The sequence below is a fragment of the Scyliorhinus torazame genome, chromosome 9, assembly GCF_047496885.1.
Source record: "Scyliorhinus torazame isolate Kashiwa2021f chromosome 9, sScyTor2.1, whole genome shotgun sequence".
Classification (NCBI taxonomy): Eukaryota; Metazoa; Chordata; class Chondrichthyes; order Carcharhiniformes; family Scyliorhinidae; genus Scyliorhinus; species Scyliorhinus torazame.
The window spans coordinates 245,899,089-245,971,177 of NC_092715.1; the positions used below are offsets into that span (position 1 = coordinate 245,899,089).

Here is a 72,089-nt window from a genome sequence, read left to right on the forward strand (position 1 = left end):
TCACTACTGCAATGACTCTGAAATGCGCTGCATTGTTCAAAGCGAGGGCAGGGTGGGAGGTGTGGGTGTGTGGTGTTGCAACCCACTTCCTGCCAAGCTCCCTGAAGAGCTTATTAACGGGCTGGAAAGGGATAGTTGGGAATTTTCAAAATGGAGAATGGGAAGAGTGAGTGCTCTGGGGCACAGCCGTCGGGAGCATGGTGTTTGTTCTGCGCTGTTAATTTTCTATAGTTCTATGAAAATTGCATGAGTGCAGGGTGTCTCTGCTGCTGCTCCCCAGAGTCAATTCTCATCTCTAGGCAACATCCAATCCTACTAACTGGATACTGAGCTTCCCTTCACACGCAGTTAGAAGCTTTGGATATGTAAACACCTTCACGCCACTTTTATTTGTGATGACCCTAAACCAGGGCATAAATCAAATGTGACTGTAACTATGATTAAGATGCATTTTTTTTTGTATCCTCTCTGCAGCTTTTAGACAGGGTTGACTACACCATCCACCTCCAATGCCTGAACATCATTCTGCAGAATTACTTCCATTTGGTTCCACACATCTCTCTCCTATTGTAGCTAGGAGGTTGTAGCAAAGACTCATCTTTTCATTGTTACCCCTGGAGTCCATCAAGGATGAATGCTTTCCTCTTTCCTTATTTACTGCTTGGTTGCCCTCTTGCAATATCATCAGCAGACATGGGATCAGATTCAACAGGTTTTCTGATGGCCCTTGGCTCCTCACCACCTCTCTCGACTCCTCCACCGTCTCACGGTGTCCTGACCTAGCACTTTGTTTAAAATGAGCCAAACGTTTCTCCAGCCAAACATTGATCAGATCTTCTTCAGCTGCCAGCGTAGGCTCTGTACCTTTGCTGTCAACTGAACCACATCTTATTCAGGCTGAGTCAGACTACCCGCAACCTTAGTGCCGCATTCAGCTCTGAGCTGAGCAGCCAACCCCCTATCCTATTCAGCACAAAGTCCATCTCCATTCGGCTGCACTGCCCTTCACTTTAGCACATCTGCTTATCTACTTAAGCTTGATGTGACTCCTGATCTAATATTGTCTGGTGGCCTCCCATCTTTGATCATCCATGAGCATAAATTCAGGCAATTCTCCGCTGTCTATATTCTATTCCATGCCCAGTTATGTTTTCTCTACAGGCCTCTCCTGACTGAACCTGTAAATACCCAGGTACGTCAATGTTACCTGGTCAGAATTGTGTGCGCAAATCCCTGTCTCGGAAATCTCCCGGACCCTGTCTCCTCTTAAAGGCTGTGATTGCAGCTGCCAAAACCGCACATCAGGAATTCTTTCCCAAAATCTTCTGCCACCAGTTTACTCTCCTCCATTTGGAACCAACTTGAAGCATACTTTTTGGCTGGGTTTTTAATCATCCCTCATCGACAACTGCTCTTTGGCTTAAAACCCACTTCCCTGTAAAACATATTGTGATTCCCCCCCCCCCTACTTTAAACGCACTGCAAATTGTGATTTATTGTATACATCTCAATTTTTAATCCCCGAGTCTTTACAGATGATGTTAGACATTGTGGGTTTCCAGACATTCTCAAGAAAACAGGCTACATGAAGTCATTTCACTTTTGATAAGAAAATGAAAAGATACTAAAACAACTTGTGTTGCAATTTCTCCAGTAATTTTACAACTACAAGACAAGTCCTTGACAGAGATCATTACTATCGAGTACATTTGCTGAACATGCACCCCCAGCACAGAGCATTCCCTGCCACTGCCCATTGTCGGAATTTGGGGAGGCAGAGATCATCAAACTGCAGGATTTTCCAGCCGATGATTTCCAAAACGATGAACGAGTGTTCAGGAATTCCTAGTACATACCCTTATAGATTAAAGTCTGACTGATTCTGACTGACTGGGTATAGAATAGTTTCTAAGCACAGAGATGCACTCAAGATCATTCCATGTTCAGCACAGTTGGCGCATAGCGTTTGTAGTGCAGCCCGTTTTGCAGCATTTCTTTGAAAGTGGGCCTTCGATTAATTTCGTTTGGACGTCAATTTTTGGGACAGTAGTCATCATCTTGCTGTCTCCCTTAGCCTCGGGGACATACTCGGAGGAATAATCTGGCATTGGCTCATAGGGGTTGGCATCATCGTACTCTCTCCGTTGCTTGTGGTGTGCCACTGCGCGTTGCTGCCTTCCATTCGCATTAACCACCTGAACCTTCTTTTTCTTTGTCTCCTTGGGGATGTCATTATCGCCCGAGGCCTGGAAAGGATCTGGAAGAGAGAAAAAACTCCACTGGTCAACAGCAAAGGATTACTGTGATTGATTTATGTTCTTTACCATTGTCCCAACCGCATACTGCAACTCTCTACCTCAGTAAAGGCTGATGTCCCTGTCCTTTCTGTGACTGTTTAGACACACTACTTTGAACCTGACATGGAAACAGAAAATGCTGGGGACACTTTGCAGCTCAATCACTACCTGTAGGGGGGTGGTGGTGGAATTTTAACTTGGAAAATTGAACGGGTTAACAAACAGGTTAAAAGTGATGAAAGGGATGGTACATCATGGAGCTGGCACCAACTTGCTGATTCCCACCGTAAACCTCAGTGTAGTGGTCCATTATTCTTTGTTTGAGCATGTGTGTCTGTTTACTATTGATGCTCACTGTGCTTGATTGTTTAATCCTGGGTGTGGCCTCAGAGATATGTAAGTGGACAGCATTGGAAGGGTTGAAAGTGACTAGAAGCTCAGTGCAGACATTTTAAACCTTTGTGTAAAACTCTATAAATAAAGTCCCAGCACACTTCAAAACTAATGTCACCTCTGCACTGTTCAGGGGAAACTCAAAGGTATAACATACACAACACTCGGCATGAGTGAATGAGAACAGTGGGATTTGCAGAAACTTAACGAACGACAGGCAAGGATTCACTTAAGTGCTGAGAGCAACCGGCGTCCTGTGAGTTTTGCTCACAGGATTTGTTCCGATTGTTTACTTTCACTGCTTTTGAAATAATTTCCCCTCCTTTGGAGTTTGTTGGGTTTCTTGTAAATCGACACTTCCCAGCTCTCAATGTTCAGCTCAGTATGGGAGCCACCTATGGAAATTTATCTTTGGCCTCCAATGAGCGACAGGATGACCAGTAACAGCATAGAACCATTAAAAGGTAATGGTGCAGTAAAAGGCCATTCAGTCCATCATTTCCCCGCTGGCCAAAAAAGAGAAAAAATAAACTAGTCGTTCATTTTAATCCAATTTTCCGGCACCTGGTCTGTAGTCTTGTGACAGTACATTTGATGCAGATCCCGGTAAGATCCCTGGATATAGAGCTTTTAGGCAGGATAGGGAGGGGGATAGAAATGACTGGAGGTGTAGCATCCTTGGCCAAGGAATCAATTACAGCTGTGAGGAGGGACGATATACTGAATGAAGCATCAAATTAGGCCGTATGGGTTGAGATCAGAAATAATATAGGGGCAGCCACATTACTTAGGCTGTTCTATAGACCCACAAATTGTGGAAGGGAGTTAGAAGAGCAAATATTTGGACAGAATTCTGAGTGAAAAAAACAATAGGGCAGTGATCAATGGGGACTTCAACTACCCAGATACAAACAGCATGAAGGGTGCAGAGGGCGCAAAGTTCTTAAACTGCATTCTAGAGTACTTTAGCCAGCACATAACAAGCAAGATCTTCCAGACTCACCGACAGCATGGTCGCGAGCAACACAAATGGCCATTGCCTTTGGCGGGCCAAGTAGATCCCGCCAGCAGTCAACGGCAAGCAGCCCCTGCTGCTGAAAAACCCTCCGTGATTGGTTTGGAGAGATCTGGAAAATCCGAACCTCAGGAAATGAGGCAAGTGGATGAAGAATGAAGAGTAGCAGCTGGGAACCATTTTGGAAATCGTGATCATAATATGGTTAGATTTAGCATCATTAAGGGAAAGGGACTAAGATAGAACAGGAGTAAAGGTTCTAAATTGGGGCAAGACAAATTTTACTAAGCTGGGAGATGAGCTGGCGAGAGTGGACTGGATACAAGAGTTAGAAGGAAAAACAGTGTCGATGCAGGGAGAGACATTCAAATGTGCAATTCTATGGGAGTGATGTGGACATGTTCAAACAAAGAAAAAGGGTGGTTCTGCCAAATCCAGAGGCACCTTGGTTATCCAGAAGCATGCAGGGCAAGAGAAAGCAGAAAAACAAAGCTCATGCCAGTCACAAAAGACTGGATACTGTAGAAAGCCGAGAGGATTACAGAAAGGACAGGGATGAGGTAAAAATAGAAATTAGGAAAGTAAAACAAGGATACAAAAAAATGTTGGCAGGTAAAATCAATGAAAATCCGAAGATGTGTTATAAACATATTCAGAGCAAGAGAATAATTTGGTAACTTGTGGGTTGGCTCAGAAGATGTGGGCAGGATTCCTAATGAATACTTTATTGATGTCTTCACTAAGGAAAGGGATGATTCGGATATTCTAGTTACAGAGGACAAGTGTGAAATATTAGATACAATAAGCAGAATGAGAGAGGAGGGAGTGGCATCCTTGAAGATGGTGGCGGCTAATTATTGCAAACAATTCACGGAATCACCAAAAGATACAGTGCAGAAAAGGCTCTTCAGCCGATCGACTTTGCACCGCCGCATGAAAGGCAGCTGATCTGCCAATCCTAATCCAATTTGTCAGCATTTGGCCCATAGCTCGAATGCCAAGACATGGCAAGTGCTCATCCAGGTACTTTTTAAAGGATGTGAGGCTACCCGCCTCTACCGCCCTCCCAGGCAGTGCAGTGCGTTCCAGACCGTCACCAGCCTCTGAGTAAAAAGGTTTTCCTCAAATCCCACTAAACCTCTTGCCCCTCAACTTGAACTTGTGTCTCCCTCGTAACCGCCCCTTCAACTAAGGGGAACGGCTTTTCCCTGTCCACCTGTCCATGCCCCTCATGATCTTGTACACCTCGATCAGGTCGCCCCCCCAGTCTTCTCGGCTCCAGCGAAAACAACCCAAGCCTATCCAACCTCTCTTCATAACTAAAATGTTCCATCCCAGGCAACATCCTGGTGAATCTTCTCTGCACCCTCTCCAGTGCAACCATATCCTTCTTATAATGTGGTGACCAGAACTGTACACAGTACTCCAGCTGTGGCCTCACCAATGTTCGATACAACTCCGTCATGACTTCCTTGCTTTTGTAATCTATGCCACGATTAATAAAGGTAAGTGCCTTTTTCACCACCCTATTTTTCCACCACCAGCACGGTAGCATTGTGGGAGGGCAGCACGGTAGCATTGTGGATAGCACAATTGCTTCACAGCTCCAGGGTCCCAGGTTCGACTCCGGCTTGGGTCACTGTCTGTGCGGAGTCTGCACATCCTCCCCGTGTGTGCGTGGGTTTCCTCCGGGTGCTCCGGTTTCCTCCCACAGTCCAAAGATGTGCAGGTTAGGTGGATTGGCCATGATAAATTGCCCTTAGTGTCCAAAATTGCCCTTGGTGTTGGGTGGGGTTGCTGGGTTATGGGGATAGGGTGGAGGTGTTGACCTTGGGTAGGGGGCTCTTTCCAAGAGCTGGTGCAGACTCGATGGGCCAAATGGCCTCCTTCTGCACTGTAAATTCTATGATAATCTATGATACCATGCCCTTCTGCCTTCAGAGATCAATTTACAAATATGCCAAGGTCTCTTTGTACCTCAGGATATTCCAGTGTGGTGCCATTCATTGATGTTTCCTTGTCAAATTGCTCCTTCCAAAGTGTAACCCCTCACACTTTTCAGGGTTAAATTCCATCTGCCACTTTTCAGCCCATTTGACCATGCCGTCTGTATCTTCCTGTAACCTAAGACTGTCATTCTCACTGTTAACCACCCAACCATCTTTGTGTCATCCACAAAATTACTGATCCTACCCCCACATAGTTATTCATATAAATGACGAATAATAGGGGACCCAGCACAGATCCCTGTGGTCAGCCACTGGGCATTGGGTTCCAGTCACTAAAGCAGCCGTTGTCATCACCGTCTGTTTCCTACAGCTCAGCCAGCTCTGAATCCACTTTATCAAGTTCCCCTGTACCCCATGTGCATTTGCCTTCTTATAAGTCTCCCATGAAGGACCTTGTCGAATGCTTTGCTGAAATCCATGTATTAAACTGCACGACCCTCATCTACACATTTTAGTCACGTGCTCAAGAACTTCAATCAAATATGTTAGGCATGACAGCACCCTTGACAAAGCTATGCTGACTATTCCTGATCGAAAGCCGACTCTCCAAGTCTCACCAAGAACCTTGGGCGGGATTCTATAACCCCGCGCCAGGTTGGAGAATCGGCGGGGGGGGGGGGGGGGGGGGCGGGCGCGTGAATCACGCGGCGCCGCTCCGACGCCGGTCTACCGATAATCCGGCGACCGGAGAATCGGCACCAACGGCGCCGGCACAGTCGACGCGGCGTCGGTCGGTGGCCGCTCGACGCGGCCCCCCGCCGATTCTCTGCACTTGACATGCCGAACGACCGCCGAGTTCGGCCGAGCCCCGCCGACATTGTTCGCGTGTGGTCCTAACCAGCGGGACCTCGCCGTTTATGCTGCAGGAGCCGTCCTGGTGTGGGGGAGGGGGGATCCGACTCCGGGAGGGGGGCCTCCATGGTGGCCAGGTCCACGGTCGGGGCCTACCGATCGGCGGACAGGCTTATCCTGGGGGGACCCTATGTACCTCCGCGCCGTGCCTATGTAGGGCTCCACCATGTTGCCCAGGGGCTGGCGTGGAGAAGGCAACCCACGCGCATACGCAAACTTGCACCGGCCATGGCACACATGCGTGGACCCGCGCCGGCCGTTCAGGGGCCCGTATTGGCAGCTGGAGCTGCGTGAAGCACTCCAGTGCCGTGCTGGCCCCCTGTGCAGTGCAGCATCGCTGCTCCTAGGGGCCAGATGACGACGTCGTAAAACGCTCCGGCGTTTACGACGACGTCAACACTTAGACCCATTTTTGGAGAATCCCCCTAGTCTCTCCAAATAATTTTCTCCATTAGTTTCCCCAACACTGTCATGAGACTCCCTGGCCTGTAGTTCCCTGGCTTAACCAGACAGCCTTTCTTAAATAGTGGGACCACATTTGCGGTTCTCCAGTTCTCTGGCCAGAGAAGAATTTACAATTTGGATCAAGGCCCCTGCAATCTCCTCCCTCAGGAATAGTCAATGTGTTTCTCTTTGGAGAAGATCGTGTCTTACTACCTTAATAGAATTTTTTGAGGAAGTATCAAGGGTGATTGACAAGGGTAATGCTGTGGATATTGTCCACCTGGATTTCAGTAACACATTTGACATGGCATACACTAGAACTGTCAAGTCAAGAAGGTGCTAAAATCATTAACATCTATGTCTTCATACATTTGTGTTCATTGACATCGGTCAATGTGAGTCAATTTTATATACCATGTCATTGTGTGATATTTCGTTCTGTCACAGGTAGCAGAGGGGGTCCCATCTCGCCATCTCCAATGTTCAGATAGTCCTCAACTCATTTTAACTCCAGTAACTCCACCTCTGTAGCAGTCAGCATGGGGATGGCCAGAGGGCCACCTCTAGTCACCTGCCCTCTGTTGATCTTGTCATGATATTCAGGTAAACATCATAGCACATACATACTGATGGACAGATCAACGGACCAATCAACACACACAACACGACAGCCAATCACAGGCAAGAGCATACACAGTACAAAATAGGGAACACAACACTTCCTGGGCACTCGAGCAGGAGACAGCTCAGGGCACAGAGCTCATAGCAAGCCACTCAGACATCCACCATGTGCTGAGTGCCACTACACGATAGAATTAGGAATAGGTGCACAGAATCAAGGGTCATGATCGAACCTCAGTAAACAGTTTACCAGTGTAAATAGATGTTTGAAATAAAACTGCGTTGTACCATTCGCAACCGTGTTGGCTCGTCTGTGTAGCAGAGTGCCGAACACTTCAGTTCTCTTCTCTCTTGGAAGTCTAGGATTTTGGATAGGCCTGCCTAGCGTATGGGCGTGTGTGTTGGGGGGGGGGGGGGGGGGGGTGGCGGTTGGCTGGGGAGGCTGGCATTTAGATGGAAACGTTAAATGGGTGTGGAGTGCCTTCAATGTGTACAAGGTGCCCTCCCAAATGACGTTCTCCCCCTTGGTGCTCGACAGTATTCTCTGCAGTGGAAGGTGTCGGGTTGTCCACCTTGCCTTTGCCTTCTTCTGCCACACATTAAATAGTGACGGAAGCAACATGAAGTCATTAAATAGCCGCATAGCCGCTTAGCCATTTCAAATGCTCAAATAGGCCCAAGGAGCCAAGAGCTCCTGCACCTTCCCCATCCAGCACAGTACGGGTGACAGTTTGGGGCTGGGCAGGAAGGTGGTGAGAAGGCCATCCATTTTATTTTCTGAGCCTCCCCCCACCTTCAAATATGCTGGAGGAGGCCAGAAAATCCAACCCTTTGTTACATCTCACAAAGTGAGCAAACACATCTGTCAGTGTTCGCCCATTCTTGTGATTGTTGAAGTGAATGTTTTTAGTCAGGATTTGTAGATTGACCAAAACAATTAAAAATAATCTCAGTATTTCTGTTTCTCTACCCCAGAGGATGAATTCGGAGATCTTGGCCAGGATTCTCCCCTCCCCGGCGGGGCGGGGGGGTCCCGGCGGGATGGAGTGGCGGGAACCACTCCGGCGTCGGGCCACCCCAAAGGTGCGGAGATCCGCACTTTTGGGGCCAAGCCCTCACCTTGAGGGGCTAGGCCTGCGCCGGAGTGGTTGGCGCGCCGGTGGGAAAGGCCTTTGGCTCCACGCCAGCCGGGGCCGAAGGGACTGCGCCGGCCGGCGGAAGTCCGCGCATGCGCGGGAGCGTCAGCGGCTAGTGACGTCATCCCAGTACATGCGCAGGGAGGGGTGTCACTTCCGCATCGGCCATCGCGGAGGCTATGGCCGAGGCGGAAGGAAAAGAGTGCCCCCACGGCACAGGCCCACCCGCGGATCGGTGGGCCCCGATCGCGGGCCTGGCAACCGTGGGGGCACCCTCTGGGGCCAGATCGCCCCCCAGGACCCCGGAGCCCGCCCGCGCCGCCAGTCCCGCCTTTAAGGTAGCTGGTTTGATTCACGCTGGCGGGACTGGCATGACAGCAGCGGGACTTCGGCCCATCGCGGGCCGGAGAATCGCCGGGGGGGGGGGGCCCGCCGACCGACGCGCCGCGATTCCCGTCCCCGCCAAATATTTGGTGCATGAGAATTTGGCGGCCGGCTGGGTCTGGATTTACGCCGCCCCCTGGCGATTCTCCGGCCCACGATGGGACTTTGGCGAGAATCCCGCTGCTGTCATGCCAGTCCTGCCGGCGGGAATTAAACCTTACTGGCAGGACTGCCAGCGCGGGTGGGCTCCGGGGTCCTGGGGGGGGTGCGGGGCAATCTGGCCCTGGGGGTTGGCCCCACGGTGGCCTGGCCCGCGATCGGGGCCCACCGATCCGTAGACGGGCCTGTGCCGTGGGGGCACTCTTTTACTACGCATCGGCCGTGTAGGTCTCCGCGATGGCCAACGTGTAGGTGGATGCGTGGGGATGACGTCAGCAGTCGCCAAAGGCCTTCCACGCCAGCCGGCGGGACGACAACCACTCCGGCGTGGGCCTAGCCCCTAAAGGTGAGGGCTTGGCCCCTAAAAGTGTGGAGAAATCAGCACCTTTGGGGCAGGTCGACGCCGGAGTGGTTCACGCCACTCCATCCCGCCAGGACCCCCCGCCCCGCCGAGTAGGGGAGAATCCCGCCCCTTGTGTCTCCATGGGAACTTCACTTGAGCGGGCCATGGTTACAGAATACACTACAAAATTATGAAGCAGATCCACAAACCCATGCTTCTGTTGTGACTATTTGTTATTATCTATTAAGAATATCATGGCATGTAACTTCTTGGTTCTTCCGTATTGGATTTGTGGGGGAGGGGGGTACCCCAAAGATATGCTGGGAAATCCCTCTTGGAATTTACCTAGGTAAGGCTTTACCTGACAATTGTCCAGAAGCGCTAAATTCAACTCCCCGGCATCCTCCATGGGATTCCCCTGCCCCACGACCCAATCGACTCCACCACCGATGTCCAACTCCACCACATCCAACCTGAACTCCCTGGACACCACCTCGACCCGAACCTATTCCCCCATCAACCCAACCCACCTGAATGGATCCCCCTTGAACCAATCCAACTTCTCCCACCTAACCCAACCCCCATCATGCCAACCCTCCTGACCTGACTGGACTCAACCCACCCAACCTGACCGCAGCTCAACCCCCCTGACTTGACCCGACACAACCCGCCCAACCTAACCCGGCTCAAACCGCCCCCCCCCCCCCCCCCCCCGACCTGACTGGACTCAATCGCCTCCAACCTGACCCGGCTGAACCCCACGTGACCTGACTGAACTCAATCCCCCCCCCCCCAACCAGACCAAGCTCAACCCCTCGACCTGACGTGATGCGACCCCGATGACCAAACCCCCCTCAAGCCCAATCCAAACCCTCACAACCTGACCGGACCACCCCGCCCAACCGAACAGACAGTCTTGACTTCCAATTTTGTGTCTCCGCAGTGTGTTGTCCAATGTGAAGTCCCAACAGACGTAAATCCAAGCCGGTGTAACGGAGGTCACATATCAAGGACAATTGTGAACTGGACAATATTCTCCCTTTCCCATAGGTTCCATTTCTTCACAGTCTGCGTGACTGCACAGGTGTTATTTTGCAGCACCTTTGTCAGTTGGTTTCAGCAGTGTGCCTCTATCTGTTCCTGAGGGCGCTCCAATGCAAGACACCTGCACAGGGCTTTCCAAAGGGTTTGTATCAGGAACAACGAGAAATAGCGACCTGAATTCTGAGCATTTTTCAATGAGTCAAGTGCTGAGCAGGATAGATTCAGACCTCAGCTGGTGACCCCAACTTTGTAACAACCAAAGTTTCACGCTGCAATTTGGGTCTACATTTTTAAATTTTGCGACTATTTAGTACTTAAAACACTAATGTCGGGTTAGAAATAGATGGAAAAATCATGACGGCGTCACGAATATTCTGATGATCTGCGAATGCTCATTTTCCTGGAGAGTATCAGGAGGCACAGACACGAGGGTGTCGAGCTTCCACGAACAGCATCAGCTCCATCAGGCTGGTATCGGCTGAGTCAGGGCAGAAGATCGAGGAATTATAAGCGAGCTGCGCCTAAAACCACTTACATTTGTGTTTCCCATGGTTTAATATTCAAATCAGCTGATTCAAGCCACCACCCCCACAAAGCGGGTGCTGTTCGCTGGATCAGCGTGATCCTGTCTATTGCTTTGCTTTGGGGAGGCAGCCAGAAAGAAAAAACAGTTCAGACCAATATTCTTGTTTCCCAGTTTTCTTTTTAATTTAGACGACCCAGTTCATTTTTTCCCAATTAAGGGGCAATTTAGCGTGGCCAATCCACCTGCACATCTTTGGGTTGTGGGGGCGAAACCCACGCAGACATGGGGAGAATGTGCAAACTCCACACAGACAGTGACCCACAGCCGGGATCGAACCTGGGATCTCGGCACCGTGAGGCAGCAGTGCTGCCCGTTGTTTCAGTTTTTACTGATGTTCTATTTTAACATGTTGTTCCATGTTCAACCCTGCCACCAATGGAGGTGCTCAAGTGCCAATTAATGACCAGTTAATAGCCTCATTCCATTGCCGCTGGTATTGACCCAGCTGCAGGTGGGCCTGTCGTCATGCGATGTGCACAACAGATAACCCGACATTCGCGTTTTAAGTACTAAATAAAATTGTGTGGGCTGCTTCTGGCCTTGGGTGTTTTTTTTGAGGGGGGGGGGGGCAGCGGCCTCCTCAATCAAAGGCACTCAGAGCCTGAATGAGAGACTGGGTATCGGGAAGGATGGGGGCATGCCACCGAGTGCCAACCCCTGTCCTTTTTTGCTCACCTGCTTTCACCCCTCTCCCTGCGACCCCCACCTTGTGAACTCCACCCTCCCTACCTCCCACATTACTTACGTATGGCCTGGGTTGCTGCATGATCCTGGAAGTTCAGTGTCTGTCCTTCTGCCAGCAGTCACAGCTAAGCCAGTGGCGCTGCTAAGGCTCTGATTAGCCGACAACACTCTGTCGGTGCGACTTACACTCTCCCGGGTCTTGATTTCAGGTGAATACCCGCGACTGGTCTCAACATTGCCCGATTGACTTGTAGTTCAGTGGTTCAGTGGACCATCCAGAAAATAGACAGTGTGGGTCTCTCTCTCTCTCTCTCTGTGGCCCTCCAGCTGGCAGGTAAGACCCCCAATAACTCAACAAGATTCTGTCCAATGCGTCAGCAACTTATAACAGGGAGAGGATCTTACTGCTGTATTTTCTAAGCTCATAAGATATAGGAGCAGTATTAGACCATTCAGCCATCGAATCTGCTCCGCCATTCGATCACGGCTGATCTCATCCTGGCCTCAACTCCACCGTCCTTCCCATTCCCCATAACCTTTCAACCCATTACCAATTAAAAATCTGTCTAACAGCTCCTTAAATTTACTCACTGTCCCAGCATCCAACACACTCTGGGTTGCGAATTCCACAGATTCACAACCCTTTGGGAGAAGTATTTTCTCCTTACTTCCATTTTACATTTGCTCCCTTTTATGCTAAAACTATCACCTCTCGTTCTAGAATGCCCCACCAGAGGAAGCATCCATTCCACGTCGACTTTATCCACCGTTTACCATCTTATATACCCTAATTTGATCTTCCCTCATTCTTCTAAACTCTACTAATAATAATCTTTATTGTCACAAGTAGGCTTACATTAACACTGCAATAAAGTTGTCGCCACATTCCAGCGCCTGTTTGGGTACACAGAGGGAGAATACAGAATGTCCAAATTATCTGACAGCATCTCTTTCGGGACCTGTGGGCGGAAACCGGAGCACCCGGAGGAAACCCACGCAGACAAGGGGAGAACGTGCAGACTCCACACAGACAGTGACCCAAGCCGGGAATCAAACCCGGGACCCAGGAGCTGTGAAGCAACAGTGCTACCCATCAGAGAGTATCAGCTTAAACTGTTCAATCTCTCTTCATGCAACAAACCCCTCATCTCTGGAATCAATCTAGAGCACCTCCTCTAAACTGCCTCCAATGCCACTGCATCGTTCCTCAAATCGGGGGACCTAAGCTGTGCGCAATATACCAGGTGTGGTCTCACCAGTGCCTTGTATAGCTGTAACATCATTTCCTTACCTGGATACTCTATTCCTTTCGCTATAAATGCCAACATTCCATTTGCTTTTTAAATTATCTATTGTATATCCATGCTAGTTTTCTGTGACTCATGAACAAGGACCCCCAGATCCCTCTGTAACGGAGCACCCCAAAGTCTCTCTCTATTTAGCTGCCAGCCAGTAACTAGCTGGGTTATGTCATAGTATACACCAGTATATCATGGTGTAGACACACACTGATGGGCACACAGTGGGACCAAACAACATACACAAAACCGCAGCCAATCACCAGTGAGAGCACACGCACTATAAAGACAGGGGGCATCAGAGTTCCCGCTCATTCGAGCTGCAGCTAGCTAGGAGCACAGAGCTCACAGCCTGCAACACAGACATTCACCATGTGCTGAGTGCATCGACTGGTTAGGACAAGGCAAAGGTCTTTAGTTAAAGCTAGTATCGTATTTACCCACAGTTCAAGTATGTTTAAATAGTTAACCTTTGAATAAAATAGTGTTGCACTACTTCAAGTGTTGGTGACCTGTATGTGATCCAGAACACCCAACACATCATGATAGCAGGAGTGGTGGGATAATAGCACTTCTTAGACCTACCTGCAAGTGATCTGCCTTCCGCCAGCATTCCGTCACCCTGCGACATGGACAACATCAGCCCGCTGCCGCCGCTCCGCATCGCCGGCAACCTCGGGGCCAACTGGAAGATTTTCAAACAGCGCTTCCAGCTCAACCTCGAAGCCACGGACAGGGAGGGCGCCTCGGACACCAGAAAGATTGCTCTTCTCCTCTCCACGGCCGGGGACCATGCCATCCACATTTTCAACTCTCACCTTTGCAGATGACGAAGACAAGACGAAGTTCAAGACGGTTCTCCTCAAATTTGACACTCACTGCAGCGTAGAGGTGAATGAAAGTTTCAAACGCTACGTGTTCCAGCAGCGTTTACAGGGTAAGGACGAACCTTTCCAATCCTTTCTAATGCACCTCTGCATCTTTGCGCAATCTTGCAGCTACGGGCCCACCTCCGACTCCATGATATGCGACCAGATCGTTTTCGGTGTTCTGTCGGACCCCCTATGTCAGCAGCTCCTCAAAGTAAAGCAACTCACCCTAGCGACTGCCATCGTGACCTGTGTCCTACATGAAAATGCCACCAGTCGGTACTCCCATATACATTCGCTGAAACGGCGCAGCAAGGTCCCCACGAGGCGGAATGGGTCCAAGTGATTGAGCACCTCCAGGGCCTCAGCCTGGATTAGGGCGGCCATTTTGCGTGCTTTTCGCGGACTCCTGCGCTTGTACGCACCAAACAAGGGGACGGCGACATGGAGGAATGTAATGCGCAGGCGCGCACCACGCATGACCGCACCGCTCATGCGCGGTGGCGCAGCGAACGTGCTGACATCACGACGTGCGGCAACTGTGGCTCCGCCCATTAAAAGCAGCAATGCCCCGCAAAATCACGGCAATGCCTACGATGTGGAAGACTTGGCCACTATGCTGCCTGCTGTCGAGCAGCTCAGCCTTCCAATTCATATCGCTTCAGCCAGCCTCGCAGGAATGTTCGGGCAATTCAACCCACGGTCACCGAGTCCGATGCGGACCTCCCACACAGCAGTGACACCGAGGACCCGAAGGCGCCTTTTCGAGTCGGAGTTGTAACGAAAAACAGGCTGCCCCCGAAGCAAAGACACCAGCCGCTGTCGGTGTACAGCATTGATCCAGACGATGAGTGGTGTGCCACCCTGACGGTCAACCGGTCCCAAGTACGGTTCCGCCTGGACACTGGTGCCTCCGCCAATCTCATGGCGTGGTCTGTTTTCCAAAGCCTTCGTGTCAAACCAACCATTCTTCCATTGGCTTGCCAGCTATTGGACTACAATGGCAACATCATTCCTGCTAGCGGCTCATGCCAACTCGAAGCGACGCACAAGTCACGAAAAGCCATCCTTCCTTTCGAGATCATGGGCTCCTCGAAGGACTCTCTGCTTGGCGCACAGGCGTGCAAACTGCTAAACCTCGTTCAAAGAGTTTACTCTCTCTCTCCTGATGATACGTCTGCCTTCCAGGATGCTGACTTCAGGGCGCAACTCAACGCCATCATCGACCAGCACCGTGACGTCTTCGAAGGCATGGGCACGCTCCCATGTACTTACAAGATCCTACTCAAACAGAACGTCACGTCTGTGGTACATGCACCTCGCAGAATCCCAGCACCCCTCAAGGACCGCCTCAAGCAGCAGCTGCAGGACCTCCAAGACCAAGGAGTGATCTCCAGAGTTACGGAACCAACCGACTGGGTCAGTTCCATGGTGTGCGTAAAAAAGTCTTCCGGCGAGCTCAGAATCTGCATTGATCCAAAGGATCTGAATCACAACATAATGAGGGAGCATTAACCAATCTCCAAGCGCGAAGAGATCACATGCGAGATGGCTCGCGCCAAGCTCTTCACCAAACTTTATGCCTCGAAAGGATTCTGGCAAATTCAACTAGACAGATCCAGCAGGAAACTGTGTACCTTTAACAACCCTTTTGGCAGATATTGTTACAACAGGATGCCGTTTGGGATCATATCGGCATCAGAAGTGTTCCACAGGGTCATGGAACAAATGATGGAAGGCATTGAAGGCGTTCGCGTCTATGTCGACGACATAATCATTTGGTCCACCACCCCGCAGGAGCATATCAGTCGACTTCAGCGCGTGTTCAAACGCATACGGGAGCAGGGCCTACGCCTCAACAGAGCCAAATGCTCCTTCAGCCAGGCGGAACTCAAGTTCCTCGGGGACCACATCTCCCAGATGGGTGTGCGGCCGGATGCGGACAAGGTGGCTGCTATTACAGCCATGAAAACGCCAGAGGACAAGAAGGCGGTCCTCCGATTTATGGGCATGGTCAACGTCCTAGGGAAGTTCATCCCTAACCTCGCCTCTCATACCACAGCTCTCAGGAACCTTGTCAGGAAGATGACAGACTTCCAATGGCTTCCTGCCCACGAGCGCGAATGGAGAGAACTTAAAACCAAACTTACCACGGCCCCGGTATTGGCCTTTTTTGATCCAGCGAAAGAGACAAAAATTTCGACTGATGCCAGCCAATCTGGCATTGGGGCAACGCTCCTGCAACACGATGAGGCCTCATCATGGGCCCCCGTTGCATATGCCTCATGCGCCATGACCCCCACAGAACAGCGCTAGGCGCAGATAGAAAAGGAGTGCCTGGGCCTTTTGACCGGTGTCGTCAAGTTTCATGATTATGTGTACGGCCTTCCCCAATTCACCGTCGAGACCGACCATCGCCGGCTGGTCAATAAAATACAAAAAGACTTGAACGACATGACGCCTCGCCTCCAGCGCATTCTGCTCAAACTCCGGCGATACAACGTCCAGCTCGTATACACCCCGGGCAAAGACCTGATCAGAGCCGACGCTCTGTCCAGGTCAGTCAACACCCCGTGTGACCCAACGGGATTCGTCTGCCAGGTTGACGCCCATGTGGCCTTCGTGGTCTCCAATCTACCGGTCACGGATGAATGCCTCGTCCAAATTCACCGCGAGACTGCGGCTGACTCCCTGCTATAGCGTGTCATGCACCACCTAAGAGACGGGTGGCTCAAGGGCAAATGCCCGCAGTTCTACAACGTCAGAGACGATCTGGCGGTAGTCGATTGTGTCCTCCTGAAGCTGGACCGCATTGTTATCCCGCACAGCATGCGCCAGCTTGTCTTGGAACAGCTACACGAGGGCCATCTTGGCGTAGAGAAGTGCCGCCGACGGGCCCGAGAGGCAGTGTACTGGCCCGGCATCAACGACTACATCGCCAACACTGTCCTCAACTGCCCCACCTGTCAGCAGTTCCAGCCTGCCAACCACGGGATACACTACAGCCCCATGAGTTAGTCACGTCCCCTTGGTCCAAGGTCGGCATCGACCTGATCCACGCGCTGGGCAGAAACTATGTTCTGATTGTAGACTATTTTTCAAACTACCAGGAGGTGGTACGTTTGCACGACATCACATCGTCTGCAGTCATCCGTGGCTGTAAGGACACCTTTGCTCGTCACGGCATCCCACTCACTGTGATGTCGGACAATAGCCCCTACTTCGCAAGCCAGGAATGGTCCAACTTTGCCAGGAGGTACAACTTTGTGCATGTGACATCCAGTCCCCTGTACCCCCAATCCAATGGAAAAAGTGGAGAAGGGCGTCCACATAGTCAAACGGCTCCTCTGCAAGGCTCCCGATGCGGGATCCGACTTCTACCTCGCCCTGCTGACCTATCGCTCGGCCCCACTGTCCACTGGCCTGTCGCCAGCCCAGCTGCTCATGGGTCACACCCTGAGGACGATGGTGCCGTCCATTCACGTCCCAGACGTCGGCCACGTTCCGGTCCTTCAACAAATGCAACTGTCTCGTGCACAGCACAAGGCAGCTCATGACGCCCGTGCAGCTGATCTCCCTGCTCTGGCTCCAGATGACAACGTCCGCATCCGTCTTCCGGATGGTGGCTGGTCTGCAACCGCTGTGGTTCTTCGGCAGGTGGCTCCCCGCTCGTTCCAGGTTCGTCTACCAGCTGGCTCCATTCTGCGCCGTAATCGACGTGCCCTTTGTCTCGTTCCACGCTCGCTACGTGATCCTCCGCCAGTGCCACGCCCTCCTGTTGTCCCTGACCTGGACAATGCGGAGGTTCCGGTTAAGCTGCATCCTCCTCACTCTGACGCAGTCCAGCCTGCTCCTCAGCCGGCGGCTCCTGACCCACCCTTGAGGCGATCAACCAGAATTCGTCGCCTACCTCAGAGACTTAATTTGTGAACTTTGTGCACTAATGGACTCTCTGGTCTGTTCTGTTCTTCCGTTTAATCGTTCAAGTGGTTTGTATATAGTGTTCATCTCGTTATTTGTGTGACACACTGTTTTTCTGCAGCAGGCACCTTCCCATGTAAATAGCTTAGTTTTATGTACATAGTCCTGTAAATATTTCGCACGCACATAGTCAGGAACATTCACCACACACTTTATTGTCACGCAGGCACATTTTTTATATAAAAGGGGGGATGTCATCATATACACCAGTATATCCTGGTCCAGACACACACCGATGGGCACACAGTGGGACCAATCAACATACACAACACCGCAGCCAATCACCAGTGAGAGCACACGCACTATACAGACAGGGGGCATCAGAGTTCCCGCTCATTCGAGTAGCAGCCAGCTCGGAGCACAGAGCTCACAGCCTGCAACACAGACATTCACCATGTGCTGAGTGCATCAACTGGTTAGGACAAGGCAAAGGTCTTTAGTTAAAGCTGGTATCGTATTTACCCACAGTTCAAGTATGTTTAAATAGTTAACCTTTTAATAAAATAGTGTTGCACTACTTCAAGTGACCTGTATGTGATCCAGAACACCCAACACATCAGGTTAGACAACTCAGCACAAACTGAATGACCCAGAAATCTTCCCGTCTACGTGATTTAATCCTACGTTTACCTACTTTGATATCAGGGAGTTTCATACTCTGTTACTTTTACAACCTAACCCATTATATTCTTTGGACTCCAGTTTGTTTGGAGCAGTCACCACATACAGAAGTGCAGAATATTCATGAGAGATAATGGAGGTAATATGGTCAATGTGTGCCAGGCTCAGTGATCAACTGAACCACATCATAATGACATCCAAAAAATCAACGTGATGGAGAACAATGACTCCGGAGCGATTTATAACCCCCTCCACACACCTTCCCCCCTCCCACCCCACTCCCCACACACACCTTCCCTAACCCTTTCCCACGATGGGCAGGACAGGGTCGGGGTTAATTTGTTAAAAATGTGAAGGGTAAACCCAACCCGTGCCTGCCAGTGTTACTTGCCCTGGAAAAGTGAGTCGGTGTTTTTCATATTTAAATCAGGTAGCATTCTTGCTACTTCAACATCCACTTGAATCTTAACGCTAAGCGGCCAGGTTTTCCATGTCTCGGGAATTCCTAGAATTGAATGTAGGCAGCAACTGGCCTGATCCAAGAGTTTATTCAGAATCACATGCTGATTCTGGTCAACCTCCTGGCCTGAAAGGGAGGAAGATTTCAAATAATGTCCAGGCATTAAACTGAGCAGGATCTCCGCCTTCCCGGAATGTCCATGTTTCCCAGGTGCTGGCACATTCCTTTAGTTACTTCCCATACATAGTAGTCACTGGGGACGTGGTGGCTTAGTGGTATTGTCGCTGGACGCGTAATCTGGAGACCCGCCGTAATGATCTGGGGACCCAGGTTCGAATCCCAGCATTCCACGTGCCGGAATTTAAACTCAGTAAAATATCTGGAATTAAAAGTCGAATGAAACCATTGTCGATTGTTATGAAAACCCATCTGGTTCACTAAAAGGAAGGAAATCTGCCATCCTACCTGGTCTGGCCTACATGTGACTCCAGATCCACAGAAATGTGGTTGACACTCATATGCCCTCTGAGATTCACAGAATCGTACCTTTCAGACAATGTCCGAGACACCACTATCACCATTCCTGGGTATGTCCTGTCTCATTGGCGTCTCAGAGACGGTGGCGCAGTGATATACAGTCAGGAGGGAGTTGCCCTGGGAGTCCTCAACATCGACTCTGGACCCCAGGTCAAACAAGGAGAAGGAAACCTCCTGCAGATTACCACGTACCGTCCACCATCAGCTGATGAATCAATATTCTTCCATGTTGAACACCACTTGGAGGAAGCACTGAGGTTGACAAGGGGACAGAATATGCTCTGACTGGGGGACTTCAATGTCCATCACGAAGAATGGCTTGGTAGTATCATCACAGACCTAGCAGCTGGGCCCTAAAGGACATAGCTGCTAGACTGGGACTGCAGCAGGTGGCGAGTGAACCAACAAGAGGGAAAAAAATACTTGATCTCGTCCTCATCAATCTGCCTGCTGCAGATGCTTCTGTCCATGACGGTATTGGTAGAAGTGACCACCGTTCAGCCCTTGTGGAGACAAAGTCCCGTCTTCGCATTGAAGATGCCCTCCATCGTGCTGTGTGGCACTACCAAAATGGGATAGACTTCGAACAGATCTAGCAACTCAAGACTGGGCATCCATGAGGCTCTGTGGGCCATCAGCAGCAGCAAAATTGTGTTCAACCACAATCTGCAACCCCAAGACCCTGCAGATCCCCCACTCTACCATTACCACCATGCCAGGGGATCAACCCTGGTTCAATGAAGACTGCAGGAGAGCATGCCAGGCGCAACACCAGGAATACCGAAAAATGAGGTGTCAACCTGGTGAAACTTCAACACAGGACTACTTGTGTGCCAAACAGCATAAACAGCAAGTAATAGACAGAGATAAGCGATTCCACAACCAACGTATCAGATCTGAGCTCTGCAGTCCTGGCACATCCAGCTGTGAATCATAGAATCAACAGTGCAGAGGAGGCTATTCGGCCCATCGAGTCTGCACCGACCCTTGGAAAGAGCACCCTACTTAAGCCCACACCTTCACCCTATCCCAGTAGCCCAGTAACCACACCTAACCTTTTTGGACACTAAGGCAATTTAGCATGGCCAATCCACCTAACCTGCACATCTTTGGACTGTGGGAGGAAACCGGAGAACCCGGAGGAAACCCACGCACACACGGGGAGAACGTGCAAACTCTGCACAGACAGTGACCCAAGCCGGGAATTGAACCTGGGACCCTGGAGCTATGAAGCAACAGTGCTAACCACTGTGCCACCGTGCTGCTTGGTAGTGGACTATTAAACAACTCACTGGAGGAGGAGGCTCCACAAATATCCCCATCCTCGACGATGGAGGAGCCCAGCACATATGTGCAAAAGACAAGACTGAGGCATTCGCAACAATCTTCAGGCAGACGTGCCAAGTGGATGATCTATCTCGGTCTCCTCCGGAGGTCTCAGCATCACAGATGTCAGTCTTCAGTCAATACGATTCACTTCTCCTGATACGAAGCAATGGCTGAAGGCACTGGATACTGCAAAGGCCAAGGGCCCTGACAATATCCCGGCAGTAGTACTGAAGACTTGTGCTCCAGAACTTGCTGCACCCCGAGCCAAGCTGTTCCAGTACAGCTACAACACTGGCATCTACCCGGCAATGTGGAAAATTGCCCAGGTGTGTCCTGTACACAAGAAACAGGAAAAATCCAACCCAAATTACCGTCCTCTCATTCTACTCTCCATCATCAGCAAAGTGTTGGAAGGAGTCATCAACAGTGCTATCAAGCGGCTCTTACTCAGCAATAACCTGCTCATGGACGCTCAGTTTGGGTTTCTCCAGGTCACTCAGCTCCTCATTGCTGCGTTGGTTCGATCATGGACAAAAGAGCTGAGGTGAGAGTGACAGCCCTAGACATCAAGGCACATTTGACCGAGTATGGCATCAAGGACCCCTAGCTAAACTGGAGTCAATGGTAATCAGAGGGAAAACTCTCTGCTGGTTGGAGACATGCTTGTCGCAAAGGAAGATGGTTGTGGTGGTTGAAGGTCAATCATCTCAGCTCCAAGACATCACTGCAGGTATTCCTTCGGGTACTGCCCTAGGCCCAAGTATCTTCAGCTGCTTCATCAATGACCTCCCTGCCATAATTTGGTCACGAGTGGGGATGTGTGCAGATGACTGAACAATGTTCAATTCCATTTGTGACTCCTCAGATAATGAAGCAGTCCGTGTCCAAATGCAGGACAACATCCAGGTTTGGGTGACAGGTGGTAAGTTACATTTGCGCCACACAAGTGCCAGGCAAAGACCACCTCCTATAAGAGAGGATCTTATCATCACCCCTTGACATTTAATGGCATGACCATAATTGAATCACCCACAATCAACATCCTGGTGGTTACCATTGATCAGAAACTGAACTGGGCTCACCATATTAATACTGTGGCTACTAAGGCAGGTCAAAGACTAGGAATCCTATGGCGGGTAACTCACCTCCTGACCCCCCAAGGCCTGTCAACCATCTACACAAGGCACAAGTCAGGAGTATAATGGAATTCTCTCCACTTGACTGGATGAGTGCAGCTCCAACAACACTCAAGAAGCTCAACACCATCCAGGACAAAGCAGCCCACTTGATTGCTCCTCCTTCCACAAATGAACAATGGCAGCTGTGTGTACCATCTACAAGATGCACTGCAGTAACTCATCGAGGTTCCTTCAACAGCACCTTCCAAACCATGACCCCCACCATCTCGAAGGACAAGAGCAGCAAATACCTAGAAACCCCACCACCTGGACGTTCCCCTCCAAGTCACTTACCATCCTGACTTGGAAATATACCGGCGTTCCTTCAGTGACGTTGGGGCAAAATCCTGGAACTCCCTCTCTAACATCACGGTGGGTGTCCCTACACCTCAGGGACTCAAGCGGTTCAAGAAGGCAGCTCACCACCACCTTCTGAAGGGCAACTAGATATGGGCAATAAATGTTGGCCTAACCAGTGATGCCCACATCCCGTTAATGAATTAAAAAGTGATGTCAATACTCACCAAATCGATGAGGAAGGATGGCTTTCCATGGCCAACCTCCGCAGATCTCATAAATTTTTCTTACGTAATTATAACCGCATAGGTGCATGAATCTCTCATCACTATTTACCCCTGTAACCTCTTCAGAACCTGGTAAGGAAGACAGCATCAGCCCAATTGCCAGGATGAACACCAAACACTTCATTTCAGCTTCCGTCACTCTGTCACGATGCAGGAACCGATTGTGTACTGCTCCACTCAATGCTTCCACTGTGCAAATTGGACCTGCCTTTATCAACTGATCTCACCTTCCTTTCTTGTCTCAAACTCTTACTTGACTGGATTTCTTTATTGATTCTGTGCATTTTGTTATTTCCTCTCTGCCCCTGACTTTTATGTTAATAAGTTCCTTTGTTTATAACTGTTTTGCTCCCTTACTATGACTCCTGTGTTTCATTAACTTTTGTCCTTTTTCCTAATCTCTTTTGAAATGTGTCCAACACCTCAAACCCATAATGTTCTGATCACATATCATCACACATCTTTCTTTGATTAGTATTTAGTTTAACCAGTTGGTGTTACAATTGGCATCAAACAGCTCCTATGTAGACCAGCCCTGGTTGAACGTGCTGTCATTCTGCATTATTGGGAGCTCCTGAAAAATCAGTGCATTGTTAGTTTCTAACACTTTAGAGTTTCATTAAGGCATGTAACCGGACTCAAGAGATTTCTTTCTTAGAAAACGGAGTTCAAAATCAGGCCGACAAATTACACGGGTTACATGGAGAGAGCATTTTGCCTCCTGGAGGTTTAAGGTTACATGGCAACTCCAAGAGGAAGCTGATTCAATTCATCTTTTACAAAGGAAAATCCATTTAGCCAACACTGCGTTTCATAGAATCATAGGGTAGGGTTTTAATGATGGCAAGTGATTGGCGTCGCCATCCTGAGAGTTGGTGCGTCATTTAACACTCACTTTCGCATCGATTGGCAGTGGGCCAGGTTTCCCTCTGCCCTCGGAAGGAAGTCCCGCTTGTCAGAGATTGGCCGACAGCTCTCCAACCCGATCAGGCACAGCGGTGCACTGGTCGTAAGAGGTACTGCAGTGCTGTGCCTGGAACGAAGTCCCAGGACCGTTGGAAATGACCCAGGGGCAGGAGGGTAGAGGATTCCCTGAGGGGGTTGGGAGTGGCATTATGGCAGCATCGGGGGATAGGCCCAGGGTCATGGTGGTGGTGGTGGTGGGGGGGGGTCCTAGAGGGAAGGGTGCCCAAACTCTGATGGGACCTTCAGGTTGAGGTTCTTCCTTCCCCTTTCCCACTCAAGATGGAGATACAATTTTTTGAGTCAGTTTCCAATCCTACTCGCGCCTACTCTCGCCGGCTTAAAAATTGAGTCTGGGCAGGAAAGGGCGCTCCAGTGCCCGTTAAGTGATCACTTTAGGGCCTTAATAGGTGAAAGGGCAAGATTCCCGCCCAAGGCTCTGCCCGGTCAAGCGTGAAATTGTGTCTGGGTTGGCGCAGCAGGTTCCCGGGGGTAAACCCATCCATTCAATTTTATTCTCCCTCCCCATCCCCACCCGCCACTCAGAACCTGCCTTGGGGGGAAGAGCGTAAAATTCTGCCCATAGAGATTTACAACACAGTTGGATGCCATTTTTAAAGCATTCCGTCTCTTCGTAAGATCAGTCATGTTTATTCCCACTTTAAAAAAATATAAATTTAGAGTACCCAATTCCCTTTGTCCAATTAAGGGGCGTTTTAGCGGACTTCCGGTTGCGGCTATGCCTGGGTAGGCCGGACGTTCGGCAGCTCCCGCCAAGAACGGACTTTTGGGCCCTTTTGAGGAGCCCCAGTGGCACTTGGACGACGATTCTCGGTGTAGGAAGGCAGCAGTAAGGTTCCCCAGCTTTGTACGGAGGGGACCAGGAGTGGAGCGATTAAAAAAAGTGGTTTTGGAACAGCGAGGAGAGCGGGTGTGGAAAAGTAAGATGGCGGCGGGTGGAGACCAGGCAGCGTGGGCGCAATGGTCACGGGAGCAGCAGGAGTTCCTGAAAAGCTGCTTTGCGGAGCTGAAAGCAGAAATGCTGGCTCCAATGAAGGCTTTGATTGAAAAGCTGGTGGAGACCCAGAAGGCCCAAGGGGCGGCGATTCGAGAGGTGCAGCAGAAAGCCTCTGAAAACAAGGACGAGATCCTGAACCTGGCGGTGAAAGTGGAGGCGCACGGGGCGCTGCACAAGAAGTGGCAGGAAAAGTTTGAGGACCTGGAGAATAGGTCAGGGAGGAAGAATCTCCGGATTCTGGGTCTCCCTGAAGGGGTGGAGGGGTCCGACGTGGGGGCATATGTAGCCACAATGCTGAACACGTTAATGGGCGCGGGAGCCTTCCTGCGGCCCTTGGAGCTGGATGGGGCTCACAGAGTCCTGGCAAGGAGGCATAAAGCCAATGAGCCGCCAAGGGCTGTAGTGGTGAGTTTTCACCTCTTCATGGACAGGGAGCGCGCCCTGAGATGGGCGAAGAAGGAACGGAGCAGCAGGTGGGAGAATGCGAGAATTTATCAAGACTGGAATGCAGAGCTGGCGAAGAAGAGGGCTGGATTGAACCGGGCCAAGGCGGTGCTCCACCAAAAGGGGGTGAAGTTCGGGCTGTTGCAGCCAGCGCGACTGTGGGTCACTTTTCAAGATGGCCACCACTATTTTGATACGCCAGATGAGGCGTGGATCTTTATACAAAATGAGAAGTTGGACTCGAACTAAGGGTTTGATGTGGGGTTGGGTTTGTTTTTTTGTTGTTGTGTAGGAAGCTGGGCAGTGGGAAGGGGTGAGTGGATGTAATATGTGGGTTTTGTGGGTCTGTGGGTATCGGTACTGTTTTGCAGGGGTCGGTCCCCGTGTGCGAGGGGGGGGGGTGGGGTGACAGGAGGCCCTGGGTCGTGGGGAACTGGGTGAGGTTGTAAGGGAAAGGAGCTGCGCCATAGGAGGCGGGACCGGCCCAGGTGGAAAATGCGGGCTTTTTGCCGCGCTGAGAAAGGGGGGGGGGGGGGGGGCAGGGCCTGAGGGGAGGGGCGGTGCTGGAGGGGTGCTCATTTTGGCCTGAAGGGGGGAATGGGAGGGGGATTCCACACGGGGGATCGTTGGCAGAGGCGGGAGCGGCCGGGGTCAGCAGGAGTCAGCTGACTTACGGGAGTGCAATGGGAGGAGCAAGGGGGCTAGACGGTGGTCTAGCTGAGGGGGGGGGGGGGAGGGCGGGGAGGAGGGGGGAACTGGGTTGCTGCTATACTGACCGAAGGGGAGCTGGAGGTAAAAGGGAGAGTCGGGGTGGAGGTTCGCCGCCTGGGGGACTGGAGTGTGCGGGAGGCGTGGGCACGTGGCTGGCCTTAGAAAGGGGATGGCTAGTCGGTAGGGGAGGGGCGGGGGGGCGAGTAGCCCCCTGATCCGGCTGATAACATGGAATGTGAGGGGCCTAAATGGGCCGGTCTAGAGGGCTCGGGTGTTCACGCACTTAAAGCGACTGAAGGCAGACGTGGTTATGCTTCAGGAGACGCACTTGAAGGTGGCAGATCAGGTCAGGCTGAGAAAGGGATGGGTAGGGCAGGTCTTTCATTCAGGGCTGGATGCGAAGAACAGAGGGGTTGCAATACTGGTGGGGAAGCGGGTGTCGTTCGAGGCGCTGAATATTGTGGCGGATAATGAGGGTTGATACGTGATGGTGAGTGGTAGGTTGCAGGGGACCGGGTGGTATTGGGGAATGTGTATGCCCCGAATTGGGACGATGCAGGGTTTATGAAGCGCATGTTGAGTTTGATTCCGGATCTGTAAGCGGGAGCTTGATAATGGGGGGGGGGGGGGGCTTTAATATGGTACTGGACCCAGCATTGGACTGATCCAGGTCAAGGTCGGGTAAGAGGCCAGCTGCGGCCAAAGTGCTAAGGGGTTTTATGGACCAGATGAGGGGAGTGGATCCCTGGAGGTTTGCCAGGCCGGGGCCAGAGAGTTCTCTTTTTTCTCCCATGTACATAAGGCCTATTCATGGATAGACTTCTTTGTGTTGAGTAGGGCACTGATCCCAAGAGTGGAGGGGACGGAATATTCGGCTTTGGCGATTTCGGATCACGCCCCGCACTGGGTGGAGTTGGGGTTGGGGGAGGAGAGGGACCAGTGCCCGCTGTGGCGCCTGGATGTGGGACTGTTTGTGGATGAGGAGGTTTGTGGACGGATCCGGGGCTGCATTCAGAGATACATCGAGGCCAATGATAATGGGGAGGTGCAGGTGGGTGTGGTTTGGGAGGCTCTGAAGGCGGTGGATAGGGGAGAGCTAATTTCAATTAGGGCTCACAGGGAGAAGAGAGAGAGGATGGAGAGGGAGAGGTTGGTGGGGGAGATAGTAAGGGTGAACAGGAGCTATGCAGAGATCCCCAAAGAGGGGCTGCTGAGGGAGCAACGGAACCTCCAAACGGAATTTGATTTAATGACCATGGGGAATGTAGAGGCTCGGTGGAGGAGGGTACAGGGGGCAGTGCATGAGCGTGGGGAGGGGACGAGTCAGATGCTGGTGCATCAGCTACGTGGGAGGGAGGCGGCAAGGGAGATTGCTGGTGAGAACCTTCAATGAGGCGAGGGAGGAAGGGATTCTGCACCCGACAATGTCTCGGGCGCTGATCTCAGTGATTCTCAAGCGGGATAAGGACCCACTGCAGTGCGGTTCGTATAGGCCGATCTCGCTCCTTAACGTAGATGCCAAGTTGCTGGCGAAGGTCCTCGCTACGAGGATTGAGGATTGTGTCCCGGGAGTGATCATGAGGACCAGACGGGGTTCATAAAGGGCAGGCAGTTAAATGCGAATGTGCGGAGGCCCCTGAACATGATTATGATGCCCTCGGTGGGAGGGGAAGCGGAGGTGGTGGCAGCTATGGATGCGGAGAAGGCCTTTGATCGGGTGGAGTGGGAGTAGCAGATTTGGGTTCGGGGAAGGGTTCATAGGGTGGGTCAGGTTGTTGGCGAGCGTATCTACGAAACGGTGGAGATCGGAATATTTCAGATTGTACCGGGGGACGAGTCAGGGGTGTCCCCTGTCCGCTTTGCTGTTCGCGCTGGCAATTAAGCCGCTGGCCATTGCATTAAGGGAGTCTAGGAACTGGAGGGGGTTGGTCCGTGGAGGGGAGGAACACCGGATGTCGTTGTATGCTGATGACCTGTTGTTATATATTGCAGATCCAGTGGAGGGGATGGCGGAGGTCATGCGGATCTTTAGGGAGTTTGGGGACTTCTCGGGCTACAAGCTCAACGTGGGGAAGAGTGATCTCTTTGTAGTGCATGTGGGGGGGCCAGGAAATGCGGGTAGAGCAGCTGCCGTTGAATAGGACGAAGAGGAGCTTTCGATACCTGGGTATCCAGGTAGCTAGGAGCTGGGGGGCCCTGCATAAGCTTAATTTGACACGGTTGGTGGACCAGATGGAGGAAGACTTTAGGAGATGGGATATGTTGCCACTTTCCCTGGCGGGTAGGGTGCAGTCGGTCAAGATGACGGTCCTCCCGAGGTTCTTGTTCGTGTTCCAGTGCCTGCCCATCCTAATCCCCAAGGCTTTTTTCAAGCGGGTAAGCAGGAGTATTATGGGGTTTGTACGGGCGAGCAAGACCCCAAGGGTGAAGAGGGTGTTTCTGGAGCGCAGTCGGGACAGGGGCAGGCTGGCACTGCCGAATCTATGTGGCTATTATTGGGCAGCTAATGTGGCGATGATCCGTAAATGGGTAATGGAGGAAGGGAGGGCGGCGTGGAAGAGGCTAGAGGTGGCATCTTGTGTCGGTACTAGCTTGGGGGCGCTGGTGACGGCACCGTTGCCGCTACCGCCGATGCGTTACACCACGAGCCCGGTGGTGGCGGCGATATTGAAGATCTGAGGGCAGTGGAGGCGATATAGAGGTGAGGTGGGAGCCTCAATTTGGTCCCCGATATGGGATAATCATAGGTTTGTGCCGGGCAGGATGGATGGAGGGTTCCTAAGTTGACATCGGGCAGGAATTAAAAGGATGGGGAACCTGTTTATAGATGGAACTTTTGCTAGCCTGGGGGCGCTGGAGGAGAAATTTGGGTTGCCTCCCGGAAACGGTTTTAGATATATGCAAGTGAGGGCATTTGTGAGAGAATTTCCGCTACTTCCGGCACGAAGGATTCAGGGCAGGGTGATTTCGGGTGTATGGGTTGGAGAAGGCAAGGTCTCGGTGATTTATCAGGTGCAGAGGAGGCCTCGGTGGAGGGGTTGAAGGGCAAGTGAAAGGAGGAGCTTGGGGAGGAGCTGGATGAGAGTCTGTGGGCCGATGTCCTGGGCAGGGTCAATTTCTCCTCCTCATGCACCAGGCTCAGTCTAATACAGATCAAAGTAGTACGTAGGGCGCATATGACAGGGGTGAGGATGAGTAGGTTTTTTGGGCTGGAGGACAGATGTGTGAGATGTTCGGGGAGCCCAGCGAATCACGGCCATATGTTCTGGACGTGCCTGGTGCTGGAGGGGTTCTGGAGGGGCTTTGCGAGGGCTATGTCCAAGGTTGAGAACACCCGGGTCAAGCCGAGCTGGGGATAGCACTGTTTGGGGTAGCGGACGAGCTGGGAGTGCAGGAGCCGAAAGAGGCCGGAGTTCTGGCCTTTGCATCCCTGGTAGCCCGGGGAAGGTCCCTACTAATGTGGAGAGATGCGAAGTCCCTGAGCGTAGCAGTTTGGACAATGACATGGCAGGTTTCATTAAGTTGGAGAGGATAAAGTTTGCCTTGCGAGGGTCTGTGCAGGGGTTCTCCAGGCGGTGGCAGCCGTTCCTAGACTATCTCGCGGAGCGTTAGGTGGAGGTCAAAACTGCGGCAACCGGAGTGGGGGGGGGGTGGTTTATGTTTTTGTTAAAAGGGGGCGTTTTCCCCACTTTTGTATTTATTGGTTAAATGGGGTTAATGTATCCTTGTTTGATTTCCTGTGGGCAATTTTGTTTTTGCAGTGTTTGGTTGAAAATTGTTGAAAATTTTGAATAAACGTATTTTTTTAAAAAAGGGCAATTTAGCGTGGCCAATCCACCTAACATGCACATCTTTGCCTTCACGCACCTATGCGGTTACAACTCACGCAGACACGGGGAGAATGTGCAAACTCCACATGGACAGTGACCCAGAGCTGGGATCGAACCTGGGACCTCGGCGCCGTGAGGCAGCAGTGTATTCCCAGTTTTTGTCCGTAAATCTCTGAGTTCCTCATCCTCAGATACTTCTGAAACTTCTTCACCTTCACCACATTGGAGTTGTGATTTTGATTATCAGGGCTGGAAATGATCCTGAAGAGAAGTGTAACACTCAAGGATTCTTGCGATTGACTTGGCCCAGAGGGTAAAAGAAACAGCTAAAATGGGGAGATGAGAATAATGATCCGAGCTGTTTTTCACATTGGGCCTTGACCTGTACACACTGCTGCTCTCTGTCCAGAAAGTAGGAAGGAGCTTGTCCCGTCATTGTATCCGTGACTGACAATATACAAATTTCTTTACCCGTCAGTCTGGCCTCAATAAAAGTAGAGATGGATTTGCAGGTACAGCATTAGTTATTTTATTTGGCTTGCAAGCCTGATTCATTTCACAGAGGCATAGGACACATCCAGTCTCCTACACCCCGGAAAGCGAATGAACAAAGAGACAAAGGGATTTCTGCAAATCAATTCAAATGGTATCAAGTTTCACATACACAAATCCTATACCCCTCCTGACCTGGTCATACATTCTGATTGGCTCACTTCTCATCCCTTCCTCTGGCCCCCTTATTACCCAGCATCCTTTTCTCCTCCTTTGGTGGACACACCTCCTCCTTGCTTTGCCATGCGGTCTGAAATCCTTTGTCTGTGAACTCACCAGAATGAGACTGGCCTATCTCTACATTACAGTAACTAATATCTCCAAAGTAACTATTTTATATCACATTCGTCATGACTACTCGCATACAACATTTCATGTGCATCATTTCACTGAGAAAGGGACACTCATGGTTGGCAACTGTACCAATTACTTGATCCGACCTAATAAAAACATTGAGACATTGAACTTAAAATGGAAATCAATCGTGGAAACGGTAAAAAGAAATGTTAGCATAATGCTCAATGAAACAGCATTTTAAATTCTTGTCACAAATCTGGGATAGAGCATATCAGAGAAAATTTACCTATTTTTACATCTGCTGGAATTGAACATTTTCAGTCAGATTTGCCTGTCAACCTAATGATTTTTACAATAATCTTACTGTGTTTCTGTTTCTTGACAGGATAAGTTCTACGTCATTAAAAAATATTCCTTGATGGGGTTTGGGTGCCTTTGGGGAGATCAGCATTTGTTGCCCCATTCCTGATTTCCCTTGAGAAGCTGGTGGCGAGCTGTTTTCTTGTCCCGCTGCAGTCCATGTGGTGTAGGTACACCCACAGTGCTGTTAGGGAGGAAGTTCCAGGATTTTGACCCAGTGGTCGTAGTGAAGGAACGGCCGGTATATTTCCATGCAGGGATAGTGACTGACTTGGAGAACTTGAAGTTGGTGGTGCTCCCATATATCTGCTGCTCTTGCCCCTCCAGATGGCAGAGATAGAGGGTTTGGGAGGTTCTGTCAAAGGTGCCTTGGTAAGTTGCTGCAGTGCATCTTATGAATGGTACACACTGCTGCTACTGTGTGTCGGTGGTGGAGAGAGTGAATGTTTAAGGTGGTGGACAGAGTGCTGATCAAATGAGTTGGATGGTGTTGAACTTGAGTGTTGGCGCTGCATTCACCCAACCCAAGTGTAGAGTATTCCATCGCTGAATTGTGGTGATTGTTCCTTTAAGGAAAGCACAGCAAAATAAGGGTCACCTGGCTTGGAAGTTGCAGAGTGGGTAATCTCCCAAAGGGGTGGAGTTCTCTGTCCCCTCAGCCCCCCACTCCCCAGAATTTTGACAGCAGGAGATCCAGCAATGATACAGCCATTCAATATCAAGGCCTTAATATCCCTGGGTGATGGTTGGATTCTCTCCTGTTGGAGATGGTCATTGCCTGGCACTTGTGTGGTATGAATGTTACTTGTGACCCAAGCTGGATGCGTCAATTGAGAGGGACTATCAGGTAGAGCCAGTGCTACAACACTATCCAGCTGATTTACCAATTTATGCTTCTGCTGTGACGACCAGCTATTGCCTCAAAACAATTTTATATTTTCCTAAAAATGTATTCAATTAGAACTTGCCAATTTTGTGTTGGTCACTCCCCTATTTATCACAGGAAAAAGATCTGCTGCTGGAGGACAACTGTTTCTCCTTTCAGACCATATCATGCATAATAAAAGCTGATTACTTCCCTCCTCCCAAAAAACACTCTCCACCCCCACATCTGCTACAATGTCACCCCTACCCCCAACATCCTCACCCTATTCATCAGCTGGCTCCTTTCAATTTCAAAATCAGTCCTCCAATCTCTCAGTGCGCTCCAGTGTGGGCCAAGGAATAGAAACACTCAAGTTCATTGAATCGTAAAATCCCTAGAGTGCAGAAGGAGGCCATTCCGCCCATCAAGTCTGCACCGACCCGCTGAAAGCGAACTCCACCCAAGCTCAGTGTCCCGCCCTATCCCAATAATCCCTTACCGACGCCTCTTTCTTTTTGGACACTGAAGGACAATTTAGCATGGCCAATCCACCTAACCTGCACATCTTTGGACTGTGGGAAGAAACCCATGCAGACACGGGGATGAATGTACAAAGTCCACACAGACAGTCACACAAGGTCGGAATCAAACCCGGGTCCCTGGCACTGTGAGGCAGCACTGCTCACAACTGTGCCACCAAACCGCCCATAGTTAAAGAGTTCAGACCCCTGGGCAGGTTCTTCCACATCAAAGGCTTTCTTTGGAAGTGTGTGGAGGCAGATTTCTGAAACAAGACCACAGGAATCTCCATTGTCAATCTAGGCTCCAGAGTTTGAGCTTGCTGGTGTAGTCCCGTTAGACTAACAAGATGAATGCATCAGGAAACCCCAGCATATCATATAGTTGGGTATCAGGCGGCAGGAACAGAACATACCAAGACCACGTCAACCACTCGACCGGAGAATATCTCAGGCAGGATTTTCGACTTGTAACTTGGTCCAATGTAACCCAAGGATTGTCAAACATGCCTGGATCTGAAATTTGAACCTATTTCAACAGGGACTGGTACAAAACGGTAAGTCACATGGGATCAGAGGTGAGGTGGTCAGATGGATATAGAACTGGCTCAGTCACAGAAGGCAAAGTGGTGTTCCACAGGGATCTATGTTTGGGCTCTGTTGTTTGTAGTACATATAAATGATTTGGAGGAAGATGTAGCTGGTCTAATTAGCAAGTTTGCAGATGGCACCAAGGTTGGTGGAGTGGCAGATAGTGTTGAGGATTGTCAGAGAATACAGCAAGACATAGGTAGTTTGGAGACTTGGGCAGAGAAAGGGCAAATGGAGTTTAATCCAGACAAATGTGGGGTAATGCATTTTGGTAGGTCTAACATAGAGGGGAAATATACCGTAAATGGGAAAATTCTTAGGAATATAGAAAGTCAGAAAATCAGAAAGATCTGGTCCACAGATCTTTGAAATTGGCAACACAAGTGGACAAGGTAGTCAGGAAAGCATATGGAATGCTTGCCTTCATTGAATGGGGCAATGAGTATAAAAACTGGCAAGTAATGCTACAGTTGTATAGAACATTGATAAAGCATACAATTCTGATTGTCACATTACCAGAAGGATGTGGAGGCTTTGAAGAGAGTGCAGAGGAGGTTTATCAGGATGTTGTCTGGTCTGGAGGGTGTTAGCTATGTGGAGAGGCTGAATAGACTCAGGCTGTTTTCATTAGAACGATGGAGATTGAGAGGTGACCTAATAGTGGTATACAAGATTATGAGGGGCATGGATAGAGTGGATGGCCAGGTACTCTTTCCCAGGGTGGAGGGATCAGTCACTAAGAGGTATAGGTTTAAGGTCCGTGGGGAAAGGTTTGGAGATGTGCAACGTAGGTTTTTTACACAGAGGGTGGTGAGTGCCTGGAACGCGCTGCCAGGGGAGGTTGTGCAAGCAGATACCTTTTTGTATCTCGACAAATACATGGACATGGGTATAGAGGGATACGGCACTAGGAAGTACTGAGGGTTTTGGCCAAGGGTGGTATCATGACCAGTACAGGTTTGGAGGGCTGAAGGGCCTGTTCCTGTGCTGCATTGTTCTTTGTTGAGAATTGCTGATCTAATTGGTGTGCTCCCTTCCAAGATTAGACATTACCCTGATGGGGGATTCTCTGGGTACCTCTTGAATAACAAATCTCAGTGACAGGTTGAAAACAATTAGAAGTGATCGCTTGAATTATGAATCTCAAAAATAAGTGAACAAGTATGCAATTCCATCCATCATTCACCTTATTTAAGCAGTCATTACACAGATCTCTATTTGGCAGGGTCCATGTTTAGTCAATATTTGACATTGTAAAACCTGGCTGGCTGGTTCCTCAGAGCTGTTCCTGTTCCATATCTGTAGACGCAGCGAAAAACTTCACAATGGTTTCCACTTCATTTCAAGGAAAGGTATGGCACTGGAGTGAGAGCAGCTCAGAAGAAATTCACCGCCATCGCTGAGTGTCACAGCACAAAGAGTGCATGTTCTGCTCTCACCGTCTCCTTTTGTGTTACGTGAAACTCACTTGACCTCAGCATTGTCACAAGACAGCCACAAGAAGTGAGACTAACCGGGGTGGATGCAAAGTAAATTCAGTCACGTCCACAGAACCCCTACAGTACAGGAGGCCATTCAGCCCATCGAAACTGCGCCCCTCACGTGAGACATGCACAAACTCCCTTTCAACAGGAACCACTGGATTTATTTCCCTCCCTTTTCCAAGATTGTTGCAGCCAATTATCTCTCACCAACCAGTTGAGTACAGTTAACTCAACACTGACTGAAGATTGAACCTGGAATCATTTAGTTTGTAGTGATTCAATCTCACATTGAATGTTTTGACATCAGGAAGTTTAAAATCCCATTGTTTTTAGATGTCTCAAACTTTTACATTCTTTGGACTCCCGCTGATTTTTCTTTGGGAAAACTGGCAGTGTATATGTGCAGAATATTCATGGGTGATAATGAATAATATAAAACCATTGCCGATTGCTGCAAAAGCTAATCTGGTCCACATATGCCCTTTCGGGAAGGAAATCTGCTGTCCTTACCTGGTCTGGCCTATATGTGTTTGCAGACCCACAGCAATGTTGTTGACTCTTAAATGCTCTCTGAAATGGCCCAGCAAGTCATTCGGTTGAATCTACTGATCTGAAGTCTAAAAAAAAGGAATTAAAGCAGATAGGCCACACAGCATCGACCTTTGTCTTCACAAGACGTGTGGTGGTCACTTCTACTGATACTGTCAGGGACAGATGCACCTGCAGCAGGCAGGTTGATGAGGATGAGGTCCAGTATGTTTTTCCCTCTTGATGGTTCCCTCACCATCTGCTGCAGTCCCAGTCTAGCAGCTCTGTCCATATTCTTTGTGGTGAAAATATCTGGTGTAGGTACTGCACTCTCACTACGTGCAGACAATAATTGGCCAGCATGCTGACGCCAAATCGGTTATCGGCAGAATGCAGACATTAAGATTTCTATAGCAGATTTTAGGGTCTAACATAGATGGGAAATATACCGTAAATGGCAAAACTCTGAGGAATATAGAAAGTCAGAGAGATTTGGGTGTGCAGGTCCACACTTCTTTGAAAGTGGCAACACAAGTGGACAAGGTAGTCAAGAAAGTATACGGAATGCTTGCCTTCATTGGACGGGGCATCGAGTATAAAAGCTGGCAAGTAATGTTACAGTTGTATAGAACCTTGGTAAGGCCGACTTGGAATATTGCGCACAATTCTGGTGGCCACATTACCAGAAGGATGTGGAGGCTTTGGTGAGGGTGCAGAGGAGGTTTACCATGATGTTGCCTGGTATGGAGGGTGTTAGCTAAGTGGAGCGGCTGAATAGACTTGGACTGTTTTCATTGGAAAGAAGGAGGTTGAGGGGTGGGCTGATAGAGGTCTACAAGATTATTAGGGGCATGGATAGAGTAGATGGGCAGGCACTCTTTCCCAGAGAGGAGGGGTCAGTTACTAGGGGGCATCGGTTTAATGTCCGTGGGGCAAAGTTTAGAGATGTGCGAGGCAGGTTTTTACACAGAGGGTGATGAGTACCTGGAACACGTTGCCAGGGGAGGTTGTGGAAGCAAATACATTAACAGCTTTCAAAAGGCATCTCGGCAAATAATTGGATAGGATGGGCATAGAGGGATACGGCATTACGAAGTGCTGAGGGTTTTGGCCAAGGGTGATATCATGACTGGTACAGGCTTGGAGGGCCGAAGGGCCTGTTCCGTATTGTTCTTTGTTCTTTGTTTGTAATGCACCTTCAGCCAACAATTTCCTGTGGATGGCTTCATTCCTCAGGCCACAAACGAATCGGTCGCGATGTGCATTATCCAATGTCTGGCCAAAGTCGCAGTACTTTGCCAGCTTTCGCAATGTTGTCACAACTTGCAAATGTTTTCCCTCTTCCTTTTGTGTACGACGGTGAAAATTGAATCTTTCAGCTGTTAACAGTGGAAGGGGAGAGAAATGTTCTTGCAAGACAGTCATTAACTCATTTTGTAGCAACATGAATGTTTTTCTCCCAACTGAGCTGAGAAAGGTCACAGTGTGCAGGTCTGTTGGTGTCTGATTCGCTTCCAGGAATGACTGGAACCTTTCCTCATAAGAGTTCCGTGTCTCTTCCTCCTCGCCAAACACGTCCGTGATGCCTTTTCTTCCCGCCATGTTTGGTTGCAGCTCCCTGATCTGTGCTACTCAGCCTTCTGCCTGTCTTCCCTGCCGTTTACCTTCTCTATGTTTAAAGCATACAAACTCACAGCACACAGGCAGACTAGCTCTTTCTGTGCCTCGCTATCAATGCATGGGCTGTAGGTTGCAGGGTCGGCAGCCCTGTAGGTCAATGTTCTCGTGGCATGTTTCAGTATCTCTGCAGCTCCACCCACTACAACGGTAAGTTACTGAAAACTTTGATCCTCCATTTGAAATCCGCCCCCAGTAATCCGCAGTTGTCCGCTAGCTTTTTAAAGAAAAAACCCTTTAACTTGCATTAGCAGCTGTCACGATCGACCAGATGATGAGCTGACACCCCACTGCACATTGTACGGTGTCCAAATAATTACTCGAGAATTATTTTTATTTGCCACAAGAATGATTTCATCTTGGAAGTCGATGATTTTTCTCACGACCTCACGACCAATGGTGTATGGGCCTCGATCGCCATCAATGATTCCTTGTTCTGACTCACAAATCTCATCGATGTTTTTCTTCCTTTTTATTTTTTACAGTCACGATCTCCAAGTTCTCCTTTGTTATATTCTCTGTCATAGCTGAGAGAGAAAGAATTAGAGGTGGCACATGTTGAGTTCGTATAACGTGGTGTAAAGGGTTTATTTACAAGGTACTGCTCAAACAGGGTACGACTGTGAACTCCACAAAAGCCCGCAAAACACTCCGATGATGTCATTGAGGAACATGTGACATTACACCAGCCAATGGTGTTACTCTGATGTAAACCACCTTCCCACCTTGTTGGTCAAGTACAGCAGATGCATTGGAACACAATCATTTAGAGGTTCCCGTCCAAGTCACTCACCATCCTGACTTGGAAATATATCATTGTTCTTTCATGTCACTGGATCAAAGTCCTGGAATGCACTCTGTAACAGCACTGCGGACCACATGGATACCACATGGACTGCAGCATTTCAAACAAACGGTTCACCATCACCTTCTTGGGATGGGAAATTAAGGATGGGCAATAAATGTGACATCTGCATCCCTCGAACGATGAAAAAAAAAACTGCCAACCCAAGTCAAAAGAAGGAATTACAATACGCACCACACATCATATGCAATTTTTAATCAATTCTGAGACACAGACCTTCCTCTTTTTGTCATTTGATCTCACTGAGGAGGACAAGATCGTCTATTGCCAGAATTGACATTGGATATTTTGGGTGAAACTTTGTGCCCTTGGTGAGCTTGATGGTGGGGGAATGTTTAATCAAGTAGGAGGGTGTGGATGGGACCTACCTTCCTACACCCCTATCAAAACTGTGGTTAAAAGGCCACTGGCGACATTTCTACCTCACTACCAATAGAGGCCTGTAATTGGTAATATGGAAAGATGTGTCATTTGAGACATGGAAGTCTGGCAATACCTGATTTAAGAAACATGAGAGGATACAGGGAAAGATCCCACGAAGGGTTAATAGCAGCTGCAAAGAGCAGGATTATAAAATGCAGATTCTTTCTCCCAAACAAACAAACAGGATTTTTGTATGAAGCTAAAAACAATGATTCACACCTTCATTGAAGTAAAATCAGCAGATAGAAAAGAATGACTAGGGGGACAAATTTAATAGGTGTGAAATTCTGCTGACATCAGGTAAATTAAAAGAAAATTGGAGACTATCAGTCTACGAGAAACATAATTTAAAGCTAAAATCAAAGTCAGAATTATGAGCTGGGGACACAATTGGAAAATAAAACTATAGAAATGACAGGGACCAAGATTCACACCCCTCTTGAAATCAAAGCATTTTGAACATCACAAAGGACAATGTAATCAGATCTGAGGGCTGAGGCCATGCCCAAAATGAATACTTAGTCGTGTTAGAAAAATTCAGATTAAAGGTACCTTTTACAATCCAAGTGAAATAAAATTTACTCGACAACAAAGTCATAAAAACTTAATAACTGTTAGAAAAATATATAAACCGAAAGAAAGGGGACAGCCAGCAGAGCCAGCTCTCACAGCTCGGTACATGGGAAAGATAGGACATAGCAACCGAGCTAACCAGCGAATACATCTAAAGAAGACCAGATTTTAAAAAGAAGATTGATTGTCAAGTTGGGCCTGAGAGAGTGTTAGAGGGAGTGTGCGAGAGAGTGTGTGAGAGAGAGTGTGTGTGAGAGTGTGTGTGAGAGTGTGTGTGAGAGTGTGTGTGAGAGTGTGTGTGAGAGTGTGTGGGAGAGTGTGTGGGAGAGTGTGTGGGAGAGTGTGTGGGAGAGTGTGTGAGAGAGTGTGTGGGAGAGTGTGTGGGAGAGTGTGTGAGAGAGTGTGTGGGAGAGTGTGTGGGAGAGTATGTGGGAGAGTGTGTGGGAGAGTGTGTGGGAGAGTGTGTGGGAGAGTGTGTGAGTTGGGCCTGAAGGTCCCTTCAACCAACCAGAAGGATCCAGAAGCAAGATCTTTTTACTTTTCTGTAAAAAAACAATATCTAATAATAAAATAACTTAAAAGTTTTAACCTGAAACAGTGGTTATTAGCCTACTTTACTTACTCAGCAACGCAGGACCCAGGAAATCAATGCCACTAAGGGGTAAGTAGGTACAATTCTTCTGTGAAGGTAAGGGTTATACTGGGGATAACTTGAAAACATAGTTTGACCTGAATAGCACCCACTGAAGCCTGCATAGGAGTTAGGGAGTGAGAATCCTTGTTCACCATTTAGAATATCGACCCTTTTTGGTATAGGGGGAATTCTAAGAATAGTGGTGAGTTTTTAACTTCAGGCCCTAAAGGACCAGCCAATGCCCAAAGCCTTTGCAATATCCACTGCCTTCTGCCTCTTCTTGATAACACATAGAGTGAACTGATTTGGCTAAAGACTGGCATCTGTGATCCTGAGGACTTCAGGAGAAGGCAGAGGTGGATCATGCAGCTGGCACTTCTGGCTGAGGGTGGTTGCATATGCTTCAGCCTTGTCTTTTGCCTAATTTCCCCATTCCTGCTATTAACTCTGATGTGGAGATTGTTATGGGCCAGGGTTTAGACAATCCCAAAGTGTATCATGGAGTTCACCTGACCCACAACTTTTAATAGATTGTGGTATGGGGAGCACACGGCTCACTCTACAGGTATGGTAGAGCAGGAAATGGACAAGTGGTTTTTAAAACAAAACAATGTTTATCCTATGAACTCAAGTTAACCTTTCTAAAACAAGCAGTGAATATCTTAGCAATCAGTACATCAAATACACCCCCCCAAAGAATAAAACACTAAGTAACCTGTATGCTGTCATTTTATCATCCAAAAGACTTAACAAACCTTCAAACAGGAACACATTAGGGTTACATTTAATACTGAGACCTTTTTACAATTCTGAGTTCGCCAAATGATCCATAGATAGTCTTTGCGTGGCAGAGATCAACAGCAGTGCAGCTCACTGAAAGAACACAGACACACCCAAGCTTTTCTCAAACTGAAACTAAAAGCAGAAGTGGAGCTCAGCTCCACCCATACTCTGACATCACTCCAGTAACATGAGCAGCTCCATTTCTTAAAGGCACATTTCTTAAACACCCATTCCTTAAAGGGTCCTCTCACATGACAAGATGCCGGCATTGGACTGGGGTGAGCACAGTAAGAAGTCTTACTACACTAGGTTAAAGTCCAACAGGTTTGTTTCAAATCACTAGCTTTCGGAACACTGCCCCTTCCTCAGGTGCATGAAGAGGTAGATTCCTTTGCTTTACCGCAAGCCCATAGAAACCTCACGATGCTCCACGTCTCCATCTTCCACCCGAAACACATTAAAGAAGCCATCCGGTTTTGACAAGCCCTCCGTATACACAGGATCTGCGCAGACGAGGAGGAGCATAACAGATATCTACAGGCGCTGAAAGATACCCTCGTACAAACAGGATATGGCGCTCGACTCATCGATCGACAGTTCCAACGCGCCACAGCAAAAACCACACGGACCTCCTCAGAAGACAAACACGGGACACAACCGACAGAGTACCCTTCGTCGTCCAGTATTTCCCCGGAATGGAGAAACTACGACATCTTCTTCGCAGCCTTCAACACGTCATCGATGAAGATGAACGTCTTGCCAAGGTCATCCCCACTACTTGCCTTCAAGCAACCTCAGACAAGCCATTGTTTGCAGAAAAAGCAAACTATCCAGCCTTCAGAACAGTGACCACGACACCACACAACCCTGCCATGGCAATCTCTGCAAGACGTGCCAGATCATCGACATGGGTACCACCATTACACGTGAGAACACCACCCACCAGGTACACGGTGCGACTCGGCCAACGTTATCTACCTCATACACTGCAGGAAAGGATGTCCCGAAGCGTGGTACATCGGCGAGACCATGCAGATGCTGCGACAACGGATGAACGGACATCGCGCGACAATCGCCAGGCAGGAATGTTCCCTTCCAGTCGGGGAACACTTCAGCAGTCAAGGGCATTCATCCTCTGATCTCCTGGTAAGCATTCTCCAAGGCGGACTTCAGGACCGGCGACAACGCAAAATCGCCGAGCTGTAATTTATAGCCAAGTTCGCAAACATGAGTACGGCCTCAACCAGGACCTTGGATTCATGTCACATTTCATTCATCCCCCACCACCTGGGGTGGGCTTGCAAAATCCTACCAACTGTCCTGTTTTGAGACAATTCACACCTCTTTAACCTGGGATTACCCCTCTCTCTGGATCTGTAAAGACTTAATTACCTGCAAATGCTTGTATTCAAAGCATTGTCTTGCATCTTTGACTTTGGCTATATATGTAGTTACTCCAAAGAATAAAGATAGATGGGGGTGACGGTGAGAGGGGCTGGGGCTGGGAGGAAGCAGTCAGTACAGGGATCCCCTGTGGTCGTCCCCCTTAGTAACAAGTATACCGCTTTGGATACTGTTGGGAGGGACGACTTACCAGGGGTAAGCCATGGGGTACAGGTCTCTGGCACAGAGTCTGTCCCTGCTGCTCAGAAGGGAAGGGGGGAGAGGAGTAGAGCATTAGTCATTGGAGACTCCACAGTTAGGGGGATAGATAGGAGATTCTGTGGGAACGAGAGAGGCTCGCAGTTGGTGTGTTGCCTCCCAGGTGCCAGGGTGTGTGATGTCTCGGATCGTGTTTTTGGGATCCTTAAGTGGAGGGGAAGCAGCCCCAAGTCATGGTCCACATAGGTACCAATGACATAGGTAGGAAAAGGGATAGGGATGTAAGGCAGGAATTCAGGGAGCTAGGGTGAAAACTTAGATCTAGGACAAACAGAGTTATTATCTCTAGGTTGTTACATAAGAAAATAAGAACACAAGAACTAGGAGCAGGAGTAGGCCATCTGGCCCCTCGAGCCTGCTCCACCATTCAATGAGATCATGGCTGATCTTTTGTGGACTCAGCTCCACTTTCCGGCCCGAACACAATAACCCTTAATCCCTTTATTCTTCAAAAAACTATCTATCTTTATCTTAAAAACATCGAATGAAGGAGCCTCTACTGCTTCAGTGGGCAAGGAATTTCATAGATTCAAAACCCTTTGGGTGAAGAAGTTCCTCCTAAATTCAGTCCTAAATCTACTTCCCCTTATTTTGAGGCTATGCCCCCTAGATCTGCTTTCACCTGCCAGTGGAAACAACCTGCCCGCATCTATCCTATCTATTCCCTTCATAATCTTATATGTTTCTATAAGATCCCCCCTCATCCTTCTAAATTCCAACGAGTACAGTCCCAGCTTACTCAACCTCTCCTCGTAATCCAACCCCTTCAGCTTAGGGATTAACCTAGTGAATCTCATCTGCACACCCTCCAGTGCCAGTACGTCCTTTCTCAAGATGTGGAGATGCCGGCGTTGGACTGGGGTGAGCACAGTACGAAGTCTTACAACACCAGGTTAAAGTCCAACAGGTTTGTTTCGATGTCACTAGCTTTCAGAGTGCTGCTCCTTCCTCGGGTGAATGAAGAGGTCTGTTCCAGAAACACATATATAGACAAATTCAAAGATGCCAAACAATGCTTGGAATGCGAGCATTAGCAGGTGATTAAATCTTTACAGATCCAGAGATGGGGTAACCCCAGGTTAAATAGGTGAATTGTTCCAAGCCAGGACAGTTGGTAGGATTTCGCAGGCCAGATGGTGGGGGATGTATGTAATGCGACATGAATCCCAGGTCCCGGTTGAGGCCGCACTCATGTGTGCGGAACTTGGCTCTCAGTTTCTGCTCGGCGATTCTGCATTGTCGCGGGTCCTGAAGGCCGCCTTGGAGAACGCTTACCCGGAGATCAGAGGCTGAATGCCCTTGACTGCTGAAGTGTTCCCCGACTGGAAGGGAACATTCCTGCCTGGTGATTGTTGCGCGATGTCCGTTCATTCATTGTCGCAGCGTCTGCATGGTCTCGCCAATGTACCACGCTTCGGGACATCCTTTCCTGCAGCGTACGAGGTAGACAACCTCATGAGGTATGAGGTCTACTCTCCAAAATCAGTTGCATTCTTGGACACACTCGTCTCCATCAAGGACGGTCACCTCAGCACTTCGCTTTACCGCAAACCTACGGATAACCTCATGATGCTCCACTTCTCCAGCTTCCACCCTAAACACATTAAAGAAGCCATCCCCTATGGACAAGCGCTCCGTATACACAGGATCTGCTCAGACGAGGAGGAGCGTAACAGACATCTACAGACGATGAAAGATGCCCTCGTACGAACGGGATATGGCACTCGACTCATCGATCGACAGTTCCAACGCGCCACAGCGAAAAACCGGACCGACCTCCTCAGAAGACAAACATGGGACACAACCGACAGAATACCCTTCATCGTCCAGTACTTCCCCGGAGCGGAGAAACTACGTCATCTTCTTCACAGCCTTCAACACGTCATTGATGATGATGAACATCTTGCCAAGGTCATCCCCACACCCCCACTACTTGCCTTCAAACAACCGCGCAACCTCAAACGAACCATTGTTTGCAGTAAACTACCCAGTCTTCAGAACAGTGACCACGACACCACACAACCCTGTCATGGCAATCTCTGCAAGACGTGCCAGATCATCGACATGGGTACCACTATTACACGTGAGAACACCACCCACCAGGTACGCGGTACATACTCGTGCGACTCGGCCAACGTTGTCTACCTCATACGCTGCAGGAAAGGATGTCCCGAAGCGTGGTACATTGGCGAGACCATGCAGACGCTGCGACAACGAATGAACGGACATCGCGCAACAATCACCAGGCAGGAATGTTCCCTTCCAGTCGGGGAACACTTCAGCAGTCAAGGGCATTCAGCCTCTGATCTCCGGGTAAGCGTTCTGCAAGGCGGCCTTCAGGACCCGCGACAACGCAGAATCGCCGAGCAGAAACTTATAGCCAAGTTCCGCACACATGAGTGCGGCCTCAACCGGGACCTGGGATTCATGTCGCATTACATTCATCCCCCACCACCTGGCCTGCGAAATCCTACCAGCTGTCCTGGCTTGAGACAATTCACACCTCTTTAACCTGGGGTTACCCCATCTCTGGATCTGTAAAGATTTAATCACCTGCTAATGCTCGCATTCCAAGCATTGTTTGGCATCTTTGAATTTGTCTATATATGTGTTTCTGGAACAGACCTCTTCATTCACCCGAGGAAGGAGCAGCGCTCCGAAAGCTAGTGGCATCGAAACAAACCTGTTGGACTTTAACCTGGTGTTGTAAGACTTCGTACTGTCCTTTCTCAAGTAAGGAGACCAAAACTGAACACAATACTCCAGGTCTGGCCTCACTAACACCTTATACAATTGCAGCAGAACCTCCCTAGTCTTAAACTCCATCCCTCTAGCAATGAAGGACAAAATTCCATTTGCCTTCTTAATCACCTGTTGCACCTGTAAACCAACCTTTTGCGACTCATGCACTAGCACACCCAGGTCTCTCTGCACAGCAGCATGTTTTAATATTTTATCATTGAAATAATAATCCCTTTTGCTGTTATTCCTACCAAAATGGATAATCTCACATTTGTCAACATTGTATTCCATCTGCCAGACCCTAGCCCATTCACGTAGCCTATCCAAATCCCTCTGCAGACTTCCAGTATCCTCTGCACTTTTTGCTTTACCACTTATCTTAGTGTCGTCTGCAAACTTGGACACATTGCCCTTGGTCCCCAACTCCAAATCATCTATGTAAATTGTGAACAGTTGTGGGCCCAACACTGATCCCTGATGGACACCACTAACTACTGATTGCCAACCAGAGAAACACCCGTTAATCCCCACTCTTTGCTTTCTATTAATTAACCAATCCTCTATCCATGCTACTACTTTCCCCTTAATGCCATGCATCTTTATCTAATGCAGCAACCTTTTGTGTGGCACCTTGTCAAAGGCTTTCTGGAAATCCAGATATACCACATCCATTGGCTCCCCGTTATTTACCGCACTGTTAATGTCCTCAAGAAATTCCACTAAATTAGTTAGGTACGACCTGCCCTTTATGAACCCATGCTGCGTCTGCCCAATGGGACAATTTCCATCCAGATGCCTCGCTATTTCTTCCTTGATGATAGATTCCAGCATCTTCCCTACTACCGAAGTTAAGCTCACTGGCCCATAATTACCCGCTTTCTGCCTACCTCCTTTTTTAAACAGTGGTGTCACGTTTGCAAATTTCCAATCTGCCGGGACCACCCCAGAGTCTAGTGAATTTTGGTAAATTATCACTAGTGCATTTGCAATTTCCCTAGCCATCTCTTTTAGCACTCTGGGATGCATTCCATCAGGTCCAGGAGACTGGTCTACCTTTAGCCCCATTAGCTTGCCCATCAGTACCTCCTTGGTGATAACAATCCTCTCAAGGCCCTCACCTGTCATAGCCTCATTTCCATCAGTCACTGGCATGTTATTTGTGTCTTCCACTGTGAAGACCGACCCAAAAAACATGTTCAGTTCCTCAGCCATTTCCTCATCTCCCATTATTAAATCTCCCTTCTCATCCTCTAAAGGACCAATATTTACCTTAGCCACTCTTTTTTGTTTTATATATTTGTAGAAACTTTTACAATCTGTTTTTATATTCTGAGCAAGTTTACTCTCATAATCTATCTTACTCTTCTTTATAGCTTTTTTAGTAGTTTTTTGTTGCCCCCTAAAGATTTTCCAGTCCTCTAGTCTCCCACTAATCTTTGCTACTTTGTATGTTTTTTCCTTCAATATGATACTCTCCCTTATTTCCTTAGATATCCACGGTCAATTTTCCCTCTTTTTACCGTCTTTCTTTTTTGTTGGTATAAATATTTGCTGAGCACTGTGAAAAATCACTTGGAATGTTCTCCACTGGTCCTCAACTGTTTCACCATAAAGTATTTGCTCCCAGTCTACCGTAGCTAGTTCTTCTCTCATCCCATTGTAATCTCCTTTGTTTAAGCACAAAACACTAGTGCTTGATTTTACCTTCTCACCCTCCATCTGTAGTTTAAATTCCACCACAAAATTGTGATCGCTCCTTCCGAGAGGATCCCTAACTATGAGATCCTGAATCAATCCTGTCTCATTACACAGGACCAGATCTAGGACCGTTTGTTCCCTCGTAGGTTCCATTACATACTGTTCTAGGAAACTATCGCAGATACATTCTATAAACTCCTCCTCAAGGCTGCCTTGACCGACCTGGTTAAACCAATCGACAATTGTTTATTGCCTGCCTCACCATAATGTTACTATTTGGTGGCCCGTAGACTACTCCTATCAGTGACTTTTTCGCCTTACTATTCCTGATTTCCACCCAAATGGATTCAACCTTATCCTCCATAGCACCGATGTCATCCCTTACTGTTGCCCGGATGTCATCCTTAAATAACAGAGCTCACCACCTCCCTTACCATCCACTCTGTCCTTCCGAATAGTTTGATACCCTCGGATATTTAACTCCCAGTCGTGACCATGTTTAACCATGTTTAAGTAATGGCCACTAAATCATAGTCATTCACGATGATTTGCGCCATCAACTCATTTACCTTATTCCGAAAACTACGAGCATTCAGATAAAGTACACTTATGTTGGCTTTTTTACCTCTGTTCTGAATCTTAACACCTCAATCAGTAACCTCTCCTAAGTTATATTTCCTCTTAGCCTTTCTCCTAATTTTCCTCGTCATTGAACCCATATCTTCATGTAACAACCTGAAACGTCGCTTACCATTAATGTTTTCACTTCCCGTTTTATTCCTTTTAGTATTCCTGGTCCTATTCACTGAGCTCCCCTCAGTCACTGTACCTTGTACTGTCGCCCTTTTTGATTTTTGACTATGGCTTCTCTGCCTCACACTTTCCCCCTTACTGACTTTTGTTTCTGTCCCTGTTTTACTACCTTCCAACTTCCTGCATCGGTTCCCATCCCCCTGCCACATTAGTTTAAACTCTCCCCAACAGCTCTAGCAAAACAAAAACCCTAGGACATCAGTTCCAGTCCTACCCAGGTGCAGACCGTCCGGTTTGTACTGGTCCCACCTCCCTCAGAACCAGTTCCAATGTCCCAGGAATTTGAATCCCTCCCTCTTGCACCATCTCTCGAGCCACGCATTCATCCTATCTATATTGACATTCCTACTCTGACTAGCTCGTGGCACTGGTAGCAATCCTGAGATTACTACCTTTGAGGTCCTACCTTTTAGTTTAACTCCTAACTCCCTAAATTCAGCTTGTAGAACCTCGTCCCATTTTTTACCTATATCGTTGGTGCCTATGTGCACCACGACAGCTGGCTGTTCACCCTCCCCCCCCCCCCCCAGAATGTCCTGCAACCGCTCCGAGACATCCTTGACCCTTCCACCAGGGAGGCAACATACCATCCTAGAGTCTCGATTGCGTCCTGTAAGGGGAATAGACAGGCAGAACCGCCTGTCTATTCCCCTTACAATTGAGTCCCCTATCACTATAGCCCTACCATTCTTCTTCCTGCCCAGCAGAGCCAGCCATGGTGCCATGAACCTGGCTGCTGCTGCCTTCCCCTGGTGAGCCATCTCCCTCAACAGTATCGAAAGCGGTATATCTGTTTGGCAGGGAGATGACCGCAGAAGACACCTGCACTGCCTTCCTACTCTTGTTCTGTCTTTTGGTCACCCATTTTCTATCTCCCTCAGTACCTTTCACCTGTTGTGTGACCAACTCGCTAAACGTGCTATCCACGACGTCCTCAGCTTCGCGGATGCTCCAAAGTGAGTCCATCCACAGCTCCAGAGCCGTCAAGCGGTCTAACAGGAGCTGCAACTGGACACACTTCTTGCACGCGAAGGAGCCAGGGACAGTGGACGTGTCCCTAAGCTCCCTCATCGCACACGAGGAGCATGGCACAGGTCTGAGATCTCCTGCCATGTCTTAGACCTTCGGTTAACTTCAACAATGACAATTTACCAAAAAAAATTAAATAAATAAATAAACAACGAAGAAAAAAATATATCAATATACCAATGAAAAGAAAACAGAAACACCTACTTCCCAGTCACTGACCTCGAGCCTTCCTCTTGATCTTCACAGCGGTTGTTTTTTTTTTGGTTAGAGGAGGGGGTAGGGAGGGAAACACTGAAGAAGTGTTTCGGGTTTAAGTGTCACTTGACAACAGCTCCTCCACAAACTACCTTCAAATTAGGGTGACCACGACGGAGGTATGCAAATTTCCCTAGCAACACTAATCAGCAGCTCCGCTCTACTGCCCTCTGCTGGATGCTTGGCTTCACTCGAACAGCTAGGGTCTCTAGCTCAGGTACACCTTCAATTTAGGGGGACCACGACGGAGGTATGCAAATTTCCCTTGCAACACCAATCAGCAGCTCCGCTCTACTGCCCTCTGCTGTTACCCGTGCCATGTGCTAGTGAGACGAGGAATAGGGAGAGAGAGGAGTTGAACACATGGCTACAGGGATGGTGCAGGAGGGAGGGTTTCAGATTTCTGGATAATTGGGCCTCATTCTGGGGTCGGTGGGACCTCTACAAATGGGATGGTCCACACCTGGACCAGAGGGGTACCAATATCCTGCAGGGGAAATTTGCTCATGCTCTTCGGGAGGTTTTGAACTAGTTCAGCAGGGGCTTGGGAACCTGAATTGTAGCTCCAGTATACAGGAGGTTGAGAGTAGTGAGGTCATGAGTAAGGTTTCAAAGTTGCAGGAGTGTACCGGCAGGCAGGAAGGTGGTTTAAAGAGTGTCTTCTTCAATGCCAGGAGCATCCGGAATAAGGTGGGGGAACTTGCGGCATGGGTTGGTACCTGGGACTTCGATGTTGTGGCCATTTCGGAGACATGGATAGAGCAGGGACAGGAATGGTTGTTGCAGGTGCCGGGGTTTAGATATTTCAGTAAGCTCAGGGAAGGTGGTAAAAGAGGGGGCGGGGTGGCATTGTTAGACAAGGACAGTATTACGGTGGCAGAAAGGACGTTTGATGAGGACTCGTCTGCTGAGATAGTATGCGCTGAGGTTAGAAACAGGAAAGGAGAGGTCACCCTGTTAGGGGTTTTCTATAGGCCTCCGAAAAGTTCCAGAGTTGTAGAGGAAAGGATTGCAAAGATGATTCTGGACAGGAGCGAAAGCAACAGGGTAGTTGTTATGGGGGACTTTAACTTTCCAAATATTGACTGGAAATTTTATAGTTTGAGTACTTTAGATGAGTCCGTATTTGTCCAATGTATGCTGGAGGGTTTCCTGACACAGTATGTAGATAGGCCAATGGGAGGCGAGGCCATATTGGATTTGGTACTGGGTAATGAACCAGGACAGGTGTTAGATTTGGAGGTAGGTGAGCACTTTGGTGATGGTGACCACAATTCGATTATGTTTACTTTAGTGATGGAAAGGGATAGGTATATACCGCGGGGCAAGAGTTATATCTGGGGGAAAGGCAATTATGATGCGATGAGGCAAGACTTAGGATGCATCGGATGGAGAGGAAAACTGCAGGGGATGTGCACAATGAAATGTGGAGATTGTTCAAGGAACAGCTATTGCGTGTCCTTGATAAGTATGTACCTGTCAGGCAGGGAGGAAGTGGTCGAGCAAGGGAACCCTGGTTTACTAAAGCAGTCGAAACACTTGTCAAAAGGAAGAAGGAGGCTTATGTAAAGATGAGACATGAAGGTTCAGTTAGGGCGCTCGAGAGTTACAAGTTAGCGAGAAAGGACCTAAAGAGAGAGCTAAGAAGAGCCAGGAGGGGACATGAGAAGTCTTTGGCTGGTAGGATCAAGGATAACCCAAAAGCTTTCTATAGATATGTCAGGAATAAAAGAATAACTAGGGTAAGAGTAGGGCCAGTCAAGGACAGTCGTGGGAAGTTGTGAGTGGAGTCCGAGGAGATAGGAGAGGTGCTAAATGAATATTTTTCGTCAGTATTCACACAGGAAAAAGAAAATGTTGTTGAGGAGAATACTGAGATTCAGGCTACTAGACTAGAAGGGCTTGAGGTTCATAAGGAGGAGGTGTTAGCAATTCTGGAAAGTGTGAAAATAGATAAGTCCCCTGGGCCGGATGCGATTTATCCTAGGATTCTCTGGGAAGCTAGGGAGGAGATTGCTGAGCCTTCGGCTTTGATTTTTAAGTCCTCTTTGTCCACAGGAATAGTGCCAGAAGGCTGGAGGATAGCAGATGTTGTACCCTTGTTCAAGAAGGGGAGTAGAGACAACCCCGGTTACTATAGACCAGTGAGCCTTACCTCTGCTGTGGGCAAAATCTTGGAAAAGTCTATAAGAGATAGGATGTATAATCATCTGGAAAGGAATAATTTGATTAGAGATAGTCAACAAGGTTTTGTGAAGGGTAGGCCATGCCTCGCAAACCTTATTGAGTTCTTTGAGAAGGTGACCAAACAGGTGAATGAGGGTAAAGCAGTTGATGTGGTGTGTATGGATTTCAGTAAAGCGTTTGATAAAGTTCCCCATGGTAGGCTACTGCAGAAAATACAGAGGCATGGGATTCAGGGTGATTTAGCAGTTTGGATCAGAAATTGGCTAGCTGGAAGAAGACAAGGGGTGGTGGTTGATGGGAAATGTTCAGACTGGAGTCCAGTTACTAGTGGTGTACCACAAGGATCTGTTTTGGGGCCACTGCTGTTTGTCATTTTTATAAATGACCTGAAGGATGGGTGAGTAAATTTGCAGATGACACTAAAGTCGGTGGAGTTGTGGACAGTGCGGAAGGATGTTACAAGTTACAGAGGGACATAGATAAGCTGCAGCGCTGGTCTGAGAGATGGCAAATGGAGTTTAATGCAGAAAAGTGTGAGGTGATTCATTTTGGAAGGAATAACAGGAAGACAGAGTACTGGGCTTATGGTAAGATTCTTGGCAGTGTGGATGAGCAGAGAGATCTCGGTGCCCATGTACATAGATTCCCTGAAAGTTGCCACCCAGGTTGAGAGAGTTGTTAAAAAGGCGCATGGTGTGTTAGCTTTTATTGGTAGAGGGATTGAGTTTCGGAGCCATGAGGTCATGTTGCAGCTGTACAAAGCTCTGGTGCGGCCGCATTTGGAGTATTGCGTGCAATTCTGGTCGCCACATTATAGGAAGGATGTGGAAGCATTGGAAAGGGTGCAGAGGAGATTTACCAGAACGTTGCCTGGTATGGAGGGAAGATCTTATGAGGAAAGGCTGAGGGACTTGAGGCTGTTTTCATTCGAGAGAAGAAGGTTAAGAGGTGACTTAATTGAGGCATACAAAATGATCAGAGGATTGGATAGGGTGGACAGTGAGAGCCTTTTTCCTCAGATGGTGATGTCTAGCACGAGGGGACATAGCTTTAAATTCAGGAGAGATAGATATAGGACAGATGTCAGAGGTAGGTTCTTTACTCCGAGAGTAGTAAGGGCGTGGAATGCCCTGTCTGCAACAGTAGTGGATTCCCCAACACTAAGGGCATTCAAATGGTCACTGGATAGACGATAAGGGATTAGTGTAGATGGGCTTTAGAGTGGTTTCACAGGTCGGCGCAACATCGAGGGCCGAAAGGCCTGTACTGTGCTGTAATGTTCTATGTTCTATATATGTTCCTGGAATCTACCTCTTCATTCACCTGAGGAAGGAGCAGTGCTCCGAAAGCTCGTGATTTGAAACAAACCGGTTGGACTTTAACCTGGTGTTGTAAGACTTCTTACTGTGCTATTAACTCAGTAATGGGGAGAGTGGGGACGGCTCATCACATGTAGAAAATGACAAGCAAACCGTGGTGTGTCTGTGTGCGGACTTCCAGTGGTGGTGGTGGGGATGGGAGGCGGTCACTCGTTCGAAGTCAATCAGTGGCTGATCGAGGGACCTGGTATCGGGAAGGGGTGGCCCTTTGAAGGTCACTCCCCTACCCTTGTTGCAGGCACCCCACTGCCCATTCCCTTGCGGCCTCCACTACGCAACCCCCCTCTTGGCATCACTCACCTCTGGCCTGGAATGTAGTGAAAATCCTAGGCCTTGGGTGGATGACATACCAGCAGTGACCACCGCTGCCCCATTGGTGCTGCGGAGTATAAAAGAGCTTCCGGCCTCTGACTGGCTGGTAGCTCTCGGCGGATAAGACATCCGTCCCTGGGGCTCCTTGATCCTGGGGGGATTGTGTGTCACCAACCTGACAAGTTCCTGCTTGGCACATGATTCAGCGGGCCTTCCCGAAACAGGGCAATGTGGTGCTCTTGCCCGCTCTCCAGCAAAGGGCCCGGTCACTTCCACAAGAGTCTGCCCTTTAGTTCGCAAGTGAAATTCTCTTTCACATTCACCTTTTCCCTTCTCTCTTTTATAACAGTTTTGCTCACTGACTGTGACTCATCTGTTTTCTATTAACTTTGCTCCTTTTCTAATGTCTTTTGAAAGTTTTCCAATATCTCAGAGCCATGATTCCTAATGGGGCGAAGCTACAACACTTTCTTTGATTAATGTTTAACCCAACTAAGTTGTTCATAATGGATACCGAACAGCCCTTCTGCAGACAATAGCAGATGAACTGCTGTTGCACTCCATTTTGCAGCGGTGGGCTAGACGGGGGCTTGTGATATTTGCTGTCTTGTAGCTGGTAGTTACTTTACATTAACATTTCAAAATCACTCAAAACATGACAGGTCAGCACGGTAGCACAGGGGGTGAGTCGCACTGTTGCTTCACAGCGTCAGGTCCCAGGTTCAATTCCCGGCTTGGGTCACTGTCCAGGCAGTCTACACGTTCTCCCTGTTACTGCGTGGGTTTCCTCCGGGTGTTCCAGTTTCCTCCCACAAGTCCCGAAAGATGTGCTGTTAGGTAATTTGGACATTTTGAATTTTCTCTCTGTGTAACCGAGCAGGTGCCGGATTGTGGCAACTAGGGGTTTTCATCGTAACTTCATTGCAGTGTTAATGCAAGCCTACTTGTGACAATTAAGATTATTATTATTATTATTAGTTTGCACTGCCAACGGAGGTGGTGGTGTCAGAGTCATCAGGGACATTTAAGCACATGGACAGCGGTAAATTGAAGGAGTGTAGTTTAGGTTGATCTTTGATTAGGATAAATGGTCGGCACAACATCGTGGGCCGAAGGGCCTGTACTGTTCTATGTTCTAATGTTGGAATTCAGTCAGGTTGTTCCTTGCTTTTAGAAACAAGGCTGGATTCTCCGAAGCCCCGTGCCGAAATCGTGGCCACCGCGGGACGGGAGAATCGACTTTCATGCCGAAAATCGGCGTGATCACGGAGTACGCCTTGCGGCTGGGGGCCCATTGAAAGGTGAATGTGAAAGAGAATTTCACTTGCGAACTAAAGGGCAGACTCTTGTGGAAGTGACCGGGCCCTTGGCTGGAGAGCGGGCAAGAGCACCACATTGCCCCATTTCAGGAAGGCCCGCTGAATCATGCGCCCAGCGATCCTCCGCTCCTGACCAACCGAGTTCCCGACGGTGTGGAACTAACCACCTATTGCTGGTTGGGATGCTCAGTCCACGGCCACCCAGGTGGCGGTGGGGGGGATTGGACATCGGGGCTGGGGGGCCTTATAGCCGGCCGGGGGTTAGATCTGCGCGGTTAGATGCTCGGGCGTGTGGCCGATCGGGGTGTCTCATTTTTGCATCTGGCTCCGCGGTCCGAGTCCACCATGGAGCTCGGCGCAGCCGCTGGAGGTCGCCGCCATGCACATGCGCGGACCTCCGAACTGGAAGTGCGGGGGCCCGTATCTGCAGCTAAAGCTGCGAGATTTACTCCGGGTCCCTGCTAGCCCCCTGCAGGGCTAGAAATTAGCTCATCTTTTTTACAAGAATCTCTGGAGTAAAATCCCAGCGTTTTCACGCCGGCGTGGGGACATCGTCCCATTTTCGTCCCATGGCTGATCATCCAACTCAGTAGCCTTATCCTGCTTTCCCCCCATACCCTTTGATCCCCTTCGCCCCAAGGGTTATATCTAACTCCTTCTTGAATAAATACAATGTTTTGGCCTCAAATACTTTCCGTGGTAACGAATTCCACAGGCCGACCGCTCTCTGGATGAAGAAAATTCTCCTCATCTCTGTCCTAAATGGTCTACCCTGTATCATCAGTCTGTGACACCTGGTACTGGACAGCCCCACCATTGGGAACATTCCTCTTCGATCTAGCCTGTCTAGTCCTGTTAGACGTTTGTAGGTTTCTCTGAGATTCCCTCTCATTCTTCTGAAATCCAGCAAATACAATCCTAACCGATTCAATCTCTCCACATATGTTCGTCCTGCCGTCCAGGAATCAGCTTGGTAAACCTTTGCTGCACTTCTTCTGGAGCAAGAACATCCTTCCTCAGATGAGGAGACAAAAACTGCACACAATATTCCAAGTGTGTGGCCTCACCAAGGTCGTGTATAATTGCAGCAAAACATCCCTGCTCCTGTACTCGAATCCTCCCGCAATGAAGGCCAACATATAATTAGCCTTCTTTACCATCTGCTGCACCTGCATGCTTACCTTCAGTGACTGGTGTACGAGGACACCCAGGCCTTGTTGCACATTCCCCTCTCCTAATTTATGGCCATTCAGATAATAGTCTGCTTTCTCATTTTTGCTAACAAAGTGGTTTATCCAAATTATACTGCATCTGCTATTCATTTGTCCACTCACTCTCAACTTGTCCAAATCACACTGAAGGATCTCTGCATCCTCCACACAGCTCATCCTCCCATCCAACGTTTTGTCATCTGCAAATTTGGAAATATTAGATTTCATTCCTTCATCCAAATCATTAATACGTATTGTGAACTGCTGGAGTCCCTGCACTCTTTCTTTGGTACTCCGCTAGTCACTGCCTGACATTTGGAAAAAGACTCATAATTCCTACTCTTTGTTTCCTGTCTGCCAACCATCTTTATATCCATCACAACACACCATCCCCACAGCTGATGCCCTGTTTTCTCTCTACCCCCTTTTTTAAAAATAGTGGGGTTACATTCGCTACCATCCAATTTTATTTTATTCGTTCACGGGAGGTGGGTATCGCTGGCTGGGTCAACATTTATTGCCCATCCCTGAGGCATTTCAGAATCAACCACATTGCTGTGGGTCTGGAGACACATGGAGGCCAGACCGGGTAAGGATGACAGATTTCCTTCCCTAAAATACATCAGTGAACCAGATGGGTCTTTACAACAATCGGCTATGGTTTCATCGTCATCTTTAGACTTTTAATTCCAGATTTCTATTCAATTCAATTCCACTATCTTCCCTGGTAGGATTCGAACCCATGTCCCGGAGCATTACCCTGGATCTCTGGGTTATTAGTTCAGTGAAAATACCAACACGCAACTATCCAGTTGATTACTGCGCCAGTTCTAGCGTTTTTGATCCTGCAAAAAAGACCAAAATTTCAACCGATGCATCTAAGGATAGCCTGGGAGTGGTGTTACTGCAGCAGGATGCAGATGATATTAGGCTGCCTGTGGTATATGCATCCATACGCAATGTCAGAGATGGAGCGCAGGTATGCGCAAATTGAAAAAGAATGCCTTGGGTTATGTAGTGATCTGCATATCTGTACGTATACAAGGGGTTAATGTATGGATATAACAGTTAAGTAATCACTAGATGGCAGCACCAGAGATGGGTATAAAAGACAAGCTCAAGCCGAGTTCCCGCCTCTTAGTGTGTGTAGTGACTAGTGACCAGAGGTAGAGAGAGCTAGCTCAGAGTGTAGGTGTTAATCATAGTTAATTTGTATTCAATCTTGTTCATTTAATATCTAGTATAAATGTTGGTGAGAGAACAAACTCAGTGTATTTGTTAACATTACTCAATAAAAATTTTTGCTTTAATTAGAAAACTATGAGTGTTAATCAGCATCGAGTTAAAGATCAACTTAGTAAGAAGCAAATGAGTAACAGATATTACATAAAGTAATATAAAATGGTACCAGGATATTGACTTCAATGAAGCTTACTAGATAGATTAGATCAGGATTAGCAAGAAAAAGGAAAAATTCATAACGGCTATTCGACTTTGGAAGGCTTCGCAGCATTTGGATCCCTCGAAGAACAACCGACTCGATGAACCATTTTCAAGCTCCACGTCAACTAAAAATTAATCGGTAATCTTAACTCAAATTGGAAACTTTTCAAACAGCAATTCCAAATTTATCTAGAAGCACACGATTTGATCACTGTTTCTGAAGCTAGAAACCTTTATCCATGGCAGGACAGCAGGCTCTTTCGTTTACTCTGAATGGGAGGACAAAAGCAAATTTAATTTGATAATCACCAAATTTGATGACCACTGCAAAAGGGAGACAAATGAAATCTTTGAAAGATTTAGGTTTCACAAAAGGTTGCAGAAACATGGCGAATCGTTCACCAGCTTTGTCACCAACTTAAAATTGCTAGCACAGATATGTAACTATGCAGATTTGCAGGATTCGCTGATCCGAGATCAGATTGTGTACGGACTATATGATGAGAGTCGAAGGGAAGCATTGTGAAGTCAACAAGATTTAATGCTAAAAACCGCAATTGAAAAGTGTTTATCTCACGAGCCGAGTAAAAATCAATATCTAGAATTTTATCACCGTGGAAAGGGCGTGAAAGTCAACCATGAGTGTCGAGAATGTTAAAAGGGTCTCTCAGGTAGTAAAGAAGCACGTTTCGGATGGCAGCTCGCTTGCGCGTGCACACTCCAGCCTAGGACATGCACACTTTGCTCGAAAATGCGAGACTGAAGAAAAGAAGTCTGCGCATGCGCGAACATGTCTCATGCGCCAGAGAGACAACGTCATGGCACCCACTTAAAAAGGAAGTGCCCAGCTTAAGGCAAACAATGTTTAAAGTGTGGAAAACTCAATCACTATGCCTCACAGTGCGGATCTACAGCGCAATATCACTCACCGACACCAATACAAAAGAACATCAATGTTCGAAGTGTGGATTCATCAGAGCAGAACAAATCTGAACAACGTTATTCAACCGAAGCGGATCATTTTTCCTTAGCGAACACGTTTTTCGTAGGAATAATTGAAAAGGCTGAAGAACCACAAGCAATAATTAATGCTCCTCAACAGATCAACATGATCAACTCCAACAGTGATTGGAACTCAACAGTGCAAGTTAACAATTTTCTAGTATTGTTCAAGTTTGACACTGGGGCTTCATCCAATCTCCTGACAAGCAAAGATCGCGACTCGATTCCAGGGGAACATGAGATGATACCTGCTGCATGTAGGCTGAAAGACTACAATGGCAACCAGATCGCTTCAAGAGGATCGCACCATCTAAAGGTCGCGAATAAGAAAGTCAAGAAGGCACTACGATTTGAGACCGTGGACAACCAGAAATCATCACTGTTAGGCGCTCAGGCTTGCAAAGGCGTGCAGCTTGTTCAAAGAATTTTTATGAATACTCAGCATACGGCACGCATGGAAGATGAGATCCAGCAGGTACTTCAAGAATACCCTGATGTATTTAAATGTAATGGTACTTTACCTTACCATACAATATTTTACTGAAAATAGATGCAATGCCTGTAATTCATCCGCCTAGGAGGGTTCCAGCTCCTTTGCGAGAGAGGTTGAAATTAGAGCTAGAAAAGCTACAGTCACAAGGAATCATCTCTCAAGTCACACAGCCGACTGACTGGGTCAGGTCTCTAGTATTTGTTAAGAAACCATCTGGAGATCTTCGAATCTGCATAGAGCCAAAGGATCTGAACAAAAATATTCGTAGGGTTCATTACCCAATCCCTAAGCGTGAAGAGATCACATGCGAGATGGCGAATGCTCGCATTTTCACTAAACTCAACACTTCGCAGGGAATCTGGCAGATGCAGCTTGATGACTCAAGCAGATTGCTGTGCACATTCAATACTCCATTTGGACGATTCTGCTTTGACCACATGCCTTTTGGGATAATCTCCGCTTGAGATTTTCCAAAGGATAATGGAGCAGATGACGGAGTGTATCGATGGTGTAAGAGTGTATGCCAACAACGCAATTATATGGTCCACAACAGAAGAAGACCACATTTGTCATTTGAAGAAGGTGTTTCAAAGAATCCATCAGTATGGATTGAAACTAAACCACTCAAAATGCACGTTTGCACAAACATCTTTAAACTTCTTAGGAGATACAATATCATCTCAAAGTGTCAGACCAGATGATGCAAACATTTCTGCGATCCAGAATATGAAAACGCCACAAGATAAAAAGGCTGTGTTAAGATTTCTGGGCTTTGTAAACTTCTTGGGCAAGTTTATCTCAAACCTGTCCGCGAGGACGTCAGCTTTACGCAATTTGATAAGGAAGACCACTGATTTCGAATGGACACAATGTCACCAAAATGAATGGGTGGATCTCAAACATTAACTGATGACAGCACCAATTCTTACCTTTTCTGTCCCAACTAGGACTACCAAGATCTCCACTGAAGCCAGTCAGGATGGGATAGGCACAGTTCGTCTACAACAGAACGATCTATCTGATTGCGTTCCAGTTGCATATGCTTCCAGGGCTATGACTGCAACAGAGTGCACAGATAGAAAAGGAGTGTCTCGGACTACTCATGGGAACACTGAAATTCCACAACTATGTGTATGGGCTTCCTACATTTACCATGGAAACAGATCAGAGTCCGTTAGTTCACATAATACATAAGAATTTGAATGACATTACTCCTCGTCTACAACATATTATGATGAAGTTAAGGAGGTATGACTTTACCTTGGTATACACTCCGAGAAAAGACCTAGTCATTGCTGATACATTACTTTAACTAGTGAGCACAATAAATATAAAACTTACACAACTACAAGCAGCTGTATCACTCCCCACTGACATTTGACTCACTCAATTCAGTCCTTGAGTCTTGTTCATTGGCAGCCATATTCCATCCGGAGTCCCTGAAGATGGCTGTCACTTAAATGGCATACAATTGCAGACCTCCTCAGTGAGGTTTAAGAAAGTCTTGATCGTATTCCCCAGAGAATATTTTATCTGATGCCTTTAATAAAGCCAATTTCTGGCCTACTCTGGAAAAACCGAAATGACAGCAGTAAAATTGTCCAATAGACCATTCCTGTACTTACTCTGTCTTCAGCCTTTTGTCCTGTTTAATTGTATTGCACACAAACAGAGTTCCTTGTAAATCTCCTTTCTTTTTGTCTCCCCTCTGCTGCAGTCCTCCTTTGTCTGAAGATCTCCTTGATGTCTGGTCACATGACTTTTGTGTGTTAACTTCATTCCTGTTGGTACTGTTTCCAGGTCAAGGGCCACCAAGTCATGTGATTCCATAAATTTATGATTGAGTTCTCATCGCCTTCAGATCCCAGATGTTGGTAATTATGACATTTTAAGCTTGCAAAGATGAGAGCTCCTTCTGTTTATTATTTGCTATACTGCCTTGTACAAAAGAAGGGCCTGTTTGAACTTGTCCAGTTATATATCACATGACTCACATCACATTGTGCTGACTAGTTAAAGTAATGTATCAGCAGTGACTAGATCTTTTCTCGGAGTGTATACCAAGGTAAAGTCATACCTCCTTAACTTCATCATAATATGTTTAAGATTTCTTTGAGGAATCTGTAATTGGTTATGAGAATGTTTGAAAAGGACTTCTAAAAGTTTTCAAATATTGTAAAGGGGTCTGTTATAGATTGTTGAATGATCTGTAAGTGCCTATAAAGAACTAGGAACTAATTAGCTCGGAACTAATTGTTATGCGTATGTGTTCCAGGGACTACATTTCATGGCTACAAAGACATCTTAAAGAAATTACATATTTTCCTTACTGTATTACATCCAGCTCAAAGGCTGTCACAGCTATGTTTGTTTTTAGTTCTGATTACACTTGTAAGAAATCAGAATTACAAACAGATATTTTTTTTTAAAACTTACATCATGACCTTGCAGGAAAGGGGGTTGTATGCCTGAGCGTTGGAGAAAAGGAAACCTGACCTCAAATCTATGAAAAGGAGCAAAGAGATCACCCAGTGAGACTGATTGTCTATTATAGAGAAGCTACTGGAGGTTGTCCTGAAGGAACAACTGTAGAAATATGGACCCAGAAATATGGGGCGAAATTCTCCACTCCTGCGCCGGTTAGGAGAATCGCCTGGGCCGCCAAAATTTCCCGGGACGCCGGTCCAACGCCCTCCCGCGATTCTCCCAAGCGGCGAGAACGGCCCCGTCGAGTTCCGCGGGCCGCAGGCCGGAGAATCGCCGGAGACACCCAAAATGGCAATTCTCCGGCACCCCTGCTATTCTCAGGCCCGGATGGGCCGGGCGGCCAGGCCAAAACGGCGGGTTCCCCCCGGCGCCGTCACCTGGTCGCTGCCGTTGTGAACGGTGCGTGAACGCTGGGGGGGGGGGCGGCCTGCGGGGGGGGATCCTGCACCGGGGGGTACCTTAACTGTGGCATAGCCCGCGATCGGTGCCCACCGATCATCGGGCCGTCCTCTCTGAAGGAGGAGCTCCTTCCTTCCGCGGCGCCGCAAGATCCGTCCGCCATCTTCTTGCGGGGTGGACTTAGAGAGGACGGCAACCCCGCATGCGCGGGTTGCTGCCGGCCACCCGGCATTGCGCGGATGACGCCAGTTATGCGGCGCCGGCCGCATCAACTATGCGGCGCCGCCTTTACGCGGGCGACAAGGCCTGGTGCGTGTAGATGATGCGGCCCCGATCCTAGCCCATTGTCAGGGCCTGAATCGGTCGGGATCGGGGCCGTTTCGCGCCACCGTGAACCTCAACGGCGTTCACGACGGCGCGGCCACTTCGGCGCGGGAGTGGAGAATCTCGCCCATAATTATCCAGTACTTAAAGCAGTCTCCATACTTGTATATCCTTAAATGTCTGTGTGGAGTCTGCACGTTCTCCCCGTGCCTGCGTGAGTTTCCGCCTGGTGCTCTGGTTTCCTCCTACAAGTACCGAAAGATTTGTTCGATAATGTGGACATTCTGAATTCTCTCTCCATGTACACAAACAGGCGCTGGAGTGTGTCAACTAGGGGCTTTTCACAGTAACTTCATTGCAGTGTTAATGTAAGCCTACTTGTGACAATAAAAATTATTACATTATAAATATTCTTTCATAAGCTCCCAGGTTAAAGACTTTTCTAAAGTCCATGTGCACGGCATGTGCTGTAGTCTAACCTCCAAAAAGAGTACTGTGACGTTGTTCATTTGAAATCCCTCCTGATTACTTCTCTATTTACTTTCAATCCAGATGTGGTAGTTTCTTCCTTTATTTAAAGCTTAAAACATAGGCTAACTGACCTGCAATGGATATTCCATTGGTCAGTCCTGTGAAAACATCCCCATTCAACAGAGCCTGAAGCAGATTGATCTCCTGAGGTCTCAAGGTGCTTCATAACCAAGAAACTACCTTTGAGGTGCAGTCACTGTTGTTGTGTAGACGAACACAGAAGCTAATAGAGTAATGTGATAAATGGCCAGGAATTGCTTTATCGATGTTGGTCGACGGATAAATGTTTAGCAGGTTCCTGGGAGAGCCTCTCTCCTTTTTGAGTGGTACCGCAAGATCTTTCACGGATCACACAGTCAGGACCTCAGTCTAATCTGTGTGTCATCTATCTCTGAAGATGCAGCACTAATTATCAGCTCAATTCTTGGTACTCTGTGCCCACGTGAGGGACCTGGCATTGGGACATAGGTGGGCACGTGTTTGTGGGGAGAGGGGCACTGAGAGCCACACATTGTTCCCGCTGCTAACTCCCTGCCCTTTATCCCCCACAATCCCCACTCTGCAACCCCATCACTCACCTGTGCCTGCTGGCCGCATTCTCAATCTGAGGCTATAGGTGGGTGCAGTAACTGCAGCAGCCATTGCCTCCCTCTCCCTAGTAACGCTGCTGATTATGGAAGAGTTGCCAGCTTCTGATTGGCCAGCACCTCTCAACAGGTGTGACATGCACCTGTGGGGTCCTTGCTTCAAGATGAAGACCCACCATTGGCCTGTTAAATGCCTGAATGGCACGTAATTCAGCAAGACCCCCATTCCCTCGAATAAACCCAACCCAATGCACCAAACACAGTCTCAACACCGATGTAAGGTATCAGAAACTATGAGCAGCCACGCAGTGATACAGCAAAGCAGAGGTTTGCTCACGAGTGGAAAAGCTGTTATGCATTTAATTACAAACACCAGCTACTTAGACTAAACATTAATCAAAGACAAAAATCTAGTTGCGTTTGACTGGGACCTAAGGGTGAGAGGTGTTGGAAGAATCTCAAAGGTCACTCGAAAAAGGGACAAGAGTTAATGAAAAACAGTGCAGTGTCAAAGCTAAGGGAGCAAAGCTGCTTTAAAAGGGAGAAGATACAGATGAACATAAAAATCAGGATCATAGAAAAAATAGTAAAATACCCAGACTCGACAGTGAAATCCAATCCAGTCAGAGTCTGAGAACAGTAAAGATATTTTAGTCAAAGGCACAGTCGAATCATTAGGGAGTGAGTGGAGTAATTGGCACTCGGTTCCTGTGCAGAGTCAGAGCAGATCACTTGGGAGCTGAAATGAAGAGTCTGCTGTCCATCCTGGCCATCGGCCTGATGCTGCCCCCCTTTACCGACTCTACAAAGTTAAATCTTGAGAAGAAATTCACCAAACTCTGTGACCGCAAGTTTATAGCGAAAGTACTCCAAATCTGCAAGCAAAGCGACCAGGAAATTCTCCTTCCCCGGAACATTGGTGAGTATTAAACGCCTTCTTATTGGCCAAGGTAAAGAATTGCCATTGCCCTGCAAGAATTAAGTATTTAAATGCATTTCCTGTTAAAATGTGATGGGATTTATTTCTGGGTCAGTGGGGCAGGCTGCAGTGATCATAATGGCTTCATTCTCACTGAAAATCCGATATGCGCTTAATATGAGGTGCAGCCAAAGAAAATCTCCAGTCTGTGTTCAGTTAGTGGAACTCCGTTAGTTAGTGAGACACAGTTGGCTTCAGCAACTTTGGAAGAGGGAGGGAAATAAATCACCAAGTTCCTGTCCCTGACCACTGTCCAGTGATGTGTGGGTTAGGTCGATTGGCCATGCTAAATTGCCCCTTGGTGTCCAAAAGGTTATGTGGAATTACTGTGTTATGGGGATAGGGTGGAGGTGTGGACTTAAGTAGGGTGCTCTTTCCAAGGGCTGGTGCAGACTCAATGGGCAAATGGCCTCCTTCTGCACTGGAAATTCTATGATTCTATGACTCCTGTTGAAAGAGATTATGTGCACGTCCCAAGACAGGTCACAAGGTGATTTTATTTGCAATCGCCCCAGTTACTGCCACTTCCTGAGCTATCATGTAATGACACTGAGGGCCGCAATGCAGGAGAGGGTCTTGTACTGACCTCCTCTCCCGCCAATGAGCCTCCCACTTACCTTCTTTTGAAGAGTACATTATCCTTATGTTCAGTGCATATATCATTGGTATACCTTTTCTACCTATACTTCGTACACTTTTTGGAATGCACAAGTTTACCGATCGAGTTTCCCTGGGGCCAATGAATTGGAACGGACTCTTCAGCAAAGAACCTAAACTGATAATGAGGATGAGGTGCTCAGTGAGGCACAGGGCTTTTCTTGGAGCTGTTCCCACTTCACTGCCAAAGGTGTGGTGGACTGTCGCACAGAGCTGCTGACCCCGGGGAAAAAAAAATGTTGTGTTAAATCTGTGCCATGAGTGTCTGGGCAGCACAATTGTACAGACCTCAGCCCCCGGGACTCATTTGTGAATTTTATTTCAGCCCTGACGGTTAATCCCACCCTGGATTGAGGTTAAAGCCAAAACGTAAAGCCCCCCCCCCCCAATCCCCTGCCAACCGTAAGTGCAGATGGGTCACGCATCTTAGTGTTCAATTGGCCTCTTGACGGGTTAAGTTGCCCACTTGATTGTCAGCGGGCTTGCTTCTGACTCACGCGCGCACCTGCGGACCAAAATATTGCGCCACTGCGCGACAATGATGGGACGCACAGCCAACGCATTCTCGACCGCTTGTACGCACTTTCAGGTCAGGCACGCGCCTACCTGGGCAACGTAGAATTATGGCCATTGTCTTTGTGTACTTATATATGTTACTGAACCTATTTGATATAAGCACAGCGGAGAAAGCGAATTTAAGCAAAGGAGATTTTGGTTGTTGAGGGTGTTTCCCCTCCTGGTTCACGTGTTTCCCATATTGTTAACCGGGTCCTTCTCCTCAGGTGCTGCCACTGTTTCTTCACTCTCTGTACCCTCCCCCCCCCCCCCTTCAAAAAACAACCCACAACCTCATCATCCTTGCAAAAGCTGCCTTTCCTCAGCAGAGATTTTGAATATGTTGTCGTCTCTGAAATCCACACCCATCTTTCTTCACAGAATCACAGAATTGTTACAGCACAGAGGGAGGCCATATGACCTATTAAGACAGCTCCAGGTCTCCAAGTGAGCATCATGGCTTCGTGCCATTCCCCTGCCTTTTCCCTGTACCCCTGCACATTGTTTCTATTCAAGTCATCGTCTAATGCCCTCTTCAATGCCTCGATTGAACTGCCTCCACCAGACTTGCAGGCCGTACATTCCAAACCTGAATGATCCATTGTGTGAAAGCCCCTTTTCACAAATCACATTTTCTTCTTTTAAAAATCATTTTAAATCTGCGTCCTCCTGTTCTTGATCCTTCTATGAGCAGGAACAGTTTCTCCCTATCTACTCTGTCCAGCCCCCTTATGGTTTTTTACCTCTCCATCAAATTTCCTCTGACCCTCCTTCTCACTAAGGAGGACAATCTCAGCCTCTCCAATCTATCCTCATAACTGAAGTTGCTCATTCCTGTAACCATTCTCCTAAACTGGCTTGATGCAATTCACACCTCTTTAACCTGGGGTCACCCCATCTCTGGATCTGAAAAGATTTAATCACCTACTAATGGTCGCATTCCAAGCATTGTTTGGCATCTTTGAATTTGTCTATATATGTGTTTCTGGAACATACCTCTTCATTCACCTGAGGAAGGAGCAGCGCTCCGAATGCTCGTGACATCGAAACAAACTTGTTGGACTTTAACCTGGTGTCGTAAGACTTCGTACTGTCCTAAACCTCTCATTCACTCTCTCTGATGTGTTCACATCCTCTGCATAGTGTGGTGACCAGAACTGGACAGAATGCTCTAGCTGAGGTGTAAAGTGCCCTTTATAAGTTCAGAATAATCTCCTTACTGTTCTACTCTATGCCCTATTACTAAATCCCAGGATGCTATATGTTTTATTAACTGTTCTCTCCACCTGGCCTGCCATCTTCAATGGCCTTTGCACCGATACACCCAAGTTCCTCTGCTCCTGTACACTCTTAAGAATTTTACCCCATATTTTACATTATTTCTCCATGTTCTTCCTCAAACTTCTCCACATTCAACTTCATCTTCCATCTATCTGCCCACTCCGCCGGCTTGCCTATGTTCTCTTGCGGTTCTACATTATCCTTTTCATAGTTTACAATACTTCCAAGTTTTGTATCATCCGCAAAATCAGCAGTTTTCCCCTGCACACAAGACCTACATCATTAATACATATTAGGAAAAGCAATGTCCCAATACCGACCCCTTGGGAACACCAGTACAAACCTTCCTCCAGTCTGGATAATATTCATTAACCGTTATTCTCTAATTCCTATTATTCAGTCAATTTTGTATCCACGTTGCTACCGTCCCTTTTATTCCATGAGTTATGACTTTTCCTTTTGCAAGTTCATGTAGACCATATCAACAGTATTACCCTTATCGCTTCTTTCTCCTCCAGCAAGTTTTCCTCTTCAGAACTCAGTGTTGGGTCTTTCTAATCAACTTACATCTTTCCATATGACTACTAATTCTATCCTGAATAATTGTTTCAAGAAGCTTGTCCACTATTGAAGTTAAACTGACTGGTCTGTAATTATTGGGGCTATCGAAGAACGAAGAACAAATAACGCCTTACAAACATTTTTGAACAAGGGCGTAACATTTGCAGTTCCCCAGTCTCTGGCACCTCCCCTGGGTTTCAAAACGACTGGTAAATTATGGCCAGCTCCCCTTCAATTTCCAATCTCACTTCCTTCAAAATCATTGGATGCATTTCATCTGGTCCTGGTGCCTTGTCAACTTTATGCACCGACACTCTCTTTAAAACTTCCTCCAAATCCGATTTGAATCCTTCTGGGGACAGAGTTTCCTCATCTGTCTTCATGGCTGTGTAACAACTACCTGCTTGGTGAAGATGGATGCACAATTATCATTTAGCACCTCAGCCATGCCCCCAGCCTCCATGTGTGAATTCCTGTTTAGGACTCTAATCAGCTCTACTCATCCTTTAACCACCCTTTTACTGGTTATATGCCGGTAGAAGACTTTGGGATTCCCCAACTTGGAGGCCGGCAGTAACATTGGATTGGATTGGATTTATTTATTGTCCCGTGTACTGAGGTACAGAGAATTTTTCTGTGTGCAGTTCAGACAAATGATTCCATACATGAAAAGAAAATACATAATCGGGCAAAAATAAAATACATATTCTAAATACATAGACACAGGCATCGGGTGAAGCATACGGAGTGTAGTACTACTCAGTAGAGAAGATGTGTGAATAGATCAGATCAGTCCATAAGCGGGTCGTTCAGGAGTCCGGTAACAGCGGGGAAGAAGCTGTTTTTGAGTCAGTTCGTGCGTGTTCTCAGACTTTTGTATCTCCTGCCCAATGGAAGAAGCTGAAAGAGTGAGTCAGCAGGTGGGAGGGATCTTTGATTATGCTGCCCACTTTCTCCAGGCAGCGGGAGGTGTAGGCAGAGTCAATGGATGAGAGGCAGGTTTGCGTGATGGACTGGGCTGTGTTCACGACACTTTATAGTTTCTTATAGCCTTGGGCCGAGCAGTTGCCGTACCAGGCTGTAATGCTGCCTGATAGGATGCTTTCTATGGTGCACCTGTAAAAGTTGGTAAGAGTCAATGTAGACATGTCGAATTTCCTTAGTTTCCTGAGGAAATATAGGCGCTGTTGTGCTTCCTTGGTCGTAGCGTCGCCGTGGGTCGACCAGGACAGATTTTTGGTGATGTGCACACCTAGGAATTTGAAGTTGTCAACCATCTCCACCTCGGCCCTGTTGATGCAGCCAGGGGTGTGTACAGTACTTTGCTCCCTGAAGTCAATGACCAGCTCTTTAGTTTTGCTGCCATTGAGGGAGAGATTGTTGTTGAACCTGTGTCAGTGAAGGCCGAAAAGAATTAGTTAGATCTCAGGAAGGAGGGAGAGAGTGGACACCTCCGCCGAAAGCCCCCTTCTGTTCGTCGATGTTCAACGTCGGGATTCCCATCACATCATTGGCAGGGGATGGCGACAATTGGAAAGGGAAACCCTCCCGCATGAATCAGTTTGGGATTCCCAGGGGTTTCACATTCTCCCCATTAATCCTGCTTCCCAAAAATGGGAGTGTAATTCCCCACCCCTCCAGACTTTACAGGGTTCGCCTCTGAGGCGCCTTTACCTATCTCCATGATCTAGTTCTGATCTCCCTTTGAGGTTGCGGATATTTAGTACTCTTGCGAGGGAATTTTTGAAATGAAGTGCTGTGATGCTGAATGGAATGGCGGGGAATTGTGCCTGATATCCTCCTGGGAAACTAATTAATTATGCAGAGGCGCTTAGCTCTCATTCTGGGTTGGGAACTGATTTATCCAAACCTCACCTAATGGGCTTTATACGGGCGTGTTTAAAAGCCACCCAAACACACATCTTGACCCTCTCTAGCCCAGCTTTGTGAAGGAGACATTTCCAGTTGGCTGCATCCAAGAGGAAAACTGCTCCAAGATTTAGCAATAGCTCCCTGGAGGTCCTTATCAATGGAGCCCACCAACACTTGGATGTCACTTACGCCATGATGGTTCCAGGAATTCCGTAGATCTTCCCTTGACGGCCTGGGAGGCAATTGCAAGGGCGGTTAGCTTGTTGGGCACACACCCGAGAGACGCCAACCAGTCCAGGAAGAGGGTGGATGGTCTGATCCGCTCTGTCAGGGTAAGTCAACCTTCAACTCACTCCATTCTCTCACTCTCAGCACGGCATCATGCACTCAGAGTGTTACACAGCTCAGCGATCTCATACAGTCTTAGCAGATCAACACTGATTATCTCATGCGCATTTTAACAACTCCGGCATCTCCATAGAGCCATAAGATCCTGATGGTGTAGGAGGAGGACATTCGCCCCACCGAGTCTTCACCGACCCTCTGAAAGAGCACCCTACCTAGGCCCACTAACCCATCCTATCCCCACCTTACCTAAGGGACAATTTTAGTATGGCGAATCACCTAACCTGAAATGAAATGAAAATCGCTTATTGTCACAAGTAGGCTTCAAACGAAGTTACTGTGAAAAGCCCCTAGTCGCCACATTCCGGCACCTGCTCGGGGAGGCTGGCACAGGAATTGAACCGTGCTGCTGGCCTGCCTTGGCCTGCTTTAAAAGCAACCTGCACATCTTTGGACTGTAGGAGGAGACAGGAGCACCCGGAGAAAACCCACGCAGACATGGGAAGAATGTACAAACTCCATACAATCACCCAAGGCCGGAATTTAACCTGGGTCCCTGGCGCTGTGAGGGAGCAGTACTAACCACTGTGCCACCATGCCATGTCATGTTGCACAAACTCATTCCTCAGCCCTTACTGGGGAAAGCTCAGCACTCACAGGAGGCAAGAATGCTTCCCAACATCTCATCCATCTCTTCTCATTACATTCCATGCATTTTTCTTCGTATAGGTCAAGTTTGCTCACAGCTAGAGGGAGAGACCCAGACTGGAAGAGGGGGCGGGTTGACATCTTGGAGCTGTCAAATTTGAGGAGGATGTCACTGAGATGTTTGGGGATATCTGTGGGATATCTGTGGTGAAGGTGAGATCGGCCTCTCCCACAAGCCAGTACGGATGAGCCCTCGATGGATTCAGCACATCTTGATAATCAAAGCGAGTGGCACGCAATGTTACATTTTGCCTAAGCTTATCTTCTCTCTCTTGCAGGCACCAGCAGGTCCAGACAGACCCCAGGGCCAACACTTGCCCCAGTCTCCAGGCCTCCGCAATTGAGGACTTTAAGGAGCCATTGGACGAAGGCCTCCCACTGCATTCAGCTCCTTCTCCACCAGTGCAGAGACCCCAATAAGTCTTAGTTATTGAGCAGCTCAGGATCTTAATCTGGGGAACATCTCAGTTTAGCTCAGCGGGCTGGACAGCTGGTGCATGATGCTGAGTGAGGTCAACAGCACAGGTTCAATTCCCATACCAGCTGAGGATTTTCATGAAGACCCCGCCTTCTCAACCTTGCCTGAGGTGTGGTGATCCTCAGGTAAAACCACCACCAGTCAGCTCTCCCCATCAAAGGGGAAAGCAGCCTGTGGTTATCTCAGCCGATGGCAACTATACTTTTACATTTTACTTATATCCTTGTTGTAATGTTCTCTCAAAATGAGAAGGCTGCCTTCATTGGTAGTGCCAAAGCACAAGACCTGTAGCCATAGCGATCTCTCAACCATGCATACATCTTAGTGTTCACTGAAAGTTTATTGTGAAGGTGGTGACCACTGCATCATGTCCTTTGACACAGCATTTGTGCTGTTGTGCCAACTTTCCCTTCCCAGCACGCACAAATACAGGGTTCACCTCTGACCTTTCCAAAGATTGGGGCCTAGTGAATCATGAGGGTTGAAGTTACAGTCCGAATGCTGAATTTGCTCTTGATGTTACTGGTTGTAAAGGTTTGCCAGTGCACTAGCATGTCACTAAGATCAGAAGGAAGGTGGCTGTATCCCGTTGCCTGGAACTTAATCCTCCGAGAATCCTGTAGCTGTCATTGTGGCATGGACACAGCTTCCTCACATGGGAGCAGATGCTCATCTCCCAACTCAGATTCCTGCCCTTCCCGCCTCCTTGTCATCCACTGAGCTCTCAGCTTGCTCCATGTGTCCCTCTGGCAAGGGGGTCCCCACCCCCACTTTGAAGTGCCCGCCAGCACCTCTCCACACACCCATCGCAGCATAAATTATTGTCACACATCTCCCCCCCCCCCCCCCCCCCCCCCACCATGGCCCATTGTTCCCAATATCTCCGACTTCTTTCCCATTCCCCCACCCTGGTCACAATGCTGGTCTCTACCTCACAGTGTGGCCTCATCTGATTACATATTTCCGGAGAACGGTGGAAGCCAGTGAGCAGACCTTCCTTCCACCATCACTGGTGTGGCGTCAGTGTAATTGGTGAGCACTCGCAGCTGCAGCAGGTTTCGAACTCTGGCAGTCAACTCAAATGCGTTCCATTCCTTTCCAAACGTGATTTAAATGGGTCTAATTTACCACTGATGTGGTGCAAGATTTTGTGGCGGAGGGGCCTTGCATCCCTTCCAGTGATTCCAGCGAGCAGTGTTTTTACTCAGCAGTCGTGACCTGGGAATACATGCAACTTTCTATCTTGACATGTTTCTGCGGGAAACACGAAGGTCAGGGAAAAATTTTAAACTCTTTTATCACCAGTGGAATCTGATTTTCGACCTCTCTTCCAATATTCCGTGCCAAGATCCCCGCTGCTGGCAGGAGGGGAACATTCTGCCGTGCCTTTGTGTCGGTGTGAGTGTCTCCTGGGTGACTGTAGAGCTTGCAGTTGGCCTTTCCTCTTCTTCAGGATGTGAGTCGCAAATATTTTTTTAAAAATACATTTAGAGGGCCCAATTCTTTTTTTCCAATTAAGGGGCAATTTAGCGTGGCCAATACACTTACCTTCCACACCTTTTTGGGTTGTGGGGCTGAGACCCACACAGACACGGGGAGAATGTGAAAACTCCACACGGACAGTGACCCGGGGCCGGGATCGAACCCGGGGCCTCGCCATTGTGCCACCCTGCCGCCCGTGAGTCGCAAACATAAGGCCTGAATTTCTCTGATGGTTAGGTCTCGCTTCCTGCCACCCGGCGCGTCCCCTGCCAACTCCGAGTGCCAGGTGGCCATTTCACGTTCGGATGATCGTTACCTGCCTACAGGTGGCACTTGTGCTCCTTTATCGGGAGGGAGTCTTGTATTAGAGAGCTGCTGGCCATTCTGATTGGCCTGCAGCTCTCCAGCTCCGGGAGTGACAAGGGCTGTAGTGGGTTGAAGAGGAATTGAGTGAGGAAGCCTGAGACTAAGTCCAGCCTCTGGAGACCGAAGTGACAAGGGGGCCGAGGATTGGGAGGGAGAGAAGGCATAGAGCGTGAGGGGATGCAAAGGGAGCGATTGGGGTTTCGGAGAGAGGCTAAAAGGAGAGGGAGGCCACCGGATCTTATAGGCTATTGAATGGGCTTCTGAAAGAGCCTCTCCCATCTGAGATGTACGTCCATTGATTTTCAGGCTGCCCACTCGCAAATCAATCCCCTCGCCAACCAGACAACTGGGGCAAGGGCAGGCTTCCTGCCTGAGGCCTTTCTCGCTCCAGCATAGAATCACCGTGTGGTCGGGGCAGGTAGGGACCGTAGGGGAATCCTGTTCGTTCAGTTTCATACCCCACCCCACCACTCCCCCCTTCTCCCCACACCCCACTTAAAAACGCACCACAGGGGAGAGTGAAATTCTGACCCACGTTTCTACCGTATTTCGTTTCAATGCGGTTTTTCCTTATGATGCACTGGCCGGTCTGAACCGTGTACGATCTGACTTGTGGAGTATGTTCAATGATTGTACCTTCCCTCTGTTAGTCACGGACCCAGCCCCTCTCCCTAGTCTTCCATATTGGTAACTTAGATGCTTCACGCGCGTGATTAAAGTTCTGAGCCGGGTTGTTTCTGTGTTCTTCCCTGCTCTTTCACCCTCTCCTGGTTATTTGTGATGACGTTGGGTTTGGATTTTTGAGTCAGTGATGGATACTGTGTTCCCCAATTTCCTACCCAACATTAACTGTGATACTAAGAAACCACCCTGCAGTGACAAGGACCGATAACTCAGGAGAACTAGATTCCGGTCTTTGTTATTCTTTAATAACTGTCTCATGGTTCATACCCCTCTCTCAGCCTTTCCAGTTGCTTGAGGATAATGACGTG

At 48.3% G+C, this 72,089-nt stretch overlaps 1 protein-coding gene across 7 annotated transcripts; it reads right to left on the bottom strand.

Moving 5' to 3' along the window:
* Positions 1-1,492: 1,492 nt before the first annotated feature.
* Positions 1,493-59,541, bottom strand: LOC140429789 (uncharacterized). Of its 7 annotated transcripts, none has more exons than XM_072517235.1 (3): positions 59,111-59,427; positions 36,182-37,189; positions 1,493-2,257 (listed from the first exon to the last, which is right to left on the bottom strand). In XM_072517235.1, exons 2-3 carry the CDS (start codon positions 36,585-36,587, stop codon positions 1,944-1,946), a joined length of 720 nt encoding a protein of 239 aa, XP_072373336.1. In that variant the 5' UTR covers positions 36,588-37,189; positions 59,111-59,427; the 3' UTR covers positions 1,493-1,943. The 7 variants fall into 7 exon arrangements, 2 of the variants coding, with proteins under 2 accessions (XP_072373336.1, XP_072373335.1); XM_072517234.1 differs by lacking the exon at positions 59,111-59,427 and adding an exon at positions 52,193-52,304; XR_011949200.1 differs by lacking the exon at positions 36,182-37,189 and having other exon boundaries at positions 59,111-59,541.
* Positions 59,542-72,089: the final 12,548 nt, after the last annotated feature.

Excerpts from the sequence above, each read along its gene's own strand:
- LOC140429789 (XM_072517235.1), bottom strand. The coding sequence starts at position 36,587 with ATGGCGGGAAGAAAAGGCATCACGGACGTGTTTGGCGAGGAGGAAGAG. Across the intron at positions 2,258-36,181 it reads CAGGAAATTGTTGGCTGAAG|ATCCTTTCCAGGCCTCGGGC; the intron begins GTGCATTACAAA and ends TCTCTCTTCCAG.